The 69773-nt window shown below is 57.2% G+C and overlaps 3 long non-coding RNA genes across 4 annotated transcripts; 2 read left to right on the plus strand and 1 right to left on the minus strand.

Annotated features, from left to right (window-relative positions):
• Positions 1-22074: 22074 nt before the first annotated feature.
• Positions 22075-27719, plus strand: LOC137212118 (uncharacterized). The gene is made up of 3 exons (XR_010937374.1): positions 22075-22136; positions 24639-24773; positions 27581-27719. It is a non-coding gene; the product is annotated as an uncharacterized lncRNA (long non-coding RNA).
• Positions 27720-27937: 218 nt separating this feature from the next.
• LOC137212095 (uncharacterized) lies at positions 27938-32155 on the minus strand. The gene is made up of 4 exons (XR_010937361.1): positions 31877-32155; positions 30771-30869; positions 28164-29240; positions 27938-28078 (listed from the first exon to the last, which is right to left on the minus strand). It is a non-coding gene; the product is annotated as an uncharacterized lncRNA (long non-coding RNA).
• Positions 31044-38877, plus strand: LOC137212037 (uncharacterized). 2 transcript variants are annotated; one of them, XR_010937349.1, is made up of 4 exons: positions 31044-31318; positions 32092-33173; positions 35242-37069; positions 38159-38877. It is a non-coding gene; the product is annotated as an uncharacterized lncRNA (long non-coding RNA). The 2 variants fall into 2 exon arrangements; XR_010937334.1 differs by having other exon boundaries at positions 35242-38877.
• Positions 38878-69773: the final 30896 nt, after the last annotated feature.

Genomic DNA, 69773 nt, shown 5'->3' on the forward strand with positions numbered 1-69773 from the left:
TATTTACTTATTTTTGGCTGCGTTGCGTCTTTTTTTTTTAACATCTTTATTGGAGTATAATTTCTTTACAATGTTGTGTTAGTTTCTGCTGTATCGCAAAGTGAGTCAGCTATACATATACATATGTCCCCATATCTCTTCCCTCTTGCGTCTCCCTCCCTCCCACCCTCCCTATCCCACCCCTCTAGGTGGTCACAAAGCACCGAGCTGATCTCCCTGTGCTATGCGGCTGCTTCCCACTAGCTGTCTGTTGTACGCTTGGTAGTGTATATATGTCCATGCCACTCTCTCACTTTGTCCCAGCTTACCCTTCCCCCTCCCCGTGTCCTCAAGTGCTATGTTGGGTCTTCATTGCTGCACGCGGGCTTCCTCTAGTGGCGGCGAGCGGGGGCTACTCTTCGTTGCGGTGCGCAGGTTTCTCATTGTGGTGGCTTCTCTCGTTGCGGAGCGTGGGCTCTAGGCGCACGGGCTCAGTAGTTGTGGCTCACGGGCTTAGTTGCTCCGTGGCACGTGGGATCTTCCCGGACCAGGGTTCGAACACATGTCCCCGGCATTGGCAGGCAGATTCTTAACCACTGCACCACCAGGGAAGTCCCTTTGAATTATGTTTGATGATAATATCACTCCTCTGTTCTTCTTGTGCTAACACGGCCCTCAGGGCTTTGTTTTTAAACGTATATCACAGCGTATTAGGTGTCTCAGGATCGGACTCGACTTTTAAATGTGACCTGAATCCCCGTCCTGTCTCCGTCCAGCGGATGCTCTCGGTCACCCCCGCCCGCACCCCTGCACCCGCCCTGTGGACTCCTGCCCCACGAGCACCCTTTTTCTGACTGTGTCTTTAATGCCTCCTTCACCGGTTTTTACCCTCAAGTCACAGACCAGCTGAGCCGTTTGCATCTGAAGGAGGAGAAGACCTTTGTGACCCCACGTCCTCCTCCCACTATTAGCTAACCCTTCCCTCTTCCTCCCACGTGGGCCTGCCTCTCCCCTCCCACGCACACCAGCAGTGCTCATCCCTGACCTCCTGGTCCCCAGAACCAGCTGCCCGTGGTCCTCCCCGCATAGGGCTTCTGTGCCGGCTGGTGCAGCCTGTCCCTGTCCCAGTGTCACAGAAGTCACATGTCTGTGTTCCTTTCCTGACACTCCTTCTGTCAGCCACTTCTTTTGCACGATCTCCAGCATCCTCCGTGGCTCCCTCCTTCCTCTCACTGGTGACCAGTGGCCCCTGCTGGGTCAGGAATCTTCCTTTCTTGTTCCACACAGGGGCCCAGAGCTGCCTTGTGGCTGCCATTCCTGGGTCCCCATCACCCTGCACAGAATCTCAGACACACTGGGCGTGACTCACCCTCCAGGGGGCGTGCCCATCTCCATGCCTGATCCCACAGCTCAGCCCCCCGCTGACCCCTGCTGGACCTGCGGCCCGCGAAGACAGGCAGGTGGCCTCGGCCGCTGGCCGTGTGGCACAGGGCAGCATGGCAGACTTTGGCCACGGTCTTTGGTTTGAACCGTGGCTTCCCCCTGTCAGGACCCCAGGACCTTGGGCCGCTTAACCCCCAGCTCCTTTCTTTCATTGGCAGGGATAGAATTCACACCCTCCCCTTCTACACTCACTGTGCATGCCCGGGGGTGGGGCGCCCCATCAGGGCCCGTCATCGTTCTTTGTGTTATCATTATTGAGATGCCAGGGCTCAGCTAGCAGAGGCTGGACAGGCTATTTGGAGTGTCTATTTTCCCTCAATCCTCTGGAGAACCACCTGGGCGGCGCGTCTCCTGAGTCCTCACACAGCTTGCCTTTCGTCTGTGCCCGTGAGTGACACCCAGGCTGACACGGAATTCTTGGCGGCCACCTCTCCTGTCAGCGTGGCAGCCACCACGCGGGCTGTGTCGTTCGGGCTAATTATCTTGGTCGCGTTCTTTAGACAAGGAGCCTGTTCTCTGACAGCTGAGGGTGGAAAGCCATGGTGATGTGTGTGGAGGCACCACGGCCCCCCCATGAGCCCGGGGCCTCGAGGGCGCCTCTGTTGCCTGGGAGATGCATGAGGAGCTCCAGCGGCGGGGACCCCGGAGCCGAGGCCTGGACCACAGCGCGTGGAAGGGTGGCTGCCTGGAGCAGCGGGGGCGGGGTCCCTGCAGGGGACAGCTGGGTCTTCGCTTGTCTGTGTCGTCACATAGCCCTCCCCAGCCCTGCCTGCCAAGCCAGGGGTCTCGCCAGGCCCCAGGAGTGAGCTCCTTTCCAGCAAGTCTGTGTCTGGGAGTTGGTGGGAGTCGCCTCAGGCCGGCCCCGAGTGTCCAGGACCCAGGGGGGTTGACTGAGCACCCTGCACGGGCCACGTGTTCTGAGCAGGGGCTGTAGGGAGAAATCTGGGGCCAGGCCAGGTCCGCTGCCTGTGGACCTTAGACGTCATTTTAGACCAAGCTCAGAGTAGACCCCAAGCCAGGGAGGCGGGTGGGCAAAGGATTTCCAAAGAAGGTTTCCCCCGGGGAGATGGTGAGGCCGGAGCGGCCAGGGCACTTCAGGCCTGGACTGATCCCACAGGAGCTCTAGAGGGTGAGCTTCCCCTCGGGGTTCACAGCCAGGAGGGTGAGAATCGAGGTTCCCACGCCCCAAGGCCAGGCTCCAGCTGGTGACTTGGCCCATCGGTGAGGAAGCCCTACAGCCAGCATGGGTTCCAGGGAGGGAAAGAGACTTCGTGCAGGGGGTGGGAGGGGAGAGGGGTGCCCGTGCAGGGCGTGGGGAGAGGGGTGCCTGTGCAGGGGGTGGGGAGAGGGGTGCCTGTGCAGGGGGTGGGGAGAGGGGTGCCTGTGCAGGGGGTGGGGAGAGGGATGCCCGTGCAGGGGGTGGGAGGGGAGAGGGGTGCCCGTGCAGGGCATGGGGAGAGGGGTGCACGTGTAGGGGGTGGGGAGAGGGGTGCCCGTGCAGGGGTGGGAGGGGAGAGGGGTGCCCGTGCAGGGGGTGGGGAGAGGGGTGCCCGTGCAGGGGGTGGGAGGGGAAAGGGGTGCACGTGTAGGGTAGGGAGAGGGGTGCCCGTGCAGGGGTGGGGCTGGGGGGGCGGAGAGAGGTGCAGACGCAGGGGCAGGACACTGTTCCCGAGCCCCGTTTGCAGACACCGACCTGGGCTGCAGCCCCACCTGTTGCCCCGCCCCGTGGCACAAGGCCCACCGTCGTCCTCACCTTCGTCACCTTCATCGCTGCTCAGCCCTTCTGCTCATAGTGTCACCCCCGAGTTGACCCAAATCAGTTTCCATCGTTTTCTTTAAAGAGAACTTTCGTCTACAGTCCCTGACTCATGGCTGTTTTCTGAAATGCTTTTTCTCTGGTTAAATGTCAATGGCGCTTATGGCACCTTGCTCTGGCCCAGAGCTCTGGTTCATCCTTCTCCCCCCGGGGATTTTGCAGGCGGGCTTTCACTCTTTCCTAATATTAGGCGTCGCAGTAGAACATCTGAGCCTGCGTGTTCCTTCTCCCATCAGAGCCTCGATACTTTGCCTGGACCCGAACTAACTCATGGGTTGGACCCACCATCCTCGCATGGGCCTCAGTGTTAATTCTGTGCATCTGTTCTATGGGAACACAGTGCCCTTTCAATCCATGGAGCTAATCCTCTTTTTTTTTTTTTTTAACTTCACAAATGTTCCTGAGTTATTTGAGTTGTTTTCCTTTTCTATGCTTTTTCTCTCATCCCTTTAAACCCTGGCTCTTTTCAAGCCTGGCCCCCTCAGCCCCACCTCTTCTCGGGTTCTGCTGTGGCCTCACCTTGGGATGCTTTTGGTTCTTCCACGGGTTTTCCTGAGCCTGGTTTGCGTCTCCTGTTGTCTGACTGTCTCTTGTTGCAGCCTCCGTTCCGGCTTTTGTTTTACAGAAAAGATGTTTTCATTTAGATCTTTAAGTTCCCAATTTGAACAAAAAAACTTACCAGCTTCCCCAGTGGGAGGTCTTTCCCATGTGGGTCGTTTTTTGTGTGTGTGTGGTACACGGGCCTCTCCCTGTTGTGGCCTCTCCCGTTGCAGAGCACAGGCTCCACACGCGCAGGCTCAGCGGCCATGGCTCACGGGCCCAGCCGCTCCGCGGCATGTGGGATCTTCCCGGACCGGGGCACGAACCCGCGTCCCCTGCATCGGCAGGCGGACTCTCAACCCCTGCGCCACCAGGGAAGCCCTGCAGTATTTTTTAATGGGTCTTGCTTTGGCTCCTTTTTGTCCTTGTTTATTTTTTCATGAAGTGAGTTCTTCTTAAACCAACCATTTTCAGGAACGAGGGCAGTTGTCTGGGTGAGCAGACGCTTCCGTGGTTCAGGATGAAGCCCCAGCGCAGGGGCCTCCATCAGCGTCTCAACCAGCCTTGACTGCGCGTGGCAGAGCATCTTCACGTGACGGGGGATTTGGAGGCATGGGTGCTTCCTGTTCTCCATGAAGTTGGAGTCCCATGTCTGCTTCTCTTCCTCGGGGAGGAAAAGGAGAGACAACTTTACTAGAACTGTCATTGTAACAAATGATGGACTCTTGTTGTTTGTTTGGTGTTTGCTGTTTCTTGTTTGCTAGAACAAAACAACAACAAAAGAAATACAAACCCTTAGCTCCATAACTCTGCATGATTTTCAAGACATTCACAACTCAGACATGCGTGGCCTAGTACCATCGCCTCCACAGCAATGTATTCACTTACTGCTATGAACTGAATGTTTGTGTCCCCTCAAAATTCTCATTTTGAGGTCCTGACCCCCAATGTGATGGGACTTGGAGGTGGGACCTTTGGGAGGTAATCAGGGTTAGATGAGGTCATGAGGGTAGGGCCCCATGATGGGATTAGTGTCCTTATAAAGAGAGGAAAAGATGCCAGAGTTCTCTCTCCACCATGTGAGGAACCAGGAAGAAGGTGGCCGTCTACAAGCCAGGAGAAAAGGGTCCTCACCAGACACCAAATCTGCCAGCACCCTGATCTTGGATGTCCAGCCTCCAGAGCTGAGAGAAATAAATGTCTGATGCTTAAGCTACCCAGTCTGTGTTATTTTGTTATAGTGGCTCAGACTGACTCAGATGCTTATTCTATCATTAACTCAGTCAAAGGCCCCGTCTAGGTAAGGAGGCCACAGAGCTCTTACCAGGCCCTGGCAATGCAGCCTAAGTGAGATAGACCCGGTCCCGTTCGCTGGAGTCTGCATTATAGTCAGGGCAGGGAGGGAAGCCTGCCAATAAACAAGCAAATGATGGGCAAACAAGTTTTTGTTTAATGCAGAAAAATGACATGAAAGAAAACAGCAGAAGAAAGTGAATATGAGAGACGGGGCTGTGGGCTCCATCCTCCTTTGATTAACGCTGTTCAGATGAGGACGATCTCTGTGTGTGATGCACCGTGGAGAACATCCGTGCAATCCTGCATGAACACAGTTCCCAAAGAGACACACGTATAACCAGCACTGCAACTGACAAGCTCACAGGCAGATTCTGAGATGCGTTGGAGGGGAGGGTGAGTGTGGGGGAGGGGAGGCCAGCACACCAAGAGCAGCAGTGGGACAGGGCTCTCTGCCAGAGGCCCGAGTGGGCCGTGCATCCCATCCCCGGCCTCCTGACTTCTTCCCATACCCAGGATGTCCACACCCACGGTCACCACCAACAGCACCATGTCGGCGTCCCAGGGTAAGTACAGGCTTTGACTGTCCCCCCCTCCGCCCCAGGAGGCCAGCTCTTTTGGCTCTAGTTTTCAGGAATATCTCCAGAATCTAACGGCCCCACCACTGTCCCTGGATCCAGCCGCCTCCTCTGGATGAAAGCAGCAGTGTCCTCACTGGGCCCTGACTTCTGTTGAGTCCACTCAGCTGCCAGTGACCCCTCCCCCCCATGAGAGTCAAGGCCTCCTCACTCGGATCTAGAATAAAATCCACTTTCCTCAATGCTTCACAGTTGACATCTCCAAATGCACCAGCAAAGCGTCCACCACTCAGCCTGTGTAAGCCCCCTGGGTCCACCTGGGCCCTGAACATGAGAGCTCCTGCCTCAGGGCCTTTGCATTTGCTGTCCTCTCCATTGTTCTTCTCTAGACTTTCACACGTTGCCCGCCCTCTCTTCAGTCTTTGTTCAAACATCACCTCCTAAGAGAGACGTTCCCAGCCCAGCAGATCTCAGGCAGCCCCACCGCCCATTCTTGCACTGCCCCATTTTTCTTCATCAAGTTCGTTAGTGCCCGACAGTCTGGTCTGTTCTATTCTCTTCCCCTCTCCTCTCCTTCCACTGCATTCTCTCCTATCTGATGGGAGCTGTCATCTCCCCGCCACGCCCCGCCCAGAACATAACCCCAGGAAGGCATAGCCGTGTCTGCGTGTCTCCTGCATTCCCAGGCCCGGGAAAGTACCCAGCCCATAGGTGCTACTTTGGCACTGGTGGAACAAAAGATGCATGTTGAGAGAGAATGAACGCCGCATCTGGACTTGGCTGGAGAGACAGAAACTAGTGCTTGGTAGAGCTGTGTCAGATGCACAGTTAACAGAGAAAGGGAGACTTGTTTAAATAGTGTGATGTGCTGGGACTTCCATGTGATCCTCCAGACCACTTACCTCTCTCCACCCCTCTCTGGACCCACAAGAGGCTGAGCTGCATGGACCACGTGGATGACCCCCATGTCCTCAGCCAGTCAGGGGACAGGAGGGCAGGAGGGCGAGGTGGGTGTTCATCCCCTGGTCCCTCCGTGAGAGCTCACCCTCCACCTCCCTCAAAAGGCTGCTTCGAGAACTAAAGGGGTTCATGCCAAGCCTTAATGTAGCACCTGGCCTCGAGCAACTGCTCCACCGATGTGCCCTCCGCCCCCTGCGGAAGCTGGAGCTCCGCTGAGTGCGCTCGGGATGACTCGGCGAAGCCCTGGGCTGGCCCCCGCGCCCCAAGCATCCTGCAGGGTGGCCACCTCCTGCCATGGTGGACTCTAGACTCCCCAGTGGGTGAACTAATGCATTGTCACGTGCACTGTGGTTTTCTCTTGCTTTTTTGTCGTAAGGGCCGCCATAGAACCAAGTCCCCCAGCTGCTGTGACCCCTCGGTCCTCACACCTAGAACCCGGGGCATGACACCTCGCTCTGCGGGCACCTTCCCTCTTAACGCTCAGTTCCGGGGTGACTGGTGGGGTGGGGGCACAGGGGTGGAGGGTCCTGGGAGGAGGCGTCCCAGGCCAGACCAGTCTCCTCCGTGTTAGCCTACCAGCGGCTCTTCCAGGAGCCCCACCCTCTTCTGCCCGTGCCCCGGCCCCACCCTCTTCTGCCCGCGCCCCGACCGCAGCCAGAGATGCTGAGGCAATTCTGCCAGATTATCATAGAGTTTAAGTCCTTAGCTTAACTCCTAAGCCGCTGATTCTGAAAAGTTACTTGGCAGCCTGTTTCCAGTTAATTTTCAAATATTTTAGGCTCTAATCCCATTTCTTCCACTTGGAATAAGCGAGCTTTTCAATTAGCTCCGTCTCGTGGGGTGGTGACTTTTATTAATCACTTTAGCCCACGCACCATTTCCTGGAGTCAGCGGTAGGAATGTAGGATGCAGAATCTTCCAGATTTCAGATGCCAGTGCTGCCAGGGACTCACTTCGGGCATCTTCCCGGCCGTCTCCAGGGAGGGCCCCTCCTCACTCAGCCAGGCACGGAGGGACAGGACAGTGTTGGGGGAAAGCACTGGCCCTGGTCACGGGACCAGCCTCTGGCTCAGCCCCTGCCTGACGGAAGCCTGTCGTGCTTGGGGCTGAAGCCACCATAGAGGCTGAGGTGGGACTAACAGGGGTGACGTCGGGGAGAGCACTGCCTCTCCCCTTTGCTTTCCCCTGGGGCCCCTTCCCTGCAGAGCCAGCTGGGAGGCAGCAGACGTCTGAGCGCCTGGGGGCCTGAGGGCAGACCCCAGAGCAGGCAGGCTGGAGCCTGCAGAAAGGAGCTGCCAGTAGAGGCGAGCAGAGGATGGAGGAGGGGCCGCGCCCTGAACCTGCCGTCAGCCCAGTGGCCCAGAGGCCAGGACCACCACTGCCACACAGGCTCGGAGCAGCAAGGGCTGGAGTCCCAGAGGCCCGTCTCCCAGTCTCGGTGTGCTCCCCCAATCCTTATCAAGGGTCCCAGGGGGCTGCAGTGACATCAAAGCTACAAGCACTGGGGGCTGGAGCCACGCCCAGCTGGTGACTTGGGCAGAAAGTGCTCAGGGGATGCAGGCAGGTCAAGGTCACAGCTCGCGGGCCCGGGGGCAGGGCTCCAGCTTGCGGGGGGGGGGTCCCGATGATGCCCATCAGAAGCCTGGTGGTAAACCCCTTGCCAGGTGGCTGGGGACAATCACCTGTGCCTGGACGTGCCTCTCGGGACCGCAAGTTTTCAGGCTCAGTTACTGCCGTCGGGCTGTCCAGGAAGCCGAGGAGGGGGCGGGCACCCCAGCCGGCCAAGCTGGCCCCCCTGCGGAGAGCCCCGTCCGCAAGGGTGACCCAGCACGGAGGGCCGGGAGGAGGGGAGGGGTGCCAGGCAGGTGAGGCAGCCCCAGGCTCTTCCCACGGACAGAACAATGCCTCTGAGAGCTGGCCCAGGCCTAGCTGCCGCCCCTGGGGGCCTGGAAGCGGCCAAGAATTGCCCTGGAAGCCAAGTGCTGGCACCGAGGTCCTGCCGGGCGCCTGCAGACAGAACCAGGGTGAGGGTTCAATTAACTGTCGCAAGCTGCCGTCACAGTCGGGTCAGCGGCTCTCAGCAGGGGCTGGAAAGCTGGGCCCGGCTAACTGTGGGTCATCCAGAGACTCAAGGCCACCAAAGAGCTGCGAGGTGGAGGCTTCCTGGAGCCACACCTCTCAGAGCCCCACCTCCCGGGGCCACGCCCCCTGGGGGCCCCACCTGACCGCTCCCAACACCAGCTCCCGCCTGCTCCCCAGACTGACCTCCCAGTTGCAGGGTCGAAGCATCTCGTGTCCAAGATGCAGAGGCCAGGAGCAGGGAGGGTCTGAAGGCCACCTTAGTCAGCGGGTCAGGGCACAGCTGGACCTGGCGCAGGTCTTCTGACCTTGGCCCAGGCCATGGCCCCTGTCAAACCGCCTCTGGGTGCAGCAAGAGCAGTGCCTCCTAGTAGATCTGCTACCGCCAGGCCCCCGTGGCCCGGATCCTGAGCCCGGGCCCTGCTCAGGATCGTCTGTCACTCCTCTCCCAGGACTCCAGCCCTCCCTTCAGTGCACGTGTCTGTGAGGATTTGCTCAATTGCCCCCTATAGACTGTCAACCTCCCTAAGGGCAGGGGCTGCGGCAGCCTCCCCTCCAAGGTAGCCCCGATGCCTAACATACAGGTGAATGTGAAGCACGGGCCTCCCCTCCGCAGTAGTACCGGCTGCCAGGTGTGAGGGCTGGAGGGGAGTCAGGAGAGCCTAGGGCTCCAGGGCAGGGAACAGGAGACTGAGAAGCAGGGAGCGGGCCAGGCCAGCGAGAGGGGGGGAACCGCGGGAGTCAAGGCTCCCAGCACCCCACAGGCTCCATTGTCCCATCAGACCCACGTACAAAACCCAAATCCAGGGATGAAATTATTAAGAATTCCAAGCTGACATCCACTGTCTGAGAGCCTGCCCTGGTCCCACACCCAGAAGGGGGCTCTGACAGGGGCGAGAGGCTGTCCGCCCCCACCCCCCCAAGCGCTGGCAGCCCCCCAGCCCCTTCATTCAGAGCTGCCCAGTTGCTCTCCAGCTGGTGTCTTTTTTGGTCATCTCTGGTTGCTCTTTTTTTTTTTTTAAACTAATTAGTTAATTTATTTTTAAGTTTTGGCTGCATTGCGTCTTCGTTGCTGTGTGTGGCTTTCTGTAGTTGCAGCGAGCGGGGGCTACTCTTCGTTGCGGTGCGCGGGCTTCTCATTGCGGTGGCTACTCTTGTTGCAGAGCATGGGCTCTAGGCACGTGGGCTTCAGTAGTTGTGGCTCGTGGGCTCAGTAGTTGTGGCGCACAGGCTTAGTTGCTCCGCGGCATGTGGGATCTTCCCGGACCAGGGCTTGAACCCGTGTCCCCTGCATTGGCAGGCGGATTCTTAACCACTGCGCCACCAGGGAAGTCCTCTCTGGTTGCTCTTAAACGTTCTGGACCATTTCAGGAGGTTACTTTACTGGCCTGGACAGATGCCAACACGCCTAAGCCCCGCACCAAGAGGCACGGGACAGCCCTCGGGGGGCGTAAACCCCCTTTCCCGCATCATCGGGAGGCCGGACACTTCATTTCCACCTTCCCTAACGGCGGGTGCTTTTTAAGAACAGTCCTGCCAACTTAATTAACACCAAAACCCTTGAGGTGCTGCTCAGTGTGCGTGTAAAACAGCTGTCCTTCCCCCGCGCGGGAGGGGGACCTGGAGACGCTTCCATAAAGCCAGCCTACTGCGACTCCTTGCCCTGGAGCCGCCCAGAAGGGCTGCTTCCGAGGAGCGCAGGCCTCGCTGTGGGTGGGCGGCCAGCTGCTGGAGCAGAGGCGCCAGGCCGAGTCGGCGACACTGTCAGCCGGCAGGCAGCGCTGCCGCGGCCACTCCACACCGCCCGCTCCCTTAACCGGGCTCGGTTACTTCAAAGCCACACACCAGGGTCTGCCCCGACAGCCAGGGGTGGCCTTGTGCAGGCCAGGGGAGCTGTGGCCTCCAGGGCTGTGGCCTGGGACTCAGCCCTTCTCCCGAGGCGGGTGTGAGATGGCCATGGATGAGCGGGGGTGTGGGTGGCGCTCCCTGCCCACCAGGCACGAGGAGGCCTGGGTCCCCGCGTGGGATCCGTGAGCCCTCAGTCGGGCGCAGCGCCCCAGAACCCAGCATCAGGGAACTTCGTAGCTGCAGCCCTTGGGAGCCCAGACTCTCAGAACGTTAGAAACACAGACTCAAGTGACACGGAAGTCTCTAGAAACCTTGCTGACTGCAGCGTGCTGACACCAAGCTCATGCCTCGAGCTCGAGCCCTGTCCCGCTTTGGGGGAGGGAGTGGGTGAGGCAGCCGGGCGCACTCACCAGGGCACACGGGCGGTTAGCGGCAGCCAGGATGCAAGAAGCCACCACTGTGCTTTCGACCATCGCCTTCTGCCTGGCATGAGTCTGGGTCTACAGGGTCCCAGCAGCTTAGGAAGCCAGGGTCTGCATCCTGGGACCTGCGGCCCTCAGTGCCCTAAGTCCCAGGATTGCTCCCCCACCCCCACAGGACACCCCAGCAGGCATCCGACCCCCAGCCCAGTCGGTATCTGACCTCCAGCGGCCCACACTGCAGGCCCTGAACCCTCCTGCCTGAGTCTTCTCTTCCCACAAGCCCCCCAGGTAGCCCTCCGGAGAGTGACGCAGGCGCCCTGACGCATCCAGTCAGGGCTGAGGATGGTGGGCCCGATCTCATCTCCTAAACCACCGAACGTCCGGGGAGCCGTGGACGGGGGTGTCTGGAGGACCGCCACTGGCGCGCGTGCAGGCTGGGCTCCACTGCTCTCTGGCCACCTTCGAGTCACCTGTGGCATGAGAGGTGGGAGGGGGTAGTTGAGTTGGGACCAGGCTGAGTGTCCGGCTGGGCGTGAGATGCAGGCCCAAGGCTGCCGGGGGGCCCTCCACTAGTGGAGTGTGGCGGGACCCCTCGGGCGAGGGGCCTGAGCAGAGTCAGGCGCCGGGAACTCGCAGACCTGCGGCCGCGGGATGCAGCCCTGCACCTGGGGACCACGGTTGGCCTGGAGCTGCCTCAGTCCGTCCGGAGGTGTGCCCCACCTCGCATGCAGGCGACCCCAGGTGAGAGCCTGCAGTGCAGCTGGCCTCCGCGCCTGGACGCCACAGCCCTGGTTGTTGCTAATTTATTGCAAATTGTTTGGGAAAGCCAGTTTAATTAAAATCTAAATGAGCCTCCCAGGAGGGCCCACTCCCCGGGCCCCAGCTGGTAAGACAAGGAGAGACAGGCCTTTCAGGATTCGAGAGGCTTCTGTGTTTTTGTCATCCCGAAGCCCCCGAGATAATACGATTTATTCATGGAATTCACACTCCAGTGCTGTCAACAAAAGGTGGGTTGCCGTCCACGGAGAACCACGCAGGATCCCGAACCGGAACTGGGCGGCGGTTCAGGGACCGATTCCTTCCACCATAGATCCGAGGGGCAGGCAGGGCCCACCTCGGCCAGTGGGTCAGGGTGTGGCTGTCGTCTGGAGGGTTGAAGTAGCTGTCTGGGAAGGCATTCATCTCGGCTGGTCTTGGTGGACGCTGGTGGGGTCCTCCCGGCTCCCCAGGCCACGCCAGAGACGGCGCTTCCTGAGCCCGGGAACTTGCCTCCGTTTCCTACTCTGCAGTGGGAGGCGCCTGGACCAGCTGACCCTGCAGGCCCATCGCTCTCTGAGCTTCTCTGTAGAGCGGAGCAGAAGGACCCAGCTGGGCAGGGGGGATGCGCTGGCTTGCGGTCCCACCAGACCCACTATCTTTACTCCAGCCGGTGTCCACCCAGAGCTGATGGGCGGGACCCAGCGAAGGGCCAGCTGTGGCTGTGATGGTGCACCTCTCCACACCCCAGCAGGAAGGGCGGTGCTGTGGGCGGGGCTGGCGACACGGACCCCGGGGTGTGGAGCCCGACGACCAGGGCACAGGCCCCCGACCCCTCCACTGCCCGGTCATGCTGCCTGGGCTGGTCACCCTCTCCGGCCTCGGTGCCCTCAGCTGGCAACTGACCCTTCACCAGGTCTCAGGAGCCCTGACACACAGTGGGTCCTAGAACATCACCAAGGACACAGCACAGGCCGCAGGGCTGCCACTTTGTAATTAACTGTGCCCGTCCCTCCCCCAGGCGAGAACTCCCCGGGCGGTGCCAGGTCTGATGTGCCTCTGCGTCGCCAGTGCCCCCCCCCCCCCCACCATGGGACTGGCTGCAGCACAGGTGTCACAAGCGGAGGCAGACAGGTGGATGGACAGGTGGGTGGATGGAGAGAGGGACAGGTGCAGGTGGCGGCTGGAGGGCGGGTCACAGGCTGGGGAACCTCAGCAAACCTGGGAGGCCGGGCCACTCCTGTTCTCTCCTCTGGCTCCTGCTGGTTTAAAAGCTGCGGCCATTCTCTTAAAATCACATCACCGGCTCCAGGTTTCTCTCCAGCTCTTCATACGGCACTGAAACAAGATGCCATTTCTGAGTGCGGAGGAACACTTCCATCACCCATGTGCGGCCACTGGACCCCGACCTGCCCCGGCCCCACTCCCCCTTCCCTGGCGCAGGGCTGCTTCCCTCCCCCACCTCTGCCTCCGTCTGCCTGGCTCCCCCCGCCCCCCGCCGAGCCCCGAGTGCAGTGCCACCCGTCACCCTCGTGTGGCTCTGGGTAAACACACTTTGGTGCTTTTATCAGTGCGCTCTCTGGTGTTATGATAAATAATTGAAACTAAACCACACGTGTCGAAATAGATGAGCCTCTTGCAGAGGGGTATGAATCTCTGCAGCTCGAGCTGTCTTTCTCCTGAGATGCCATAAAACAGGGACACCAAGTGGGGACAGGCCTGGCTCCCACTGCAAGTGCGGGGGAGGGTCTGCAGCGACCCTGCCCGAGCAGCTGAGAGGACGTCCGGGGGGCGACAGAGGGGCTCCTGCCCCCCGCTGTCCTCACCTGGCAAACGGGACCCTGCAGACATGCTCAGGCTGCCTGGGAAGGAGCGAGCACCCCAGGCACACGGCTGGCTGTGCAAATACCGCCAGCCCGGGGCCACGGCCGCCCCACCCTGTCTCCCGCCGGAGCTGCTCCTGATCTCAGCGCCGTCCAGCCCCGACAGGGGCGGGGGGGCGGGGGGGGAGGTCGAGGTGGCCCGAATGCCATGGCAACGCAGCCCTGGGACGCGTCCGTGTTTGTCCGAGCATGTGGCCCAGCCAGCAGCCTTTCCAAACGTGCTTGCAGCTTCCAGGAAGCAGAGGGGGTGTGGAGGTCTCCTCCCAGCCCACGAGGGTCACCGTGCTCTCTTCTGCCCGGGACCACCGCGGGCCAAGGGCCCTGGACCTGGCTCCCCCGGCACAGCGCGGCGCGCCCTCAGGGGCTCCGCCAGGCTGGGCAGGCGTGCATCGTTACGCGCTGATTTACACCTCCTGCCTCGTGTCCAGGTGCTCCTCCATGCTAAGTACACTCGCCGATTCTTTATGCAAGATTGAACAACTTAGGCCCGAACAAGTCGGGTGGCAAGACTTTAATTGCTAGTTCGCTCCCTCCGTCCCTCAGGGGAGCACCATGCAGGCATCTAGCGAAGTACTTCATAAAACAGGAGAGAAAGCAACTCACCACGCTCTGCGCACCTTTGCTTTCCAAGCTCCTCACCCAGCCCCGCCCCGCGGGGGGAACCATGCGTCTCTGGGGACCCCAAGGCCGGCCAGGCTGGCACTGGAGGGGGGTGGAAAGAGAAAGCCCGAGGGGGCCCCACCCAGCCGACAACACAGGATTCTAACCCAGAGAATCTGACAGGCCGGGGGAAGTACCCACCCCTCGGCTCCTGGCTCCTGTTCCATGACACATTACACGTACATATGCATTCATTCAGCCGTTCGCTCACGACTCATTCATTCTCTCATCTGGTGTCTAAGTGACCACCGTGTGCCAGGCCAGGCAGTGCACTGACCCTGGGAACACGGGTGGCTGACGGAGGACTGGGTGCCTGCTGGGGGGAGCCCGCGGGGCCCCTGGTGCCCCGAGTGTATCACCCCATGGGTAGTGGCGATCCATCCACACGTGTTCTCGGGAAAGCATGATCAGTGCCATCAGTACCTGAGGCCACGGAGACGGTGTGGGCGCCTGTCTGCCAGAGCGCGTTTTGTCTGGAAAAGGCCTGTATTGTGGTGTGGGGGGGACGGGCGTGGGGGGGGGAATAACAATGATCATAATTTGTTAGCCCAGGGCCCCGCCTCGCCTCCAGGACAGGCTGACAAACAGCTCCTGGGGAGCAGGGGGCGGATTCATCCATCTTCTCTTTTCTCTAATCTCTAGCCCCTCCTCATTCCGAGGGGCCGCCTCGCCGCGTTCCTTGTTCATTCACGACATGTTCAAAGGACTCTTTAAGGTTAGAATTTTCCTTTTAAGAAATTGCTCAGGGCAGCGGGTTCCCTGGAAGAGCCGCCCAGCTGACACCTCTCATTAGCTGCCCCCAGGGCTGGAGGGCCTCCCCTGCTAGGGGAGAGGGGGGAGCTGCTGCCGGCACAAAGTGGGGCCTTGGGCCACGGCGGGGGGGTGGGGGGGGGCCCTGCAGAGGGGGAGGATGGGCTGACTCCCCAGGCTCGGCAAAGCCTGCTGACCTCCGCTCTGCCGGCTGCACACCAGGCGCTGGGACCGCTATGTTTGTACAGACGTGGAAACTGACCTGGACACAGCCAGGGACAGAGTAACCAGAGCCTGGGCCGCCCTGCCCCCAGCTGTACCTGGCCTGGTGCTGGCCCGGGAGGGCTCAGTGAGGACGTGAGTGCGGTTGTGTAAGAGAAGTGGGTGAAACCAGGCTCAGGCCTTGGGGAGCTCCCAGTCCAGCTGGGCTGGCACACACCACGTGCGTGTCCGCACACACACACACAAGTGTGCACACGTGCATGTGCATGCACATAAGCACAGACACACGCGCACACTCCAACACACACGGGCACGTGCACAAGCTCACTCACACGCACAGAGTAACGCATACACCGTCACACACACGCACACGCGTGCAACACATGTGCACACCTACAGGCACACACGTGCTCTTGTGTGCACACATGCAACCTCACACAGGGCACACTCACACACATGTGCGTGCACAGGCACGCACACACTCCTGCACACACTCCTGCACACACAGGCATGTACACAGCAAATTCACATGCACACACCCTCACGTGTGTGCACTCACATACATGTACACGTGTGTGCGTGTGCGTGCACACACACATGGACACTGGGAGCAGAATAAGGCAGGCCAGAGTAGAGTCCGTAATAAGAGGCCCATCGAGCAAAGGCTATGTCCAGGGAAGAGAGGCCGAGCCCTGCTCGAGGCCAGGTCAGGGGAGACTCCTCACAAGTAGTTGCCAGGAGGAGGAACGGGGGACCCAGGGCGTCTGGGCAGGAGACTGGGCTGGCTGCGCTGATGCAGCCGGGCCAGCAGCCAGAGGGCCGGGCACGTGCAAGGACGCCGCCACCCCCAGCCTGAGTGGTCCCTTGAACACAGACTCGGAATGAGAGGGGAGGGCAGAGCTCCCGAGGGGGGATGGGCTGAGCTGCAGATGAAAGGCCTTAGAGGAGGGGGGAGGGAGGATCTCTTGCTCAGCAAAGGAAATATTGAAATTAAATCATTTCCCAGGGTTGGGGGAACTTTCCGTCCTAATTAAATAGCCAGGACTCTTGCGGCTGCTGTCAGAGAGCCTTGCTGGGGGGCTGGGGGAGGGGAAGGAGCAGATGCTGCTCCTGGAAGGGGAGGATTAGCCGGCTGCTCTTCTTTGATGCCGACCCTGGCTCCCAGGGGCGGAGGGAGGCCGCCATTGCGCACTAATTAGGGCCGAGCGCCCCTCCTGTCCTTAGGCGCAAATCCATATTCACGTGCTGGGGCGAGAGGCCCTTCCTGGGAAGGGGGTGAGGAGAGAGGACCCCCATGCGTGCCCCTCCCACTCCCAGGCCACCAGCTCTGGCTGTCACTGTCCCCCCAACACCTCTCCGCAGAGGAAGGACCCACTCCCAGCGGCGCAGGCAGGTCCCGGGGATCTGGATGGCGGGGCGTTTGAGCCCAAGAGGGAGGCTGCAGAGCTCTGTCCGGCTCCGGCTTGGCCCTGAGGGGCAGCCGCTGAACGCCTGCTGCCCTGCCCTGGGCCCTGCTGGGGGGTTGCCCCTCCCTGGCGCTTCCTGTGGGTGGATGCCCTCAAGTGGGTGAGGCCCTGCGCAGGAGGCCTGACTTCACCAGGAGTCAAGGAAGCAGAAGGAAGGAACTCCAGACCCAGCTGAGCGTGGGGTTGGGGGAGGCGTTTATAAGCATGTTCTAGAAGAAGAGCCTCTGGTCAGAATGTGTGGGCGCTATGAAATGAAGCAGACGCACAGGGAGCAGAGAAGCCTCTCCCACTGGCCACCGATGCCAGGCCCCTGACTCCAGAGACAGGGCAGAGCCCACGTGCCCAGGGCCCCACAGACCCACCCTGAGAACAGGGACCACAGCTGGGGGCAGGGGAGAAGGCAGAGCCCATTCTTCCAGCCCCGCTGAGACCAGGGCTCAGACCAGCTGCAGGGAGATGAGTAACAGGAGGATCGATGCAGATTCCCTCCCCGTGTTCTCAACTCCAGGTGGTAGTTTTTTGTTTAAGATTTTTTTTTGATGTGGACCATTGTTAAAGTCTTTATTGAATTTGTTACAATATCGCTTCTGTTTTATGTTTTGGTTTTCCGGCTGCAAGGCATGTGGGATCTCAGCTCCCCAACCAGGGATCAAACCCGCGCCCTCTGCATTGGAAGGCAAAGTCCTAAACACTGGACCTCCAGGGAAGTCCCCCAGGTGGTATTTTTTATTTATCACGTATCTATCATGAAACTCTATCCCTTGGAACTAAAGTTCCAGGTTTCCGTGCACTGTCATTTCCTATCCATTTGAAGAACTTCCTTTTATTTGTTGGCCAGAAATTCTTTTTGTTTTCTTTTATCTGAAAATTTCTTTCTTTCACCTTCATTCTTTAAGAAGACTTTTGCTGTTTATAGGGTTCTTTTTCACATTAAAAATATTTTCCACCGTCTCCAGTTCCCTTCCTTTCTCGTAAGAAGTAAACCGTTACTCAGTTCTCTGCTCCCCTATGCGTAGCGTGTCATTTTCAGGGGCTGTTTTCAAGATTTTCTCTTTGCCTTTGGTTAACATCAACTTGACTATAAGGTGCTTGGCATATTTTCCCTGCACTTATATGGATGTGGGTCTTCTGAGCTCTTGAAATCTATAAATTGTGTATTTTGTCAAACTCAGGTCATTTTTTAGCCATGACGTCTAAACATACAATAAAAAATTTTTTATGTCTTCTTTGTTTTCTGTCTCTCCTTTCCTTCTAGCACTCCAATATCACATATGTCAGACCCTTGATATTATTCTATGGGTGCCTGAAGCACTCTTCCTTGTATTGTTTTTTTTCTCTTCCTTTCCTCCATCTTCAAAAGGGATCATCTTTATTGAGTTCTCTTCAAGTTCACTGACTTTTCATTGTGGTTTCGGTCCTGCTGTTAAGCCCATCCAGCAAACTTTTAAATTTCAGAGTCACACTTGTCAGTCCTAGAATTTCCATTAGGTCCTTTCTCACAGTTTCTATTTTTCTACTGTGGTATCCAGTCTCTTTATTCATTGTGAGCATATTTTCTTTTATCTCTTTGGGGGCAGTAACCATGCAACTTGAAAATCCTCGCCTGCTTCACCATCTTGGTCGTCTTGGGGTTAGACTCCATGGATTGTCCTCTTTTCTTGAGAATGGGCCATATTTTCTTCTTTCTTTAGATGCTGAGTAATTTGGAATTATATCCTGGACTTTGTAAATGTAACCTGTGGAAGCTCTGGATTGAAGGGCTTTAATTTTCATTGTTTTAATAGGCAATTTGTCGGATAGGATTCGAACTGAAACATCTTTAGGATGCAGCTCAAACCTCAGATGAGTTTTTTGGCCTGGGCTGGGCTGCTTGGAGTCTGCCCTGCTCGTGTGTGGTTCAGGGGTCACGCAGAAATTGGCACAGAATTTATACACAGACTTTGGAATCTACCCCTTTCTGGGATCCTCCCTTACCTTTCTGTGGCTGAGGTTGCCCTAAACCTCGCGCTCTGGTCTTCAAGCCGTAAAGACTGTGCGTTTGTATTGGACTCTGGGGTTATTCCGTGACCTGCATGGTGTAGACTCGGGGCTGCCCTCAGGCTGGGTGCTGTTGAAGTGGAGAACTTCCTCAGTCTAGTCTAAGAGTGACTCCCTCCCAGAGCCTGCCTGCTCTGGGTTGTCCTCCAGGGTCTTCAGCTGGTTGTTTTATTATCTTTTTCTAAGTCCAGTGTTTATACTTGTTACCTTCAGAAGAGTCAGTCTGATAGGAACTTACTTGGCTGCTGCCACGCTCAGAGCTTTGAGGCTCGTTTTAGATCTTTGTTAATGATGGATCAGAGTAGCCTTTCCTCCGGGGCTGATTTAGCTCCCCTACTGAGGTTATGGCCCTTCTGTGCTCTCTACTCAGTGCCTGGGGTGTTGTTATGGCCTGAATTGGTCTTCCTCCAAGATTTATAGGGTGAAGCCCCAGTTTGACATAGCTGGGGATAGTTTCTTTAGCAGGTGATTAAAATTAAATGAGGTCATAGGGTGGGGACCTGATCCAATAGGACTATGACCTTATGAAAGAGGAAGAGAGAGCTTGTCTTCTCTGTTCACCATGTGAGGACACAGCAAGAAGCCAACATCCTGAGAGCCAGGGAGAGCGTCCTCACCAGAGCCCCACTGTGTTGGCACCTTGATCTCGGACTTCCTGCCTCTAGAACTGTGAGAAACAAATATCTATGGTCTAAGCCTCTCAGTCCGTGGTATTTTGTTGTGGCAGCCCAAGCTGATGAATACAAGTGTTTAAAAGGTTTCCTCTCTCTGGGGCTTCCCTGGTGGCACAGTGGTTAAGAATCCACCTGCCAATGCAGGGGGACATGGGTTCGATCCCTGGTCCGGGAAGATCCCACATGCCGCGGAGCAACTAAGCCCGTGCGCCACAACTACCGAGCCTGTGCTCTACAGCCCGTGAGCCACAACTACTGAGCCCATGTGCCGCAACTACTGAGCCTGTGCTCTAGAGCCCATGAGCCACAACTACTGAAGCTCATGTGCCACAACTACTGAAGCCCGCGCACCTAGAGCCCATGCTCCGCAACAAGAGAAGCCACCGCAATGAGAAGCCTGCGCACCGCAGTGAAGAGTAGCCCCCGCTCACCGCAACTAGACAAAGCCCATGCACAGCAACGAAGACCCAACACAGCCAAAAATAAATAAGTGAATAAATAAATTAAAAAAAAAAAAAGGTTCCTCTCTCTGGCTGGTCAAAACGCATATGTCCCCTAGACAGATTTCTAGAGCTGCCCCACAGTGCAGCCCCACATCTCTGGCACTATTCCCCATGGATTCCAGCCTCTCCACCTCCCTGGACCCCAGTCATGCCTCCTCAATTCAGCAAGAGAGCCAAAAACAGAGCGCTCACCAGCCTGCCCTCCCTCAGGGTCAGAGCCGACACTGCCTGCTGCCCAGTGTCTAAAAACAGTCTTTCCATGCACTGTGTTCAGTTCTGGAGCTGTCCATGGCGTGGGGCAGAGTCCGTGCTTGTTCATCTGTGGTGGTGGAGTACCCGCCACGTGCGCCTTCACCGAACTTCTCAGAGCGGAAGCACACAGCGCACAGATGAGACGCGAGGGCGGATTTGCACAGCAGAGAGCCCGCTCGTGGCCAGAACGCCGGCTGGGAAAGAAAACACCTTCACCTCCAGACACCCCCTCACGCCGCAGCCTCAAAGGCAGCCGGTTGTGACCTCCCACCCCACAAACCGGCTTCTCGTGGTTTTGATGTTCCTGTAATGGGGTTGTGCAGTGTGCACTTTCTCATGTCTGGTTTCTTTCACTCAATACATCGGTGACCTTCAATCACACTGGGGAGCACAGCAAGAGTCCCCCTGTGATCACTGCTTCCAGCTCTGCACCCTACACACACCCCAGCCTGGTGCCCGGTCACCTAGCTGGGGACTTTCGGGTAATTTCCCGTTTCTGGCCATGGAAAACTGCAATAAATGTTCTTATACATGTTTTTTGGTAAAACAAAAAACATGTGTGCATTTCTGTTGGATCGGTTCCCAAGGGTGGAAACTACTCAGGGTCCTAGGATGTGTGTGTGTCTGGCTTTCGCAGATGCCGCCAAGCAGTTCTGCGAGGGGACCGGCCCCGTTTTGCCCTCCTGCAGCCTCACTCCATCTATCTTTTCTCTTGTTCATTTTGGCCAAACTTCATTTGGAGGGGGCGTCCCATCACGGCTGGGACCTGCGTCTTCCTGCTGGCGGAAGCGAGCTCTGCACTTTGCATACACTTCATGGGCATTTTGTGAAATATCAGCCCAAATATTTTGCCTATGTTTCATCCACTTGCCTCGCCCTCTTCTTAAAAAATGGATGTGCTGGAGTTTTTTTAATCTGGATGAAAAACCTTTGTCTTTTGTCAGAGACGTGTACTGCAAACACCCCCTTTTGGTTGATCTTTTCTCACCCTTAATTGTGCCTCTGATGAACAGAAGTTCTCAATTTTAATGTGGTCCAATCGATCAATTATTTATATAATAAAAATCAATTATTTATTTATTTATTTTTGGCTGCGTTGGGTCTTCGTTGCTGCGCACGGGCTTTTCTCTAGTTGTGGCGAGTGGGGCTCCTCTTTGTTGTGGTGCACGGGCTTCTCATTGCGGTGGCTTCTCTTGTTGTGGAGCACGGGCTCTAGGCGCGTGGGCTTCAGTAGTTGTGGCGCAAGGGCTTAGTGGCTCCTTGGCATGTGAGATCTTCCCGGACCAGGGCTCGAACCCGTGGTCCCCTGAATTGGCAGGCGGATTCTTAACCACTGCGCCACCAGGGAAGTCCAACTGATCAATTTTATTCTTTATGGATCGCGCTGTTTGGGACCTGTTTAAAATTTCTCTTTAAATCTTAAGTCATCTCCCCATTGGGATGATTCTGAATTGTGACTCTTCCCTACAATGTACTTCCCATCCTTTGTTTCAGCACCAGTCTGACAGGCAGGTCTTTTATTTTTTCATATAACTCATTGATAAGAATATTCAGCAACACGGGACTGATGTCAAGGGTCGGTGGGACTCCACTGGCATCCTCCCTCCAGGGTCACACCAGCTCCCTTTGTCTATAATTCTCTGTAACAGACAAAATCACCACAATAACGGGCACCTCGTCCACGAGGCTAAGGACCGTGACAAGAAAAGAAAATGAGGTTAGTCTCACATGGTCGCCTCTTGGAAATCCCATGCAGTCAGAGGGCAGAGAAGGGGAGTTTGCCAGCGACGTGAGCCTGGCTGGATTTTCTTCTCTTCTCTGGGACTAAATGTGCTCTGACTCTGATATTTTAAGAAATTGGCAGGGCCCTTCAAATCACAGGGCAGACTCCCCTGACTGCAGAGGCTGGTTGCCTGGTAACCACCTCCCATGACGTCATCACCAGCAGCAGAGTCCGGGTACCAAGACCCAGGCGGTGAGTGTCCATGAGTGGTCCACGCAGACAGAGGAAGGAAGGGTCCCTGTGGATGGCCAGCGCAAGCCAGGAAGGCTCCTGGGGGAGCAGGGATGTGATCTGGTGTCGGTGCTGAATCGACACCAGCAGAGGTGGAGGAGGGCCTGGAAGTGGGGAGAAGGGGTCCCAAGTGCCCAGAGGTGCAGCTGGGGGTGGGGGTGTGTGGGGGCCGTGGACAGCACACAAAGAATGGGGGGCCTGTGGGGGGGGAGGAGTGCAGCTGGGGATGGGGGTGTGTGGGGGCCGTGGACAGCACACAAAGAATGAGGGGCCTGTGGTGGGGGAGGAGGGACCCACAGCCATACAGACGAGGCTGGAGGAGTGGAAGGAGGCGCTGGGAGAATACCCCTAGGCAGAAGAAAGACACCCCAAGTTGCCAAGTGATCACCAAGCACCCCGGTTGGCTGGGACAGTCCCAGAGGGTTCCTGTGGCTGGCAGAGCTATTGTCAGCACCTCCGTCACTCCCCAGGGTCCCGTTGGGATGGTGAATGAGGCAGTTTTTACACCGAGAGCAGCCCAGGGGGTCCTGAGTCCCCCAAACCCAGCCCGGGCTCTGGGCTCCGTATCCACCACCCCTGGGGCCCGACAGCAGCCCCGTGGGGCAGGCCGTTCCTGGTCCTAACGGGAGGTCGGGGAAGCTGAGGGTCAGAGGAGAAACTGGCATGCTGTGTCCCCTGCCTCAGCGAGCACTTGGGCTGCCCCAGGGATGGTCCTCGCCCAGGTCACCTGGCTCCGGACCTTCTGGGGAGAGTGAGGGTGAGGGGCCGGGCTGGGGGCCCCGCCTGCAGTGTCACAGGGGTAGAGACAGGGCCACATGGGACAGAGTTTCATACAGGACAGAGGTTCACACAGGACCGGGCCAGGCACAAAGGGAAGTGACTTCTGGGTGAGAGGGAAAAGTCCGCCAGCAAAGGGGAGGCTGAGTTCCCGAGACTGTGGCAGGGGGAGCTTCCTGTAGCCCCACTCCACCCCGGGGGACTTAGCCCTGGTGGGTGGCCTGGCTCAGAAGCAGACAGTCAGTCTCAGATGGGATGTGGGTGATGGTGAGAAGAGAACCACGTGAGTGAGAGGGTTGGGGACCCCAAGTCCAGGCAGCTGGGGAGGTGGAACCCACCAGAAGGAACCAGCTTCGGGGATCTCCCTGGGAAGGCCTGCATCTCACTAGGGGCCCGTCCTGCAGGGTCAGGTGGGAGGGCAGATCAGAGACGGCCAGGGTACTAAGTCGCCGGGACATCTCAGGCAAATCAAAGGAGGCTGATTAACACAAGTAAAGCCACATCCTGGTGTCCAGAAAGGTTATGCCTCCCGCTTCCCCTGCCCCGCTCCTGGGGGCGGGGGGACCCCTGCTCTGCTCTCACAGCTGATCCCAAGCCAGCCCCGTTTCCCTGTCCACTCGGGCTGAGGTCACCTCCTTTCTTCCTCACTGCCCTGAGCCAGCCCAGCTTTTTTACCAGGAAGGCATCCCCATAGCCTCAAGTCCACCCTCACGTCATATTGGCCCTCTTGGCTCTGGACCCAGTGGATGGCCCCATCTTCCTGCACGCTGCTGGGATGCCTCCGACATGGCTCTGGGTCACCCATGGCCCTGGTGCCCTCTGGCCTCCTTGACCCCTGCTGCTCCAGCAACTGCTCACCCCCATCCCCCTGTCCTGTAAGGGGGCCCCAGGCTCCTCCTGCACCCCGTCCCCCTGTCCTGTAAGGGGGCCCCAGGCTCCTCCTGCACCCCGTCCCCCTGTCCTGTAAGGGGGGCCCCAGGCTCCTCCTGCACCCCGTCCCCCTGTCCTGTAAGGGGGGCCCCAGGCTCCTCCTGCACCCCTGTCCCCCTGTCCTGTAAGGGGGGCCCCAGGCTCCTCCTGCACCCCGTCCCCCTGTCCTGTAAGGGGGGCCCCAGGCTCCTCCTGCACCCCTGTCCCCCTGTCCTGTAAGGGGGGCCCCAGGCTCCTCCTGCACCCCGTCCCCCATCCTGTAAGGGGGGCCCCAGGCTCCTCCTGCACCCCGTCCCCCTGTCCTGTAAGGAGAGGGACCCCAGGCTCCTCTGCCCCATAACTGCTAGTGGTCCTAGGGTGCTGGGCCCCTGACCTGGCATGAACTGGGACAGGCTGGGAGGCTCGGAGGGGCTCCAGCCCCTGGCCATCCCGGGCAGCATGCACAGACTGGGAATTGGGGCTCTGCCCCCCGGTGTTGCTTCCAGCCAACACCAGGACCCACTGGGCCCCGGGGCCTCCCTGAGCTTGACTGTGACCATCAGGGCTCTAGCACCGCCGGCCCCACCCCTGCCCCATCCAGCCACACTGCCCCTTCAGGAACAGTTAACTCCAAGCCTGGTGCCACCTGTGTCCCCGTCACCTTAAGGCCTGGGTCTGTACCCTCTCCCGGGCACCCGCCCTCCGCAGCCCTTCCCGGGCGGGCGCCCTGACCCCCTCACAGCCAGGCTGCCCTGAGACCCTGCTCTCCTCCCTCAGAAACGCTCTGGGCTGGACCCTCCTCTCCGTCAACCACAGCCTTTCACCTCGGGGGATGCAGCGGATTCCTGGCCCCCGGAGACGTCAACGTCCTCATACCTGCCACCTGTCGCTATGGGACCTGCAGACTCGCAGGTGTGATTAAGGACCCGATGGTGGGAGACTGTGCTGGTCTGTGGGAGTGGGTGCTCACGAGGGTCCTTATAGGAGGAGGGTCGGAGCAGGAAAGAGTGGCAAGGGCAGGATGGAGGGGAGAGGGAGGGGCCTGGTGCCTCGCTGATGGCAGAGGAAGGCTGGCCCTCCAGCCAGGGATGCCTGTGGCTTCTAGAATCTGGAAAAGGCCTGAAACTGTTCTCCCCTGGAGCCTCTGGAAGGAGCCCGCTCGGCCCACACCCTGACCTTAAGCCAGCGAGACCTGTGTCAGACCTCTGACCTCCAGACCAGGAGGTGTGAATGTCGTGCTGCTTTAAGGCAGGCAGCTAGTTGTAATTTGTAGCAGCGGCTGCAGGAATCTGCAGGGGGCTCAACTCTTCTCCTGCAGACCCCTGGGGAGGCCCCACCACCACCCCGCTGGCCACGCCCCTCCCCTTCAGCCGTCCTCCTCCACGGGGTCCTCTCCATGCCTGTCCCATGTCCTGTCTGGGGAATCTATCTGTGCCCTTGCTTGAGGTCAGCAGAAGCCCCAACCCCTGGGGAGTGGGACTCGGATTTCCAGTTCAGATGCTGAGAGTGGATGGGGGATGAACCAGTGTCAGGACCCTGCAGCCCCCTCCCCACCAGGGCCCTCCCTCTGCCCTCCAGACGCTGCAGGCAAGGGCCCGCCCCACGCAGGCTGAGAAATGCCCCCTCCCAGCTCCTCCTGCCCTCTCAGCAGCCCCCCATCGGTGCACCCCAGGGAGTGCAGGGGGGTCCGGGTCGCTCGCCCTCCTTGCCAGGGGTTGATCCCTCCCCCCCGCCCCCGGGCGCACAGATCCCCCCCCCCCCCCCCCCCCCCGCGCACAGCCCTAACTGACTGCGGCAAAACAAACATTTGCCTTAGTGACGCACGCTGAGTTAGACGCTCGGCGTTTTAATTAAGCCTCGTGATGGATGAATCTCAGTAAAGCAGCTGTTTGGAGGACTCAGGTACATAAATAAAAATAACGCTAGGAAGGGCACCGGGCGCAAGGAGCTGCCACGCACTAGAGCCCCAGCAAGGGCCCCGCTGTGGACATGGCCCCTGCCCAGGGGGTCTGAGGGGAGCAGGGAATGCCCCCCAGGACAGCTCACCCCGAGGGGCCTGGGGAGGCCCCGTGCAGAGCCAGCTGTGGCTCACCCCTGCCGGGTCCAAGTCCAAGGGGCCCCTTCAGCCCTGCCAGGCTTTTGAACCGCAGCCAGACTGGACTGGTGGACGGCCGAACACCAAGGGCATCGTAAGAACCCGGGAGGGGGACACAGGACACATTTGTAGAAGTGGCGGCGAGAGGCCCGTGACAGCAGAGGATGGTTTCAGCAGCTCCCGAGTTTGAGGCTTGGCGGAGACTGGCCGGCGCCCAAAAAGACTTCCACGGTGGGCACGGGCAGGGGAGCAGAAGCCCTCACCCTGGGCTCCCAGGCGGCCCCTTCCCACCGACCTGGGAATCCTCCCGGACGGGCAGAGGTGCGCCGAGGGGCTGGGGCCCTGGGTGTGCAGAGGCCAGAGGAGGCCCTGACAGCGGTGGGGGAGGAGCTCATCACTTGCCCATTTGTTCACCGAAGGGCCCCGGTCAAGGTGGGGGCCGGCCTGGGCCCTGGAGGGGCTCTCGGGACAGGGGTACCGTGAGGAGGAAGGGGGCCACCCAGCGAGTGAGTCCTATGTGGGCAGGCACCTCGGGCCCCGGGGGAGGCCCAGAGGGACTGTCCAGGACGGGGCAAGCCAGCTGGGTCTCCAGGGACAAGGCCGCATGGGCGGGTTGGACTCTGGGGGCTCAGGGGCTGGGAGGACAGGCAACAGCAGGAAAGGCAGCCACCCCGGCTGCCCAGGACCCGGGGCACCGAGTGTCCCAGTTCAGGGCAGTGGGACCAGGCGCTGCTACCCCCCAGCCCCAGGGCTCTCCCCACCACAGCCCCCACGTAACCTCCTCCTCTGAAACCTGCCGAGAGCCCTCCTCTGCCCCACGGCCCATGAGCACAGGGTCCCCGGGGGCCTGTCTGTCTTTTCCGGGCAGCGGGGGTTGTGGTCATGAGGACATGGGTCTTCAGGCCAAGGAGGGCTGGGTCACACTGACCTTGGCAGGAGCCACCCGGCAGCCTGGAGGAAGGAGTCCTTCGGGTCAGGGCTGGTAAGGCGGCCGACATGGACAAGAGGCAGAGCCAGGAGGTCCAGAGCCTGGAGATGCCTGGGAAGCCCCCAGGAGGGGAGGAAGGGGGTGAGAGGGGCACAGAGTCCTGCTGGGTTAATGTTAACATGACAGGCCTCGGTTTCTTTCCAGGCCGAAACAGACTTGTCAGTTGAGGGGAGGACGCAGGAGCCACGGAAGGGAGACCCTCAGGGAGGCGTGGGCAGCCAGGTCCCTGTGGGCAGAGGGCCTGCCTGCTGGGTGTGTGACATTAGGCGGGTGTCGCTGTCCTGCCAAGGCAGGGTGGTGACCCCTCCAGAGACAGGCAGTAGGGGGTGCCCTAGGGAGGCAGCTGGGTGGGGGGACCCAGGAGGCCACGGCCTGAGCCCACCCCACTGCTAACTCTCTGACATAGGCTGAACACCCAGACGCGTCCCCTCGTCAACTTGCCAACAGAGCCCGCTTGTGCAGGGGGAGACTGTGCCCGGCCTGGACGTGACTTGGGATTGGTCTAAGCCAATCAGAGCTGTCTATTGGCTTCTGATTGAGTGGCTTCTGGAAGAGATTTTCCTTTTTGATGAAAGACAGGACCACATAAGGAGAAGCCACCCCTCCCACCCCAACTTTCATCTCTTCCTGCTTTAGATGCTGTCAAGTGAAGATGTGATGCCTGGAGCTATGGCAACCAGTTTATGTCCATGAGGCGACAAGCCAAAGGACAAATAGCCAACATTCAAGGATGGTTGAGGGAAAGGAGAGGAGCCTATGTCCTTGAGGACATCATTGCCTCTTTCTCAGCGCCAGTGATGCCCGTCTCCATACTTCTTGTTTCAGGAGTGTCTTAGTTTCCTGTTGATGCTGTATAAAAATTACCACTAATTGGCTGGCTTAAAACAGTCGGAATGTATTCCCTCAGAAGTCTGGACATCAGAAGTTGAAATGGGTTTCATTAGGCTGAAACCAAGGTGTTGGCAGGGCTGTGCCTCCTCTGGAGGCCCTTGGGGAGAATCCCTTCCTTGCCTTCTCCAGCGTCCCGTGGCTGCCTTCATTCCCTGGCTCGTTCGTGGCTGCATCACTCCAACTTCTCCTCTATGGTCACATCTCCTTCTCTCTTCCCTCCTCTTGTCATATCTCCTCCGCCTCCTTCTCATAAGGAGACATGTGATTACATTTACGGCTCCCCTGAGTCATCCAGGAGAACCTCCCCATCTCAAGACCCTTGACTTACTCCCATCTGCGAAGTCCCTTTTTCCAGGTAAGACGGCATTCACAGGTTCCGAGGATAAAGACCTGGACGTCTTCGGGAAGCGTCTGCAGCAGCGTGCCACCGTGAGACAGTGAACTGCCCTGCTGAGTCCTCTGTTTGAAACAGAGCAGGACCCTATGGTCCTTCCCCCACCCCCTGCCCCCCAGGTCCTCCACCTGCCTTTTGTCTGTAGAAAAACTTTAGACAAAGAATAAGTTTAATCAGCGAAGTGGGAAAATGCAGAAGCAAAGGAAAACAGTCAGACAGGACAGAATAATAATAGTTCAGAGCAGAGTCAAGGACTTTTAGATCCTCCTCAAGGGCTGGAGATACTGCTCTGAGCCACGTCCTGTGAGCTGTTTTGTAGATGCCGAAACCGCCACCAGGAAGAAGTTAACTGCACGATGGTCAGCCTCTAGCCATGACATAAGCTGCCACAATTTCGAGAGCTGGTCTCAAAGAAATGGGAACAAACCGACCCTGGACCTGAAGACTAACTGCACTTAAACAATCAAGATGACGCTGGTCAGACCACCGATGACCGATTTCAAGGTGACTGTCAGAGCTGACTGTGCTGTTCTGCATGCAGCCCCCTCCCTCCCCTTATACACCCCTGAAACTCCCCTTTAAAAGCTCTGCCCGGGGCTTCCCTGGTGGCGCAGTGGTTGAGAGGCCGCCTGCCGATGCAGGGGACGCGGGTTCGTGCCCCGGTCTGGGAAGATCCCACATGCTGCGGAGCGGCTGGGCCCATGAGCCATGGCCGCTGGGCCTGCGCGTCCGGAGCCTGTGCTCCGCAACGGGAGAGGCCACAACAGTGGGAGGCCCGCGTACCGCAAAAAAAAAAAACCACCTCTTGCCCACTGATCTTCAGGGGGGACTTGGCCTTTGGATACAAGTCCTCCCTCCCCTCTCGTTGCCGGCCTCCGGAATAAAGCAAATTTTCCTTTCAACCAGCTTTGCCTCTCGAGGATTGGCTTTAGATCGGCGAGCAGCCGGATCCCACTTTGGGTAGCATGTTGGTCTGGCTTTCTGTTCCTGGTAGTTGCCACCACAGTCCTTCTGCAGAAAGGAGAGAATAGGACGTCTGTCACTGGACGTGTGGGGAGCAAGTAAAAGAAAAGATAGGAGAGGGTTTTGGCAAACAGAACATCCTGGGAAGCGAGGGTGCGTGGATTCTCGGGTAACTGACAGCTGCGAGGTGAGACTCCTGGCAGGCACTGGGAGGGCAGATGGCCCGGCCTGGGGGCCGTGTCCCTGGACTCGGCCTCTGTGGTCCTTGCCCCCCAACCCGCCAAAGCCTCCACCTGCGCCCGGGGTGGAGAAGCCCTTCCTCGTGCAGCCCCCGGAGGTGGCCCTTCTCCCGCAGCCTCGCCCACCCGGGGCGAGCCCAGGGGCCCCAAGCTCCACGCACTCCATCTGTGGCTCCACCACCAGCGTCCCCCGTTCCGCTGAGAGCAACCTCACTCCACCCATCAACTCCTGCCCGTTAACTGTGCAAATAACGCTTTGCAAAATTGCGCAGAAGTTACAGGAAGTAGTCTGGTGTTAAATCTGACTCTGGGTATTTCCTCTCAAAGAGAACTAAGTGTCTCTTTCCTTGATGAGCTCACATCTTGCATTCAGAACATGTTGGCTATTTTTATCGTAAGCCACTTAACTGGGGTCTTGCTTAAATTCCTTGTGATGTGCAAACTTGGAGAGCCTCCAGCCTGACGCGCGGCCACGCGGCCGTGAGGATTGATGCTGTGTCCATTAGAGGACGTTTCCCAGGGCCTGGCAGCCCGTTCCTCATAATATCCGAGAGCAGATCATTGCTGAAATGGGAGGTCGTCCTCCCCAAGCCTTAAGCATAACTGCAGTGAGCTGACGGATGGCTGGTCCCGCGGGGCCTCGGGACGAGGGGAGAGGCAGAGGAGCCCCCGACTCCTCATGCCCCCGGCCCCCAGCCCGCCTTCCCTTCCCAGGATAGCTGTCCCTGTGGTCTTTGTCTCCTGTCAGTGAGCAGTGCACACAGAAGCTGCGTGTCTCCTGGGGCCGCCGTAACCCACGACCACAACCTAGGGAACGTGAAACAGCAGAAAGTTATTCCTTCACAGTTCAGGAGGCAGGAGACCAAACTCCAGGTGTCAGCAGGGCCATGCTCCCTCCAGAGGTTACAGGAGAGGAGCCTTCCTGCCTCTGCCAGCCTCTTCTGTGGCTTCTGGCTGCACCCCTGCCATCTCTGCCTCAATCTTTCCACGGCCCCCTCCTCCGTGTATGTCTCTTACAAGCACACTTGTTGGATTTAGTGTCTCGATGATCCTGGCCTTAATTACCTCTACAAAGATCCTTTCCCCAAATAAGTTCACATTCATGGGTTCTGAGGATTGGGTGACATGGACAGAGGTGTCTGGGGGCCACCGTTCTCCTCACTACAGGAGAGGTACAGTGAATGTTTGATGAGTGAATAAATGAATGAATGGTGACCAGCTGATCACCCCCTGGCCCTGGATCTCTATGGCTCCAAGATTAAAGGAGAGAAGACAAAATCTCGTCCCATCGCCCACGGGAGATGGGAACACTGAGGGTCCTTGAAGGGAAGTGACTTACCCAAGGTCACTCTGCAAATTGAGGTGGGGGCAGGATTGGGGCAGGGTTCTGTCCACTTCGTGCAGTAGTGGAGTCCAGCCCAGGCCTCATCCTTCGATGCTGAGGAAGGACCACAGGGAGGAAGGGGACACGTGGGGAGGGCGTGGGGGGAGGGAGGGAGGGAGGAAGGAAGGTCCACTGTGAGTGACAGTGACGCATCCCACTGGGTTCCCGGAGAGAAGTCCCCGCCTCTCCCACCTCAGCCCGCCCTCCTGTTTCCACAGGGTGAGGCCAAGCAGAGGCTGGACAAAGCACTGTCCCTCTGTGAGGACAAGTCCACCTGTGCCTGGAGGAGATGGTGCCAGGCAGGGACACGGGAAGAGCCCCGTCTCCACCAGCCCCCTCGTCACCTGAGCCCTGCACCCACCTCCCTGCACCATCTCAGGGGCCCCTGGTGCACCCTTCTCCCCCAGCCCAGCTGACACCTTGACTGCAGCCGCGAGAGACCCTGACCCAGAGGCACCTGGTTAAGCTGCGCCTGGATTCCGGACCCCAGAGCCTGTGAGACGGTAAATCTGCATTGTTTCTAGCTGCTCAATTTGGGGCTGCTGGGTACTCAGCAGCTGACGGTAGTGCGGGCTGCAGGCTGTATCTATCTCAGGCAGGCGGCCCAGGGACCCCAGAGCCCACCGAGGGCTCTGGGGAACCTGAGGGCGAGGGGGGCCTCAGCCTCTGGGTGGCAGCCCTGCGTGGGACCACGCGCCGGGTGTGGGCGGCAGGTGGGACCGAGGCCCCGCTCTTGCAGCATCTGTGTCCCTGCAGGGCAGGGAGACTGGCGGGGCTGGTGCTGTGTCACTGAGTGTGGGCACAGGCCTCTGCAGACACTGGTGGCAGGTCTCCCTGGGGGCCGCCCAGAGCAGGGGCCGCCCACCACGGCCATCGCCCGGGCCCTCACTGGGAGCGCATCGCGGGCCGTCCCCACTCTGGCCAATGGTCACGCTGTCCATGGTCACGGGGCTCCCCCGACTCTGCCCGAGCCATGAGCCCAGCGCCTCCTCTCCGCACACAGAACCCGCCCCCCCCCCCGTTACACGTCTTTCTCTTGCTGCGAAATTGCCGCCCCTCACCTTCCCAGGTCAGAGCCGGGCGCTGGCGCATTTCAGACCGTGAGCTCCTGCTGCCAATCAGACGCGCGGCGGGGCCCTGGGGGAGGGGAAGCAGAGCTTCCCCCCTCATCCCTCTCAGCTACCAGACCCCACCCCCTCCAGGCAGGTGCCCGGAGCCCGGGAGGGCGTTTGCAGGCCATCACCACGGAAACCAAGAGCGCTGCCTTTCTCCACAGGCAGCCTGGAACAGGCCTGGGACCGCCTCCCAGCCGGCAGGGCGATGGGCAGAGGCCCCCGGCCACTCGACCCACACCTCAGTCACCAGAGCAGCTGGGTCACGGGCCTCCCTCGGGGCTGCCTCCAGGAGAGCAGAGCCCCGCTCATTAGGGGTGAAATCCTGGGCACAGGCCACGCAGACCCCTCAGCGAGGCGGGGGCTGCGGGTGGTGGAGGATGCGCTGAGCTGATTAGCCGTGTAATCGCATCATGGCCGCGCTGACGGCTGTGCTTGTCGCGTTAGCCAGCCCAGAGCACGCAGATCCCCGCTCAGCCGCCCTGAGCTGCCCCGGAACAGCGCCAGCGTCCGATTCTCTTGGTGCGTGGGCAGCCGTGGGCGGGGGGGGGGGGGGTGCCCGGCACCCAGGACGGAGGGGCAGAGGGGGAGCAAAGGGGTGTGGGGTCCCCAATGGCCTGATGGGGCTGGAAGGGCCTGGACGGACAAGGCAGCCCAACCCCTAGTTCCAGACGAGGACACCAGGCCCGGTGCAGGGAGGGGGGTGGGCGTGCCCACGTCCCTGAACAGTCAGGGCGGGGCCCCACCCCCCGTTGCCTGGCCCAGCGACCCCGAGGAGGAGGCCTTCCCGAAGCGGATGCAGCCTGCAGCCTTGTGAAGCCGAGTAACTGGCACCAGCACCGCCCAGCACCGCCCAGCACCCCACAGTGCCCTGCAGGTTCCCTGAAACCCGATCTCAGCCGCAGACCCTCAGTGGGGAACAGGTGACAAGGCCAGTCAGCCGCTGCTGCTGCCGTGTCGGGGGGTGACAGGGACAGACTCGCCAGGCTCTGACCGCCTGCCCACCGGCCCGAGGCGAGCCCAGCGCAACGTGAGGTGGGCAGGGATGCAGTGGAGACACCCCGTCCTGCGTGTCTGCTCTGCCCCACCTGCCACTCGGCGTCTGCAAGGCCAACAGGGGCTGCAAGGGTCCAGCTCTCAAACACCCAGCCAGGCACAAAGCCCTCCGGATCCTGGACTTGGCCCACCAGGGGCTCAGAACCTGCCCGCAGGGCACGGTGCCCGTCTGACCTCGGCCCGTGCAGAGGTGAGTGCTGACTGGCGGTGGGAGGGGGCCCTGCGTGGCGCCTGCCCTGGGGGTGACCAGGGAGGTGGGGGACTGCCCAGCTGGACCAAGCTGTGCTGTTTCTCTGAGGCATCAGGCAGAGAGGCTGCCCTGTGACCTTTGTCCTGCCCCTCTGGTCTCTCAGTTCTGAGTCCCGAGGTTCCAGGGCTTGGCACTCGGGTCCGAGGTAGGTCACCTCCTCAAACAGGTTCGGTGTTCCCGGGCCTGGCCCTTTAGGGCCGGGTGTACGTGAGCCCTTCCCGAGGGGCCAGAGCTGCATGGTGGGCCTGGGGCTCTCCTGGCACCCGCGCCCCTGGGCCTGTCCTGACCCCTGCGTGATGCTGACTTACCCAGGCCTGGCCTATGGGCCCAGAGACTCTGGGCTGTGTGGACCCACAAGTCGTCCCCAAACCCTCAGGGTCACATCACCATGGGATTGGCTTTCCAGAGGACCGTGTGGGCTCGTCTTGCGCACACACACACTCGAACATACACACTCTCGCATGGACACACACGCGCACACACTCTGCAAGTGGAAAGCAGAGGAGGTGGAAGCCGGCCCCTGTGCTCTGCGTCTGTCCCTTGGCCACTGGCTAGGCTGCCCAGGCAGCCAGGGGCCATGTGGGATGTCACTCGGCCACAGCCATCCTTCCTGCTTGGAGGGGAGCTCCAGGGGGAGAGGTGGCGTCCGGGGAGGCCCACAGTGTCCACGCGTTCAGAAAAGGGCACGACTTTCAAGGGCGGGCCACAAGCAACCTCCCGGACCCGCAAAGGACGAGGGGCTGCGGCAGTGGGCAGTGCTGGGCCAGCAGGCTCCAGTCCCTATCGGGGTTATAGGAGAGCTTGAAACTTTTGGAATAAAAGAAACCGGCCTTTCGTTTACCATTGCCCCCAAGTCCTCCTCCAATTGGTTCCAACACCGGCTTCCAAAAGAGAGGGGCCATCTGACACCCCCTCATGCTCCAGGCCCCCTGCCCTCCTGCACCCCAGGCCAAGAGCCTGGACAAGCCTGAGCTTGGCATTCTGGGCACTCCCTGCCCTGATGTCCGGAGAACCGCAGTCCTCTAGACTCTCGTGCCAAGATAGGAAGCAGGGGCCCCAGGGTAAGTCACAGCAGGTGCAAGGGTGGCAGGCAGAGGACAAGGGGCAGTGGAGCTGCTGGGGGGACACTGCCCAGCAGGGGCTGGGTCTTGAGGTCCCACCGGTGTCACAGTGTGAGAGCCTCACACGAGCTGCCTTCTTCCGGAAGGAAGCAGCCAGCCACGGAAAGGGGCTCAGGAGGTGCTCCCGGCCTGGCCCCATCGGCCCTCGGGTGGGAGACTGCGGCCGAGCGTGGACACGCCGGGAAGTGGGTGCCGGGCCCCTCCCCTGCCCTCCACACCCACCCTCTCTCCGGGTCACGCCTGCCTGTGTTTCCATCACGTCTCGGGTTACAAATGAGGGGTACCGAGTGGCCCATCCATTCTGCCGTGATCCGCTGCTTCCAGGTCCCGCCCTTTTCACTGCCTTTGGACGAACAGGAGCGGCCGGGCTTTGTGCTGGGCTAAGAGGGGACATTTGCCAGGGAGCTTTGTGAACGCTTTCGGGCCAGGAGCCAGTGCCCCTCCCACGCGTGTTCATCTCCTGAAGGTCCCCGCTCACCTTGAGTCCTTCTCTGAGAAGGCGCTTCCTGGGCATGGGCCCAGGAACCCCCCAGAATCTGTGCAGAGGGTCCCAGGCGCGGGGAGATGGTGCGCTGCATCTCCCACCTGCCCCACCCCCTCGAGCCCCGCCGCCCAGGGCAGAGGCAGAGCCAGAGCCTGGCAGACTTTTGCTGAATAAATGTTGGACGAATGCATGCAGTGGGGCCTGAGCCCAAGGGGGAGAAAAGCAAGGTCCCCATGGGAATCTGTCGTGGCCAGAGGGGCTGGTGGGTCACGGCCTCCAGCAGCAGAAGGGGGGGGGAAGTGGGAACCTGGAAGTCCTGACGATCATGCATGGAGAATCCTCTCCTTCTTGGGGGACTGGGCACCCCATCCCCCCTTGACAAGTCCTTGTCTTTCTCTCCCAGGGTTCACTCTGGATTCCATGACCAGGGGCCACCAGCAGGGCTCAAGGACACAAGGGCATGGGCATCATCAGTGTGCAGGTGGGAGAAGCTGGACATCTAGGTAAAGGCATTCCACGCCTGGCACAATGCCCCCACCCCCCACTGCCACCACGGCCACCCCACCATGACTCCATGGGCACCCCCCCCCCCGCCCCCGGTGTATGCAGGGCGCTGACCAGGGTGCTGACCTGGTGGGACCAGCTTTGCTGACCCACTGGCACTTGGACCTGCACCTTATCTTGACCAACTTGGTTTGGGGCAGGGCAGCCATCGCTCCCCATGGGGTGGTGGGTGGGAGATGCCACCCTGTTTCCCACCAGTTTCCAGCCAGCCTCTTCTCCTGGCCCTGGAGGACGGAGGTCCGACACAGGACCCCTGAAGAGGGAGGGAGGGGCTCCAGGAGTCCCCAGTCCTGAGGATGGTCTGGAAGTCCTGCTCCAGGATGTCTGCTCTGTTCCCGGTCCCCAAGCACGGCTGTGCCCAGAGATGGGACCACGAGTGGGGGGTAGGGGGGAGGGGCGAGAATGAATAAAGAAAACAGAGCCGTTTTCCAGTGTTCCGTTGATTTCCTTGTAAAGTTAGAGACATTGTAAAGGTCATTGCTCCTCCAGGCACCTTCCCTGTCCTTGTTCACGGGTATTTGAGTTCCTCAGGTAGGGTACCAGTGATGTATACTCTCTAGCTCTTTATTTTCCAGAGCTCCCCCGGCACGTGGAGGCTGTCTCAGTTGGGTCCTCAGCTCGTGTTCTGGTTTCCCAGCTGCCTTCCGGCCGCAAATCCCTCTGCCCCCATGAAGGTGCTCATATGCCCACCAAGAATGTGGCCTTGCGACCTTCAGGGCGCAGCGCAAGGTCACTGCTGCCATCTGTTTTATTACCACCTGCTATTCATCTCTCCAGTTTCACTGGCGTGCATGTTTTCATTTCTGGTTTCTTTCCCATGAAATGATGTGAAGATTCGTCGCGGTGGGTGTTGCTGCAGCTGGACCACTCTTCTGGCTGCCCTTTCCTGCACCATGACGCCACAAAGTTTGTATCCATTTTACCATCAATTGATGCTTGGTTTTCCCGAGTTGACATATTACACCTAATGCCCCATCCTTACACACGTCTTGTGGTGCACAGGTGTGTGCATTTCCCTGAGCTGTACTCCTGGGGTGTGGAATTTTTGAGTCTGAGCAAATGCACATCTCCAACTTATCCAGATATTGGCAAACGGTTCTCTCCATTGAGTGTGGCAACTCACACACCCAACTGCAGTGATGAGATGCTTGTGTTCTTACCTCCACTTTTACTGTCAGTCTTTTTCTCTTTTTATCCATTCTGGTGCCTATGTAGTGATAGGTCTTTGGGGTTTTAATTAGCATTTTCATAATAAATGATTCTGATGAATACTTTACCATACGTTTATTGGACATTTGGATGTCCTTTTTGGCGAAGTGTTTGTCTGAGTCTCTTGCCCTTTTTCTTGCCTTTTTTCTTATTGTTTGTAGGAGGCTGTTTTAAATTCTGGATACAAGCCCTTTATTTACTACGTTTTTCAAATATCCTTTCCCCTTCTGTGCTTGTCTTTATCCTCTGTGAGTGATGTCTTCTGATGAACAGAGGTTCTTAATTTTAATGTAGTCAAATACATCAATATTTTCCCTTAGGGTTAGTGATGATAAAATGTTTTCTATCCCAACAGCAGGAAGCTTTTCTTCTACATGAACTTCTAAAGACTTTATCATTCTGCCTTTTGCACGTAGATTTCCATCCGACCTGGAACAGACTCGAGTGTGTGGTGGGAGGTGGGGTTCAAGTTCGTCTGTATCCCCTTGGATATCTGATCATCCCAGCACACCACTAGTTCTCCACTGCTCTTCAGTGCTACATTTTTCACAAGCCAAATATCTGTCTATGCACGGGTCTGTTTCATGGTTCTCTGTTTAAATCCGCTCATGTCTATTGTTTCGCCAATACCGTACTGGCTCAGTTTTAACGTCACGGCAAATGTCAAAATCGGTACTACGGTCCCTCTTCCTCCCCCTCCTTTTGTGTCCTGGTTATTCTTGGTCCTTTATATTGTAAAATAGATTGTAGAATTTCCTGGTCATGACACACACAGAGATGGGGGCTGGGGGTGGGGGGGTGGGGGGAGCAGATCCATTGGGATTTTGGATGGTATTGCATAGAAATATTAGATCGATTTGGAGAAATTTTAAATCGTAAAAATATTGAATCTTAAAATCCACGACCATCATTTTCCTGGTCTTTTTCAAAATTAAATTTTAATCTAAATTTTTAAAGATTTCTCTCAATAATGTTTTATAGACTTTTGAATAGAAGTTTTACCCCCATTTTGTTAGGTTCATTCCTGGGTATTTAACACAATCGTCCATCCGTTTTTATCCTCGGGGGATTGGTTCCAGGACCGCCCCCACACCCCCACACACCCCCGCCCACTCCTTCCTCCCGTGGATACCAGAATCCCCAGATGCTCAGGTGCCTTATACAAAATGACAAAGTACAGTCAGCTCTCCGTATCCAGGATTCCGCGTTTGCTGTTTCAATCAACAATTTTATCAGCGGTTAGCTGGATCCACGGACGCAGAACCCGCGGATAAGGAGGGCTGACTGTATTTCCTGATGTTTTACCAATAGTATCTTTGTTTTAAACTTTATTTTCTAATTGTCGACTGAAGCATTATAGAAACATAATTGAACTGTGTATCCTATTTTTTTTTAATTCAACAACCTTGCTGAACTCCCTATTGATTCTAATAACTTAACTATAAGGTATGACATTTACTATGTTCTCAACAATTTTATCTACAAATAATGAAAGCTTTGCTTTGTCTCTTCCTATCCTTACACCCTTTCTGCTTCTTCTCTGACAGGTTTGTCCAGGAACTGGGCTCAGGAGGGCACCGTTCTCTGGTTTCTAATCGCAAAGAGAAAGACTCTCTGTCTCACCATTAAGTATTATGCTTTCGTATGTTTTACAAAAATATTCTTCATTGGGCTTCCCTGGTGGCGCAGTGGTTGAGAGTCCACCTGCCGATGCAGGGGACACAGGTTCGTCCCCCGGTCCGGGAGGATCCCACATGCCATGGAGCGGCTGGGCCCGTGAGCCATGGCCGCTGAGCCTGCGCGTCCAGAGCCTGTGCTCCGCAACGGGAGAGGCCACAACAGTGAGAGGCCCGCGTACCGGAAAAAAAAAAAAAAAAAAAAATTCTTCCTTGTATTAACGCGTTCTCTTTTACTTCAAGTTCACTAATGGATATTTTTATTATAAATTAGTGTTGAATTTTATCAAACATTTTCGGTACATCTTTTGAGATGATCATATAATTTTTCTCCTTTAATACCTTTTTTACGGGTAATTATACTGATAGATTTTTTTCTGTTTAACTTTGTGACCCTGAAATAAAGGCAACCTGCACATGACGGGTGACCTTCTGTAAAAGTTCAGTTGGCTGATGTTTTATTTAAAATCATCTGTATTAATACGTGGGATTTTCCTTCCTTATACTTTCCTGTTTGGATCTGTGTATTAAGGGTACACTCGCCTGATAAAATAAGTTGGGAAGAGCTCCCTCTTTTACTGTCACCTGGAAGAGCTTGTATAAAATTGGTATTAGCTCTTCCTCAAAAATTTAAGCAAAACTTGTGAGTGAGGGCTATCTAGTCCTGGAGTTTTCTTTGAGGGAAGGTTTTCATTAATTTTTATTTATTTTATTTATTTATTTTGGGCCGCGTTGGGTCTTCGTTGCTGCACACAGCCTTTCTCTAGTTGCAGCGAGTGGGGTCTGTTCTTCGTTGCAGTGCGCGGGCTTCTCATTGCGGTGGCTTCTCTTGTTGTGGAGCACGGGCTCTAGGCGCGTGGGTTTCAGTAGTTGTGGCACGTGGGCTCAGTAGTTGTGGCTCGCGGGCTCTAGAGCACAAGCTCTGTAGTTGTGGCGCACGGGCTTAGTTGCTCCGCGGCATGTGAGATCTTCCCAGACCAGGGCTCGAACCCGTGTCCCCTTCATCGGCAGGCGGATTCTTAACCACTGCGCCTCCAGAGCAGTCCCTAAATTCAATTTCTTTAGTAGTCATAGGTAAGGACTTTTCAGGTTTTCTCTTTCTAGCGTGTGAGTTTTAAGTATATTTTTCTAGAAATTGTCCATTTTATCAAATGTCTCCAACACGTTGACATAAATTGGTTTATAACATTCCATTTTAATTTTTCCTCTTCCTAAACTTCTGTTATCTGCAAACGCTGTGGAGCTGCTCCCTTTCTCACCCCAGATCTCAGCCTTTTCTGTCTTCTCTCTTTTTCTTGATCGGACCTACCAGATTTGTACGTTTCATAAATCCTTGCAAAGATCCACTTTTTGGCATTATTGGGCCTTTTTGTATATTCATTTTCTTATGTCACTAATCACTGCTCTTCTTTTTATTTCCCTCCTGTTTTTTCTAATTTCTTGAGCCGAATCTTAGCTTCTGCTTTCTCCTTTGACTGATGGGTTCTTTTCTTAATTCCCAGGAACCTGGGTGATTTCCATGTTCGTTGCGCCGCAGTAGAGAACGTTCTTCGCGCGACTTCAGTGCCCTGGCCTTGCTTCTTGGCTCAGGTGACACCCCAACCCTCCCCGACATCGGCCTCTGAGGGTTCCTGTCACCTGCGGGCAGAAAGTCAGGGCAACAGTGTTTTGGGCGTGGATGCCCGTCAAGCCTAGGGTCCCTCTGGTTCCTACTGACTGGGGTCTCAGCCCCCAGATGACTCAGAAGAGGGCGCAGGTGCGAGCTGGAGGTGGAGGAAGGAAGGGGTGTCACCATTCTGCTCTCTGGGCCTTGCCTGCATGAAAAGAGAGAGACCCTTTGTGAGGAATCAGTCACCACCAGGAACACGGACTCAGCCCCATTGCCAAGGGCACAAGGAGTCCTGGCGGGGTGGCTCTGACCCAGGACATCCAGCCACATCAATGTGGCTGCACGGCTGAGGCCACCACCCAGTCCCGGATATCCCACTGCGTCCAGCGACCTAGATGACCCTCGCTCTACTCCAGTGCGTGTCCTGGAAGTGCCCTCCCGAAGTCACCTGGTGGTCTGCTCGGTGGTCCCTCGGGCTGCGCAGACCCCATGGTAGTGCTGCCCCTGCAGAATCCCACTGAAGTCGTTGCCCCAGAACTTGTTCTCTGACAACACATGGGAACGAGGCCTCGACACCGGATCTCCCGGCTAGTCGCCTCCTCTGACAGCTGGGTGCCCCGAGGGGAAGGGATAGGTGGGTGCCAGAGGGAATTAGAGCCACAGTCAGGAGATCCCTCCTCCCCGGGCGTCACCCCCTCCTGGTCAGCTCCAACCTCATGTAAATAGCCAGCTGACCCACCCATCCGTCTCCCCTGAGGCCGAGCCAATCGCAGGCGACCGAGTGCCCAGCTAGGACCCTTCAATCTCCCTCAACCGGGAGCAGCCCTGACATGTGCCTCCCTGCCCCCAGGGCCCCAAGCATTGACCCCAATAAGAAATTTCACTGCCCTCCCTTTTATGGCCCTGGGCTCTGCACCATGAAGTCTGGCTCTTATAAAACACCCGGCAGCGTCTCTGGAGGATGGGAACCCCCCTGTGAGAAGAGTGCGGGCAGCCAGGGAACCGCAACCGCCCCGGAGAAGGGAGTGGGCCTTCTCCTGTGTGCAGGTGGGCTCCCCTGGGGGGTCCTCTGTGAATGGGGTCCCCTAGGGGTTCCCGTGTGCTCAGGTTCCCCTGGGGGCGGTGGGACTGGCACTGCCTCCAGGGCAAGGCAGGGGTGCAGGCTCTGGCCAGGATCTACCATGGTCCGAGGCTCCAGGGCATGACCTCTGACTCCTGGCCAGTATCCAGACCGATCAAAGAGAGCACAGGACACGCAGGCTCCCTCCTGCCTTGCCGTGTGTCTCTGGGGGCTCGGGCAAGTCACTAAGTGTCTCCAAGCCTGTCCCCTTACACAAAACAGGGACTGGGCCTGAGCACTGATGTCCACCCAGCCTTCCGTCCATGAGCACAGCATGTGGTCTGGAGGGCCGCACCCGTCTCTTTTGGGACGGTTCACTCTCAGAAGGATGTCTGCACAGCCCAGCTGTTGTGAGAGAGCCCAAGCCCTCCCAACACTCAGCCCTCGTCCCGGTTGGTGTTGATTTGTCCTTGGCCACTTCCTCCCAGGCTCCAGAAGACAAAGTGGGCATACCAGAGCTTTCTTTAGAGCTCACGATTTGGGGCAAACTGGGGAGAGAAGGCAGGAATATACTGACAGAGTTTCCTTTCTTCGGCACACAACCATGTGAATCACGGAGGACTTCCTGGAGGAGGCTAAGCCTTGGCAGATGGCTTTGCTCCACGGGAGGACGTGCTGCTTCCAAAACTACAGCATCCTCTGCACACAGAGATGTCTGTCCCAGGTCTGCTGGCCCCCACATCCTTCCACAGCAGCTCAGCCACTGCCCACCGGGCCCTGGTGAGCCCACCACAAGCTCAGGTCCTCGTTCAACCTCTGGTGAGGGCACAGGCTTTGCTCCTCCAAGAGCCTCTTCCCAGGGGGCTTCTGTCCCCAGGCCTGGTGGGGTCCCGGTGCTGACCCCGCCTGCTGACCCCGTGTGCCCTTCGTGGATGCCCAGGCTGTCTGCTTCCCATGGTTCTGGGTAACGTGGAGGAGCCCCGCCCTGTGGGGTGGTGAGAACTGGTGCATGAGCTGGTCCCGGGAGCTTGCTCCAGGCCAAGGGCCCCCAGGAGAGCAGGGGAGGTACTCCGGGGATCTCAGGGGCAGAGGCACAGAGGAGAACCCCTCCCCAGGCCCTGTGACCACTACCCCCACGTCCTGGTTGAAGTCAGCACCCCCTCAGGTCGAAGTCCAATGCCGGGAAAGGCCAAGGCATCCTTCAACCCAGACAGACCACAGCCGGTCAGGGGCCAGAGCGGGGTGGAGCCAGGAGGCCTAGCTGAGGGCGAGGACGGGGCCCCTGGGGGTGGGTCAGATCCCCTCCCAACCCTGGGCCTCGGCTTCCCCATCTGTGCATTGAAGGACCTGGTTTCTGTGATTTCAGATGTTATGGGAAAGCAGACCGAATCCCACCCGGCCACTGGGGCCCCCAGGGGTAGAAGACAGGGAGTCGGCTGGGACCTGAGGCTCCTCCCCCGGGGAGCCAGAGCCCCCCATGAGGGCGGAGCCGGCCGGGACCTGAGGCTCCTCCCCCGGGGAGCCAGCGCCTCCCATGAGGGCGGAGCCGGCTGGGACCTGAGGCTCCTCCCCCGGGGAGCCAGAGCCCCCCATGTGGGCGGGGCAGGAAACTTCTCAGACCTGAAAGGAGGCCAAGGGTCGCGAGGGCAGCTGGGCTCACGTGGGCTCACCAGCTTCCTGGGTGGGCCGTGCAGGCCCCTAGCAGGAGTCACGCTCAGGATGCCGGGTGCCCAGGGGGCCAGGGGCCAGGGCCCGGGGCTGGAGGGACGGAACGGGCTCCTGGGCCTTTGGCACGGTGGCCACTGGGCTGGATGGGGACGGAGCCTCGGGGCAGGACAGGGCAGGCGAGGAAAGGCTCCGGGGACTCAGGCCAGGGTATGGGCCCAACGGCCCCGGGGTCTGAAATGCCACGTTGCACAGTGGGCCTCCAGAGGTGACAAGCACCCTTGTGTCTGGGGCTCCAGGAGGCGGGGGAACCCGAGGGCGCAGCAGCGGCCCCAGCCCCAGTGGCCCAGCACTGCCAGCTGCCGGGCATCCCGGCCCAGCTTGACATGCGCTCTCCGACGGCGTGTGACAAGGGGGCCTGGCGAGCAGGCAGCCGCAGTGGACTGGCCGGACCTCACTCCGTGCGTGTCCAGGCCTCGGCCTGCTCCAGCCGGTCTCCTCTGTGACTGGATAAATGGGCCCGACACGCCCTCCCCTGCAGAGCCTGGCAAGTCTCTAATGGAAGCTATGTGTGCCCCGAGGACACAAGGCAAAGTGAGTTTCCGGCCTGAGTGGAAACACGCGAATTTAAAACACAGCCCTGGACAAGATGCCAGTGACAGAGCAGGGAGGAGACCCTGTGTGGGGGAGGGCACACGGGCACCTCTGCAGGCAGGAATGGAGGCCCGTGCTCTGCGCCCGGGACTGCGCACCAGGCCTGCGGTCACCCTGAGCCGTGGGGCACACGCCGGCTCCGGCACTAGCTTCACAAAGGGCAGGGCGGCCTGGGCTGAGCAAGTGCCGCGGCGTGTGGCCTTCCGTGACGTGCACACGGGGTCCTGCACTGCCCGGGCCTCCAAGGCCCGCCCCCGTGTCAACCCTTTGACTGCAGCAGCTCGTCCGAGTCCGGCTTCTGGGCTGCAGACCTGAGCCCAGCCTCTTGGGAGGCAGACAGACGTGGGGCTGGGACACAGGGTCAGATCCAGGCTCATGGCTTCCTAGCCTGTGTGGCCTTGGGCTTAACCTCCTTGCAGGTGAAGAGGGGGCTGAGGCCCAGTTCAAGGCCGGCCCAAGCGCGGACGTGGGGCGCATAACCTCCTGGCGCTGGTCAGCTCCTTGCAGGGCCTCAAAATCCATGTCCCCAGAAAGGGCTGGAAGGGCGAGGACGGCGAGTCCAGCAGCTCCAGCCCCGACACCTGGTGCAGGACCAGCGGCCTCGGGGCCCCCAGTGGCCGCCCCCTTCCGCCCACCCCTGCGCCGTGCTCCCCGCCGCAGCACTGGCCTTCTGCTCCTGCGTTTCCTCACTCGATGTTGGCATCCTGCTACCGCAGGAGAAAGACAGCTACGCTGGGAGGCGTCCAGAGCCCACGGGCTGGCGTCTCTACCAGCTCTCGGGGCTGCGACACGCGGCGGGGCTTCCAGTAACAGAGATGTCTTCTCTCACGGCTCCAGAGGCCAGTGTTCCAAAGTCAAGGTGTCCCAGGGCCACGCTCCCTCTGGAGGCTGCAGGGGAGGGTCCTTCCTGCCTCCCACAGCGTCCAGCAGCTCCGGGTGTCCCTGGGCTTGTGGCCGTGTCCCTCCTGTCTCTTCCTCGGTCCACCAGTCCTTGGATTTGGGGCCCATTCGGATAATCCAGGATGATCTCAAGATCCTTAACTTAACTACACCTGCAAATACCCTTTTTCCAAATAGGGTTGTATCCACAGGTCCCAGGGGTCAGTGCGTGGATGTACCTTACTGGGGGCACCATTCAACTCACTGCGGCATCTAAGGACAGCTGTGCCAGCTGGGGCCCCCGAGCATGTGGCTACCTGAAGCCTTCCTAGCAGCCACACCGTGGGTGGGCCGGGCCTTCCAGCTGCGTCTTTGGGGAGGATGGTGGCAGAAGGTGCCCCCCAGGTGGGACTCGGCCAGGCCGGTGGCGCCCACCCTGGGACACAGGGACCACCAGCACTGGGGGACAGCTGGCCATTTCCCGTCTGCCCTGGAGCGGCGGGGCCACCCTGCCACATGTGCACAGGTGCAGGAAACTGAACAGAGCGGCGGGGGGCTGCGTCGGGACAGCCTCCCCCGCGGGCTCCATCAGGAGGCATGGACGTCCCACGGCCGGGCCTGGGCAAGGCAGCCGCTGCCGGAATTTCAGCACAAGGGTTGGCAGTTCCCTCCTGAGGGGGACAGACAGGAGGAGGGCGTAAAACCCACCTGTGAGGTCTGACGGGCAGGAGGGGACTGTCCCAAACTGAGCCCCGGCCCCGCAGGGTACCGCATCGTGGCCTCTCCTCCCCCACAGACCGCCCCGCCCGCCCCGCCCCGTGGCTGACGCAGACTCCCGGAGGCCCCGCCCATCTTTTCAAAGCCCCACCCCAGCCAGCATGGAGGGTCCAGGGGAAGGGCATCCTGGGGAGCTAAGAGGACGCGGAGCTTCTCTCCTTGGCGGTGCCCAGGGCGGTCTCGGGGCTGGGGAGAGAGCTGCAGCCGGGCAGGGCCAGAGAATGAGCTGAAAATCTGTCCTCCCGGGGCGGGCGGGGTGCCTCCTCTGTGTGATGATAAAAGGCACTTTTAGCAAAAGGCTCTAAATTGTCTCTGAGCAATTTCTTTCCTTTTTTTTTTTTTTTTCTTTTTTGAGTGGCAATGGAAGAAAACAAAGAAAAGGGAAGAAAGCCCTTTCCCCGGCTGGCACTCCCCGCGGAGGTGGCCGCCTCGGCAGCTGCGGCCACGCTGGGGGTGGGGACAGGCACAGGCCCCAGGAGGGGAGGCTGTCCCCGTCCACCCACGTCTGTCGGCCACACAGCCGACCGCGGGACCGAGACTAGGAAAGCGGCTGCCCCGCCCCCCTCGTCCTGGCCTCCCCTCCCCAAGGGCACTGCAGGAGGCTGAGGACCCCACATTCCTCCCAGGGCCTCCGTCTGGAGCCGCTGGGGGGCCGGGGTAGGTGGGTGCAGACTTGGTCGGCATGAGGGGTCCAGGAGCCGTGGCTTGGCCAGGAGGAGCCCATCCCGGCCAGGGGGCGAGGTCAAGTCTGCAGCGGATGAAAATGGGTGGGGGGGCTGGCGGAGTAGCTGTCGAGGTTGGCGGCTGGAGCTGGGTGACGTGAGGGCGCTGGACTGGTCAGGCGGGCGTGGGAGCCCTGGCCCTCAGCTCCTGTGCAAGGCGTCCCCCGGCCGGCTTGGTCCTGCTGAGGGTGAGAGCTCAGGGGCGCACCTTGCCTGCTCTGCGGCCGTGTCAGTCCGGCCTCCCGGTGACCTGCGCTCCCTGGGGCAGGCCCGGGACAGGATTCATGAGCCAGGACGTATGCGAGGGCCGCTCCCCCAGCGGAGCTGGGCGCCCCGGCCCACGGCAGGGACCTGTAGCCACACATCTGCTCGCGGGGCAGCCACTCCGCCTCCACGCACCCCTCCTGCCGGTGGAACAGTTTCAATAATCCAAAGTCATTTGAAACGTGGGTAATATTTTAGCTCTGCTCCGCCACCATTACGGATTCTTCTGCCTTCAGTGGGCGGCAATAACGATGAACTTCCTGGATACTGAACGTCACAGCCACCCCCAGTGCCAGTGCAGCATCGTTACCGGGACTGGGCGGGCTCCTGGGTGGTGAGGGAGCCCACTGCCCTGAACCCCTGCACCGTCCTGCCCCCCATGCCAGTGCTTCCTGGCCGAGAGCACCAGCGGGCGGGCAGGCACACAGGCCACGACACAGCCAACACCACCCCTCACCCCTGCCTAGGCCTCCGGCACTCACGAGCCCCCGGGGGCCAAGCCGGGCCGCCACCCTGTCCCCTGCAAAGCAACCCTCAGCAGGCCTGTCTCTCCACCTCCTTTCCTGCACCAGCACAGCGGGGCCCAAGTCCGCAGCCCACAGCCTTCCCTCCTCCGTGATCTTTGAGAAACCAGGTTGGGGTCTCCACGCTGCACGAGCGTCTCTGTGGTTTTCACCGCACAATGATGAGATTCGAGGCTCCCGAGCACGGCCGGACGCACCCCCAGCCTCACTGCTCGCTCCGCCCCTCCCCTAGGTGGTGCTCCGGTCACCCGGCCTCACCTCTGTCCCCTTATGCTCCCCTCTGCCTGGAAGACTTGTCACCAAAACGAATGCTATTTAATTCCTTCCAAAGACCTCTTATGACCGAGCCCTTCAGACTCCCGACCCTCCCGACAGCCTCCTGGCGGTGGGCACGACCCTTCCGTCCAGTTTACAGATGGATAAACCGAGACTCAGAATAAAGTGGGTTGGCCAAGACTGCCGCTGGCTCAGCCCCGCCCCTCCCCGTCCTGCCCTGGAGTCTCCTTTCTACCCCAGGCAGCTGGAGCCCGGGAACCAAGTGGGGAAGCAGGCATGCTGCCCTGGGGGCGGGCTTGGGAGTTTGAGGGAGGAGGACTCCTACAGACTCCCCCGCTCTGTTTGCGCTCCGTCCCCCAGCCCTGCCCTCTCAGCCCCGCCCCTCCCCTACTCGCTGAGACCCGTGACCTGCCCCTGAAGCCACCTGTAGGCCCCTCAGCCTCCTCGGCCCTTGCCCCCTGGTCCTCCAAGTCCCCCTGCCCATGGGCTGCTGTGTAGACACCTGGGGGCCCAGAGCCACCAGGTTGGGAGTAGCTGGCTGGGTTTCCCCCCGCCCAGGCATGGAGACTTGGGGGTGCCACACTCGTTGTTCTCCTGCTGGGGATTTAGGCCTCAGAAGCAAAGAGAAGTTTGGGCAGCTGGCATCCTGGAAGGGGCTGGGAAGCAGAGAGCCGTGCCGGAGACGCCAGACTGCAGGGACCACGGCCGAGTCAAGACGCAGGCGAATCCTTGCTTCTCCTCCCTCGAGAAATGGGGTCTAACGTCCTGGCGCCCTGGAGTCCGCACCGGCCTCAGCCACTGGCTTGACCAAGCGAATGTGGCAGAATGCCATCCAAGTCTCCCGAAGACCAGAGCTCTGCCGGTTCACTTGGGAAGCCCCCCCAGGGGACCCACTGCATGGAAGAGCCCACCTCCCTCGCCTCCGTGTGGAGAAAGATGGGCCGAGGGGTGCCAGCGCCTGGGCACGTGGGTGAGCCCAGCATCTGGGGAGTGGCGGCCCCGCTGACGCCATGCGGAGCCGAGGAAACCTCCCCGCTGAGCTCTTTCCAACCTCTGACCGGCGAATCGGGAGAGAAATCAAAGGGGATTGTGAGCCACTGAATCTGGGGTGGTCTATTACTTCGCAACAGGCCCCGAGACACAGAGTGGGGCCTGGGAGTAGGTGCTGCTACAGCAGGAGCTTCAAACAGGAACCTTCCTGGCGGTCCAGTGGTTAAGGCTCCACACTCCCAATGCAGGGGCACGGGTTCAATCCCTGGTCGGGGTTCTAAGATCCCACATGCCGTGCGGTGTAGCCAAAATAAAAAGCAGAAGCTTCAGACAAGGGTCACTGCACTGGCTTGGGCACCAGGTAGGGACGGGCTGGAAGGGCACTGAGGCCAAGGGGCTTGTGAGCGCTCGAGGGGCCATGGGCTGTCCCTGGAGGCTGAAGGAAAGGCTCCCGGGTACCTGGAGATGGCATGTTCGCCAGCGCTTAGCTGTGGCGCCGTGGAAGAGAGATGGGCAGGCGTGAGTCTGGCTGTGGAAACTTCCAGGCAGGATTCAGAAGAGCCAGCTGGCTTCCTCTAGCTGCCCGTGATTAAACACAAAAAGAGAGATGAGCTAACGTAGGCACGGCTACTTTTCTGGGCAGAATTTAGAGGAAGCATGAAGGATCCAGGGTTTGCTGCGCTCAAAAATAACCCACTTCAAACCCTCCACAGAGATTCTTAACACGAGAAATGACTTCAGGGCAGAGACATGTGGCTGAAAGCCAGGGTGCTGGCGGACCTCTTGTTCAGATTTCAGAAAGGTTTAAGGTGGCATCTCAGCTACTCCCCCAGCTCCACAAAGGTGCGTCTCAAAGTCTCGAGGGTGTGCCCTGACCCTCCCAGCCAATCAGCAGACTGCCAAGAATGGTGAGGGCCTCACGCCCCCAGCAGCCCGAGCAGGTCACCCAAGGGGAGGAAAGGCTTCCTCGGAAGGCAGGGTGGGTGGCTTTTGTCCAGTCAAGATGACCACCGATTAATGCGCAAGAATCCGCACAGCTTTTAGAGAAGTTGCACCACCACTCTCCACCCACTGTGGGCAGGAGGAGGGCCAAGCAATGGATATTTCCTATGGAAAAGGAAGAGTGACTCAGGCAAACCGGGACGCAGAGGGTGAAGCTGGGGCCCGGGGTGGTCTTTCTTAGGGAGCAGGAACCGGCCACGGGGACCCGGCAGGATTTCGGGATTGCTGTGGACAGACCATCATTTTGTGCTTTGTTGAACGGGAGTGCCCGTCCTGGCGAGCCCATCTAGGTCTCCGCGTGGACGCTGATGGGTGGGGTCGGACGACCAGGTCAGGGTCACAGGTCTTCAAGGGTCTCAGAGCCCTGCGCTGAGGAACCACACCGGGGACCCCCGTGGGCAGGCAGCGTTGACTTGACGAGGGGATCCTGGACTTCAAGCAAGCCAAACCCAGGCAGGGCCAGTGGAGGCTGGAATGGGGTCCAGTTTGTTTGGTGGGAGTCCCGAGTGAGGTTGGGTATGTTGTGCCTATGAAAGGCATATACACGCTTTGTGCCCACAGGGCAGACTTTGGGAGGTTGAAGATGGTCCTTTGCTTCCCCTCCCGTTGAGAACTGAACTCTAATCCACCCCAGCCTGGGATCTGCCCTGGCCCGTGTGGCGTGACCAGAAAGCCTGTGGCTGTGATGTGCTGGGACCTCAGAGACCGAGTCATATGAGGTCTCGCGACTCTGCCCTGCTCAGCAGAATGCTCGCTCTGGGGAAACCAGCTGATGTGTAGGAAGTTCTCCTGCCCTGAGATGAGCCAGACGAAAGAAACCAAGCCACGTGGGGAGGCCCTGGAGGAGAGACTCCGCGTGGGGATCCAGGGGGGTGGGGCCTCCAGCCTCAGTCGCCCCAGCTGACAGCCACTGAGTGACGGGTGAGCCGCCCAGACCACCCAGCCCCCAGCTGGCACGCTGCTGACTGTGGACGCACGAGGGGCCCCGCTGAGACCAGCCAGCACCCCCCGCCCCCGCAGAGTCGTGAGCACCACGAACGGTTGCTGTCAGCCACGAGGATGGGGGGTGGTCTCTTGCACAGCAGAGGCAAACTGATGGTGAATCTCACGGTGTGTGAATTCTGTCTCAGGATTTTTAAAAGAGTGTCCTGAGGCAGCATCTGTCTGCCAAGGGCTTGCAGTCCTGCCTCCTTGTGGTGCCCACACCTGCCCCGAGGGCAGGGGCCCCAAGGCTCCGCCGGCGGTATCTGTGCTAAAGAGGAGAGGGTGACAGAGACAGACCTTCATTCCGGCAGCACGGCTGAGTCAGTGTGCAGAGACTTGAAAAGATAAGTGATATTTTTAAAGCTTGCTTGAGTTTGTGAGGAAGTAAGAGAAAACCCCAGAGTCAGAAAAACACAACTCCAGGATGCAACGTGGGCACAATCGCTGGCATTTGCCCCAAGGCGCCCACTGGCCCTGGATGGCCTTCAGCCTGGGTTTCAGAGACCAGGTGTGTGTGGGGTCAAGAGGGAGGAGTTGGCAAGGGAGACAAGCCTGCAGGATGGTGGGTTGATTCCGCGATACTCTACACAAATCCAGGGTCCCAAGGTCAAGCTGCCCAGCAGACAGACTAGAAAAGACCCAGGAGACACACCTAACTTGGCCTGAGGTCTCAGTGGAGGCGACAGGGGTGTGTGTGTGAGGGGGACTGCCCACTAAGGATGCTCACTCATAATCTCTCGTGTGTGAAGGTTTGGGGGCTGGGATCCACATCTGTGTGCCCTAAAAATAGTTGACTTAAAATGTTCCTGGGCTGGTCGTGTCCCCAGACAAATCCTTTCTGGGAAAAGCACACTTTGAACACAAATCTCAAGGAATTTCTGTAAATGGACTTCAGGGAGTATGAGCTCACAAACAAAATTCAAAAATGTGCCTGAAATATGGCATCCTGAGTAAGCATCACAGAGGAGCAAACAGCAGAAACAGACCTAGTAGGACACAAGCCATTGGAATTATCAGATGTGAAATTTTTAAAAGGACCTTCAATAATTCTGAAATAAGCTGTTGGGGAAAATAAAGACACAAATCTGTAAAAGAGAGAATAGTAAAAATGGTCAGGCAGATTTGAAAAAGAGTGAACTTCTAGAAATAAAAATTACTGAAATTAAAAATTCAACAGAAGTTTACAAGAGCAGATTAGATACAGCCAAAGAGAGAATTCCTAAATCAGAAGATGGAATCCCACAGAATGCAGCTCAGGGAGAAAAGAGGTAGAAAACATAAGAGGGATATTAAGAGACATGGAGAACAGTTTGACAAGTTTCTGTCAGACTATCTCAAGCTCACTGATACTTTCCTTGGGCGTGTCTAGTCTACGGATGAGGGCTTTGTCACTTCCGTTACAATGGTTTTTATTTCTAGCATAGTCTTGACTCTTTCTTAACATCTTCTTCTCTCTGCTGACTCATCCATTTTTGCATGTTGTCTTTTTCCATTAGAGCCTTTAACGTATGAATCATAGTTATTTTAAATTCCCTGTCTTATAATTCAAGCATCTACGTTATAGTTGAGTCTGTTTCTGATGGTCTCATGGTGTCTTCAGACGATGTTTTTGTTTTTGTCTCTTAGCTTTTAACATGCTTTGTAATTTTCTGCTGAAAAGCTGACCTATTTGGAGTGGATGACAGGGACTGAGGTAACCAGGCCTTAGTGTGAGGCTTGACGTTAACCTAACTTAGCAGTTGGGCTGTGCCTAACGCCTGCCCCCGCTGTTGACTTGGAGCCTCTCTGAGCCCTGCTCCTTAGGGAGAGCCTGTGTCTTTCCCAGAGTCCACTGTTATTCTAGGGGGCCCTGTGCGGGGCGGGGGTGGGGGTGTCGGGGGGCCTTCTATAATCTTCCAAACAATGTCAGATTTTTACTGACCCTGTGACCTTGGGCTGTGAGCCTCCCATGTGTTTCTCTGAGGGTACAGCTTACTTCCCGCTGCCCCTACTCCTTTGCTGCTGCAACGACCTCAATCTACTTCCTTGAAGCCCTGGCCCTCACCTACTGTTTGCTTGTTTCTTTTTTATCCTAAGGTGGAACAGGAAGGCTGGAGGGGGCTGGAGTGGGAGGAGCCCCCTTCCCCCAGGTGGATGAGGTTGGGGACTTGCCCTCTGGCAAAGCCTTTCCCTCAAGTGTGGGCCTTTGTTATGGAGAAGGCTCTGGGCCTATTTCACACCCTTACCTTCTCCACCCACTGCTGGAGATGCTGGGATCTTTCTCAGACCTTCTCGTGAGAATCTGGTCAGGTTTCTGGAGGAAACACCCATGGAGGTGTTGGGGACCCCCTACGACTGTGGCTCCCAGGAATTCCTCACTGTCATGCTGGTTCGCACTCGGCCTCTAGCAATTCATCAAAGTTTCCATCAGTGTTTCTACCAGTTCAGTGCTCCAGCGGCATCTGCTCCAGGTAAGTAGTTCTCAGGTGTGTTTCTCTGTGGTTGACTGATCTCCAGACCTCAGGGCGCTGGTTTGCTTTGCAACCTCCTTTCTCTGCTGGGTCTGAGAAAAGTCACTGATTTCCAGTTGGGCTGCTTTTTTTTTTTTTTCCAGTTGTAAAGAGAGGAGTGACGAGTTCCAAACTCTTTACATGTTGCAACTGAACCTGAAATCCTGCTGTTTACTTATTTTTATGATTTTGCCCAGAGAGTGTCATTGTATCTATTGCAGGATCAGTCCAGTTGGAGCTGTGTTGGGTAAAAGAAGTGGGGCTTGGCTGACAACTTTTTTAAATGTCAGCTTTTCTCACCTCAAGAAAAGTTCAAGGCAGGCCTCCTTTGGCTCCCCACCAGCGAGTGCGGCAGGTGTGGCCTGGATGGCTTGTGTTGGAACTTGTCACCCAACAACACTGTCCTGTACGTGGAGAAACTGCAGCTGGCGTGGCGCGTGGGAGCGTGTGCTTTCCCCGCCATCCGCGCTGGAAACACTCTGCGGTGCCCTCGGGATAAAGCCTGGCCTAACTCCTTGCCGTGGCTCCAAGGCACTGGGTGTCCCCTTCTTCTGCAAACTTCTCTCTCTCCTTTTCTCAGCGCCTGTGAGCCCCGGGCTGTGCCTAGCGCTCAGCATACATTGGAGCTGACTAACTGGCCTGGAGTCTGATCCTCCCACCAGGGGTTGGGGTGGGGGAGTGGAAGCCAGCCCTGTGACGGGGACCCTGCAGGGGGCTGCTGTTACACTCCAGGAGAGGAGAGGGTGCCAGGCCCACGAATGCATAGACGGCAGCCCAGTGCAGTGATGCAGGCCTGCTGGCCCCTCTGATCTTTCCCTCCTGCCCTCTCTCCTCTGTCTTCGTGTCCTACTCCTTTTTCATCTGTTAAGCTCCTTGCCACCGACCTCCTCCATCAGGGACGTAGCCACGGTTCTCTGCATGGTGTTTGACTCCGTGGGCCCCATGGACTCTCCTCCCCTACCACAGCCCCTGCACCCCCTGTGCCCTTGATCCCGCCCAAGGGTGCCCGGCACCGCCAAGGCAAGACCCCTGATGGCGTGTTTCCCGAGTGGGCAGGTCGCAGGTGTCTCTCCATCACCCTGCCCTTGGGGCTGGGCTCAGCCAGGTCTCCCCGTGGCCAGATGCAGCCTAACCTCCCCCTGTACACCTGCCCCGCTGGTGGCCCTGTGAGCTGGCGCACGGCTTCCAGAAGGCAACTTGCGCCGTGTGGTGAGAGCAATGAGGGCTCCCGTGCCGAGGAAGCTCACCACGTGGGAAGTTACCCCGAAAAAACTGCTCCCCTGAGTGAGGAAAGCTTGCCACTAAGGTGCACCTTGACCCAAGTCCAGAGGAGCAAGGTGCTGGGGAGACCCCCAGGGTCCAGAGCTCGCCCTGGGAGAATGAAAGAAGGAATGCACACCCATGCTGCTGAATTGCATACGGGCAACGCAAGTGAAAACTCTGCAGACTTCATGGAAATGTGTGAAAGCAGTGCACACACGAGGGGAAAGCAGGAGGACACAAGACGTTACCTGTGCTGTGTGCAGACCTTCCTGCTGGGGGATAGGCAGCTAATTCATTCATTCCTTTACTCAGCAGATATGAGTGCCTGCCCTGTGCCAGATGCCGCTTTGCACGCCAAGGGCTCAGCAGGAAAAGAAACACGGGTGCGGTTTTCTGCTCACATGGGGCTTGCATCCTAGTGGGGACACGAATAAATGAAGAGCTCTTTCTGGGCAATGATCAGGGCTGCACAGGGAAATAAAGCAGGGGCGGGAGGTGAAGAGGAATGGGCAGCAGAGAGAGCTTCCTGAGAGGGTGGCATCCAAGCAGACCGCCTCCCCGAGACACAGGTGCAGTCTGGTACTGTCACCCAAACTGTTTGAGGTCGTCGGGCTGACGCCTCCCCGGGAGTGTGCTCAGCTCGCGGCCCCGGGCTGTGGTCTCTGTCCTGGCACCTGCCCATCCACCTCGTGTATGCACTTCTGGTACCGTCTGCTTCTGAGGGTGGGACCCGGGCCTTGTACAGGTGGGACACCTGCACACAGGTTCATGGAAGTGACTCCAAAATCATTCCAACCTGGGCGGGATCCTGCCGGAGCCTGGTGTTGAAGGAGGTGGGCGAGCTCAGCACGGATGGGGGTGGGTGGAGGGGGCCTGGGGGGTGGGGGCAGATCTGTGGGCAGTGGCCAGAAAACAACGTGTGTGCAGAAGGAGAGAGGAAGCAGGCCCGACCCAGCCCAGAGGTCCTCAAGGGACTGACGGAAGCTGCAGCAGGGGCCTGGGGCTTTGACCTTGCCCTTCAGGCACCACACAGAGTCAGGTCTGGCTGGCCACAGCCCTATCCTACAGTGATGTGTGACAGTTTGACACCTGCCTCTACATGACCTAAGCCTCGTGAACTCCCGTGGGTCTCCAGCCCGCATCGTGGCATCTGGCACTGAGTATGTGATCCAGAGAGATGCGTGGAATGAGGGTGTCTCTCCCCATGAGCTTGTCACAGGACTCCCTTGTGTGACTCAGCGTGGCTGGAGGGGACTCCCTGGGTGTGGCAAGGGGGGAGAAGGCAGACTTGGCACGCGGATGAGAGGCTCCACCCCTTTGCCAGGCTCCTCCCACCCCCAAATCCCACAGCCACCCGGCATGCCAAGTCTCTGAAGGGCAGAAAGTCCAAGCTGAAGACCCAGCTCGCTCCACGGAGAGGAAACTCTGGCCCCGAGAGGGCAGGTTCTTGCCTGCGGCCGCAGCGACCCCATCAACGGGACCCGTCTCAACAGTATCTCTCCCGTGTGTCTGAGGCCAAGCCGGCTCCTCTGGACAAGCACTGGCTGATTCTTCTGGAATGTGGGTGCCGGGATGCTGGTGGGGCTGGAAGGAGAGGATGTAGGCAAGGGCTGCCGGTGCTTCGCCCCTGCTCTGTTCCACACCTCTATTATCTCTCCTCTCAAAGGAACTGAGGCGGAGCGAAGACTGGGAGGTGTGGGTGCCCTGACCTCTAAGGCGTTTCCTGGCAACAGTGGGCAGTGGGCGCCCCCTCCCCAGGTGGCAGAGCACCTTCAACGGGGCGGGCAGTGCCTTGCTGGTCTGGGGGCAAACGACCACCATGGGCTGCCTGCCTTGGGCTCCCCCAGCCCCCACTTTCTTTTCCCAGGCCCTGCGGACAGGAGAACAAAGGGGCTGCCACCGCCCGCTGGGGAGCCACGCACCCTAGATCCCCGCCTCGTCAGGCAGCGGCTGAGCCGCCGTTCCTCCTGCCTCGGCATATTGTCACAACAGCCGTACTACCTGGCCGATTAGAGCCCGGGGCTCGGCCAAAGGCCGCCACCTAATCAGTCCTGGTGTGTAGTTGCTTGTGTAAGCGCTTTGAAGGGAGAATCCATGGTATGTGCCTTAGCACTTGCCCAGACGCATTTCTTTTTTTTTAAATTTTTTAGTTTTTTTGCAGCTTGTGGGATCTTATTTCCCCGACCAGGGATGGAACCTGGGCCCACGGCATTGAAAGCGCAGAGTCCTAACCACTGGACCGCCAGGGAATTCCCTGCCCAGACATATTTCAAACCAGCTTCTCTCCTTCAAGAGAGGCCTTGGGGCTTCCCTGGTGGCGCGGTGGTTGAGAGTCCGCCTGCCGATGCAGGGGACACGGGTTCGTGCCCCGGTCCTGGAAGATCCCACATGCCGCAGAGCGGCTGGGCCCGTGAGCCGTGGCCGCTGAGCCTGCGCGTCCGGAGCCTGTGCTCCGCAGCAGGAGAGGCCACAACAGTGAGAGGCCCGCGTACCGCAAAAAAAAAAAAAGAGGCCTTGTGTCTGCCCTGCCCGTCTCCTCCCAGAGCCGGGACCACTGCCTGGTGGTTCTCTTTGAAATCACAGATTCAGCACCTCCTGGGTGGACAGCGCCAGGCCAGGCAATCCCTTTCTCTGAGCCTGGGTTCGAATCTGTCCAATGGGGGTGATCGCGCCTTCCTCACAGGGCTGGGCATGGTGGAAGCGTGCACTTCAAGCACCTGTCACCTGGTACACTGTTCGAGGACAGGTGCAGGAGACAACCCACTTAGAGTTCCAGAGGTTAGTCCAGGGGGTCAGAGTAAGGAGAACAGGAGAGGTGGCATCCCAGACACCTACATGGGGCCTCCGATTTCTCATCAGGGAAATGAGCACAGTACTTTCTCCCCTTCCTGCGTCTGCAGCAAAGCAACCCAGGAGCATCGCCCTGAGCTGGCTGGGCCCCTGAGGACTCAGACAAGCCTTTGTAAAACTTGACTTTTCCTGACCTGAATTTCGGATCCCCTCAGCTCTGACAGTGTCCAATAAATAACTCCATGCTGCATGAGTGATGGCAAACCCTGGAACGGCTTTAATTTTGCAGAGCGATAAATTGAATGCGATGTCTGCCATGTGTGCACGATTAAACTCTTTTATAGCGTTTTATGTTGCTTTACGACGGGATCGCTGCACCTCTTGGAATTCTTGAGAGTCCTCTGCAGGCAAGCAGCATGGACCCTGGGTCATGTGGGTGGTGAGGTCTCTGCGGGATCTAGTCCTTAGGAACCACAAGGTGGGCCAGCTAGATCCAGGGAGCCGAGCTGGGGATGCCACGAGTTCCTCCTGCCTACAGGTGGTGTTGCAGGCAATTTCCCCTGATTTCTGCATCATAACGTTCCTATTAGTACTTTTCCTCTGTTTTTTGTTTTTTGTTTTGGTTTTTGTTCATTTTCCCCCCTCCTTTCTGGCCTTCATAAGAATTAAGCTTTTTTAAATATCTTATTTTTCCTCCTCTTCTGGTTTGGAAGCTATACATACTACTTACATTCTTTTAGTGGTTATTCATGTTTAATACGCTTATGTACAAAGACAGACGTTACCCAAAAGACAAATTCTGTATTATTCCACTCGTGCATATGAGGTCCCTAGAGGAGTCAAATTCAGAGAGACAGGAAGTAGGATAGTGGTTGTCAGGGTCTGGGGGAGGGGTAAATGGGGAGTTAGCATTTGATGGTCACAGAGTTTCATTCTGGAGAGATGAAAAAGTTCTGGAGATGGAAGGTGGTGATGGTTACACAACAATGTAAATATATTTAATGCCACTGAACTGTCACTTAAAATAGTTGAAATGGTAAAGTTTATGATGTGTATATTTTACCACAATAAAAATAGAAGCTGACCAACGTTTTCAAACAATTCTGTGAAGAAAGAAGGGAAATAAATGCATAAAAAATGAAAAAAGATTTTCATCATTTGTAGGTGATATGATTGTCCATGAACAAGCGAAACAAACAACAAACAAATATTCATTTATTTATTTACTTACTTACTTAATAAGAAAGTTTAATAAGTAGGCTGGATACAAAATCAATATCCCAAACTCAGCTGCATTCCCATACATTGATATCAACTACAATCAGAAAGAAAATATAAAACTTAAATGCCATTTACAATATCAGCAAAAAGTATATATAAAACACCTAGGAATAAAGCCAAAAAGAAGTGTGTGAACACATTATGGGAAAATTATTAGGACGTTCTTTAAAGACATTAAAGAAAACCTAAGTAAAAGGAAAGATATGCTGTGTATTTCATAGAGATGTCAAATTTCCCAAACCTGATCTAAAGATTTAATACAATTACATCAAAAATCCCAAGAAGTCGGGCTTCCCTGGTGGCGCGGTGGTTGAGAGTCCGCCTGCCGATGCAGGGGACACGGGTTCGTGCCCCTGTCCGGGAAGATCCCACATGCCGCGGAGTGGCTGGGCCCGTGAGCCATGGCCGCTGAGCCTGCGCGTCCGGAGCCTGTGCTCCGCAACGGGAGAGGCCACAACAGTGAGAGGCCCACGTACCGCAAAAAAAAAAAAAATCCCAAGAAGTCTTTTCATGAAACTTGGCAAACTGATTTTAAATTTTATGGATGAGAAAATGACCAATATCAGCTAAGACAGTCCTGGAGAAGAGAAGTAAGCCGGGGAGCTTGCCCCACCAAAGCATCAATAATTATGATAAAGCCAAAGTCATTAAGCCGTCTGGCACAGATGCTGGGATGGACAAAGAGAACAATGGAAGAGAATAAGAACACAATTAAAATATACATTTATGGAAACTTGAAGCATAGTTTGTGATTGAGTAAACAGTGCAGACTGGTATAAAAAAGACGGAGTTTTTATGAGATACTGGGAAACTGGCTAACCATATTGAAAATAACGAATCCCTACCTCATGCCATACTTAGAAATAAAGCTCTAGTGATTAAAGACAAAAGATGAAAAGCGTAACGAAAAAGGCTATGGAATAGAAAATTATTTCTCAAACAAGAGCAAGCAATAAAGGAAAAACTGACAAATTCAACCACATTAAAATTAAGAAATTCAATTAATTAAAAGAAACCATAAAGAAAGTGAAAAGAGAAGTCACAAACTGACACAAAATATTTGCAACACATCTAACTGACAAGAGACAACATACAAAATGCATAAGGAGCTCCCAGGGATCACGAGGACAAGGCAAACGGTCTCACAGAAAAATGGGCAAGACTTAGGAACAAGCATGTCACAGAAAAAGAAACATACAGGCTCATAAGTGTTTGGAAAAAGCCAACGCCACTAGCAGTCAAGGATATGTCAAGTCTCATAGGGCAGCAGCTACCAGCCTTTTTGGCACCAGGGACTGGTTTCGTGGAAGACAATTTTTCCGCGGATGGGGTGGGGGGGATTGTTCAGGCGGCAACGCAAGCGACGGGGAGCGCGATGGGGAGCGGCAGATGAGGCTTCGCTCGCTCGCCCACCGCTCACCTCCTGGTGTGCGGCCCGGTTCCTAACAGGCCACGGCCCAGGGGTTGGGCACCCCTGATATAGGGAATTCAGGTTCAGATCACAGGCTGAGCATGTACATCTCATTATTTTCCCTCCAAAATCCCACTAAAACTGTAGTAATGAGAATTTGTTATGACATAAACCATTAAGGATAGAAGAACAGAACAGGAGACAAAAACAAGAAGATTCTGGAAGCTGAAAAACATACGAACAAGTGGTGACTGCCTTAGCAGACCAGAGGAAGATAAATTCTAGGCTAACAGGGGGAAAACTGTGAATTAACCTGGTTTGTTCCCAAGACTTTTCAAATATTCAGGAAGTGGTAGTAGCAGGTGTTTCTGGGACTGGGAATGCAGAGGTGGTGGCAGAACCAGGACCAAAGTGAGGTAAAAGTAGTGCCAGAGCACAAAATTTAAGGAGAGATGCAAATTAGAGAGATGCAAATTAGAGGGATGCAAATTAAGGCTACAATGAGATATCACCACACACCCAGGATAACATCTAAAATAGAAAATAATGACGGCACCAAATGCTGGCAAGGGTGCAGAAAACTGGGTCTCTCATACATTGCTCGTGGGAATATAAAACGGTAAAAACACTCGGGAAAATAGCTTGCAGTGTCTTAAATGAACAGACGTACGCTTCCCATGTGACCTAGCAATCGTGCTCCTGGGCATTTGTCCCAGATGAATGAAAATGTATGTATGTGCAAAACAATCTATTCATGATTGTTCGTAGCAGCTGTATGTGTAACAGCCAAAAACGAGAACAGACCAAATGACCCCCAACAGGTGAATGGTTGAACAAAATGGCACACCCATACCATGGAACAGCAATAGGAAGGAGCAAAGTATTGACATGTAAAGCAACTTGGATAGCTCTCAGTTATGCTAAGTGAAGAAAGGCCAGCCTCAAAGTTCACATGCCTTCTTATTCCATTTATTCAGTATTCTAGAAACAATAAAAATTATATAGAAGAAAAACAGAATGTAGGTTGCCAAGAGTTAAGGATGATAGTGGGGGGGGGCAGGGGTGGAGGGGTTTGACTTTAAAGAGGTGACATGAGGGGGATTTTCATGGTGATGGACTAGTTCTGTATCTTGTGGCACAATGATGGGCATGTTTGAAGATCAGGAAAACAATGGCCCCAGCCTTGAGAAAAGCAACGTGGAAACAAGAAAACAATGGAGCAATGCCTTCATAATTTTAAAGGAAACTGATTTCCAACCCACATTTCCATATCCAAACCCACTGTCAATCAACTGTGAAGGTGGAATAAAATTGTTTTCAGAAAAACGCATCTCAAACAATTTACCTCCTGTGTGTCTTTCCTCAGTGAATTACAGGTGGGTGTGCTCCACACACAAGGGAGTAAACAAAGAAGCCACAGCGTCCAGAAAACAGGAGAGAAGTAAACGTTCAGGGATGACGATGGAGGGCAAGCCCAAGCACCCAGGGCAACCAGTCCAGATCGGAGGAGCATTTCCGGGAGACTAAACTGTCGTCATTATGATTTCTACCGATGAACCATCTTTTTATCTTCACTTAACCATAGGAGAATGGTTCCCACCGAAACAAGAGAGTAAACCAGGAAGGCATGGGTGGGATTCAGGAAACAGGGCTCCCACCCAGGAGAAAGGCAAGGCATCAGCAGAAGCAAATGTTAGGATGACAGTGTGCAGCCAGCCCAGAGAGGGGGTAGGGCAGATCAGAGGAGAAAGAGACCTCCAGGCAGAGGGCCTCCAGGAACAATGAATGTGGAAATGTACAGGAAAAAGGGTATTGGCAAATGTGGGAAGAATGAGTAATAGGTTAGAAAATATTTAGCAAACGAAAAAGGGAGGCAACTAATAACTTTAGGAAATACAAAGAGTGCGAAAGGAAACAATTGGAGTGCACTGTAATGCTACGTTACGCTGTGACTGTATAGATATAATGCGATCTGTACCAACAGATTCAGTTTGACTTAACCAAAAATTGTAATATAACTATATTGGAAGAGTAGAGAGGGGAAGCAGAGGGGGTGTCAGAATACGAGGGCTAAACTCTCATCTACTCTAATAGGAAATCTTAAAAATTATGTCTTAAATTGATTAATCCAAAGGTAACAGGATAGTAAGATAGATAGATAGATGATAGATAGATAGATATAATTTAGAAATATGTGGTGTGTGAAAGCCAGAAAAAGTATTTAAAAATCTAATAATGGTTGATTTTTGAGGGATCAAGGAAGGGAGGATCAATGAGCTACTGTATTTTGTCATAGATTTTTAGTACAGACAGTCCCTGCTTTTGAATTTTTACCTTTTCCTGGGTGAGTAATATGCAGTACGGTACTCTCTCACAATGCTGGGCAGTAGGCTGGAGCTCCCAGTCTGCTACACAGTCACAACTGATACACTCACTGACATTCTGTTTATCACTTTCATACAGCATTCAATAAATTACATGAGAAATTCAATACTTTATTATAAAAATAGCCTTTGTGTTAGATGATTTTGTCCAACTGTAGGCTAATGATGTGAGCATGTTTAAGGTAGGCTAGACTAAGCTACAATGTTCAGTAGGTAAGGCTCATTTTCAACTTACAATATTTTCAACTTAGGATGGGTTTATTGGGACATAACCCCATAGTAGAGAAAGATCTGTACATGAATTTGGCATTTTGTTTTGTTTACTAGATGCACGTTCAACAATATACAATTGATTTATTGTATTTAACTTGCATTATTTGTTAATTTAAAACAAAACAACAAAATATTATTTTACTACAACCAAATTTGCACAAATTAAAAAGCAGGCCCATTCCAGGTACTGGAAAGGATGTGGGGCAATGGGAACTGTCAGCCGTAGCAGTCAGAGTTACAGTTACTTCGGAAAACACTTCACCATACCTAGTAAAGGTGATCTGCACATAACCCATGAGCAGCAATTCCCCACCTGGTGATGTCCCTAGAGCAGTGCTCCCCAACATTTTTCGCTGTGCAAAACATGACAGTACTTGCATGGCACAGTGAAGTAGGTGGGCAAGGCTTCTCCAGGACATTGGGGCCAGCCAGGAGGTCCAGGGTCCAGGATGCCCCAGCCCCTGCCCAGCTACTCAAGTACAGGCGGGTCCATCACTCAGACATATCTGCACCCCAGTCACAGCACCCAGTGGGCTCATCCAGAGAAAGGATTACGCATGTGCTCCTGGAGATCTGTACTAGGATGTTTACAGCAGTGCTGTGATAGTAGAAAGCCTGGACACAACATAAATGTCCATGAACAATAGCACTGGTAGACAAATTGTGATATAGTCACACAATGGAATAGCAAACAAGAGTAAAGACTAATGAGTGACACCATAAGCGTTGAAAGGGATGAATCTCATGCGTGAAATATTAGACGGAAGAAGCAAAACACAACTATTACATATAAAGGAAGACTATACATAAAGTTTAAAAAGCAGCTAAAACTAAACTATGTGTTTTGGGGGACTACAAACATAAATGGTAAAAATGATACAGAGAAGCAAGGGAAAGATGAATAGAAATTCAAATTAGTATTACCTGGGGGCGGGGTCAGGGATGGGGAAGACAGAGTGGTTAGTCATGAGAAACCTGCACTTAAAGAGAGATTTTGCTTTGCAGTCTGAGTGGTGGCTACACAAGAGTTCACATTATAATTATTTTTATTATTGTTGTCATTATTATTACTCTTTAAAATATTTTTTCTCAGGTGTACAGTTTTAGGGCATGCATAGATTCTAGCTGCCCCAAATATCTGTACTCCCCTTCTTCTCGAGTAATAGACCCCCAGTTTTTAGCTGAGTACTTGGCCACCAGGAATAAAGACTGAATTTCCCTGCCCTATTTGCAATATAGTTCAACCACGTTCCTCTTGCAATGGAAATTAAGAGGAATGTGTGTGTGTGTAACTCCTAGGAAGTGTTCTTACTGGGGAAGGGGGAAGGTGTGCCCTTCATGGTCTCCTCTTCTCTGTTGGTTAAAATGTGATGTAATGGCTGGAGCATCGGCAGCCATCTTGGACCATGGTGTAACCTCAGGAATAAAACTCATACACAGTGGAACATAGTAGAGGCCGAAGGATCCAGGGGGCCTGACACAGGGTGCACCATGATGGTCCTGGGCTGACCCTTTCAGACTTTACACACATGAAGAGAAATATATATTTATATCACTTTGAATTCATGATTATTTGTGGGCTTTCTGTTATATCCAGCCAAGCCTAATCCTAATTTGGTATAGGAGTGAGATGCAGCAGAAAATTCTCCAAAATCAAAGTAGAACAACTAAAGACCATTACTTGCCCACACGCTCAGGGGACCACTGGGGGAGGTGGAGTGGGCTGGGGAGCCTGGGGAGCCTGGGGGAGGCTGGGGAGCCTGGGGGAGGCTGGGGGAGGCTGGGGGAGCACAGGGGAGGCTGGGGGAGCACGGGGGAGGCTGGGGGAGCCCGGGGGAGGCTGCAGGAGCCCGGGGGAGACTGGGGAGCCTGGGGGAGGCTGGGGGAGCACGGGAGAGGCTGGGGAGGCTGGGGGAGGCTGGGGGAGGCTGCGGGAGGCTGGGGGAGGCTGGGGAGCCTGGGGGAGGCTGGGGGAGCACGGGGGAGCACGGGGGAGCCTGGGGAGCCTGAGGCACCAGGCAGACCAGGGCCCCATCCTGTCACCAACACACCAACTGGCTGTCTGATGTTGGCCAAGTCCCTTTAAGGCTCTGAGCTGTTTGCTGGTGTGGGAAAGGGTCTGCTGGCCCTCAAAGTGTCCCATAAAGCATGGCTGTGTGGGGAAGCCTGGGTAAGTACCCAGCACTGCGTGCACAGCGTGGGGACCTGGCAGAGGGAAAGTCCCTGGCAGTGCCCGCAGTGGAGCACAGGACGCACAGGGCGAGGTCTCAGAGGGCAGGGGAGGGTGCCCAACCTGGGGTGACCTAAGGACAGGGAGGAGGTGGGACAGACGAGTCACAGGGAAGACGCAGGCTGGAGCCACAGACGTGCCAAGGACCACGGGAAGCACCGGGTGAGCTCGCCCTCGCGAGGGGCGGGGCGGGGCATGGAGTCTTGGACACTGAGTCACCGGCCTGGACGAGGCCCCCATGCCAGCTGGGCGCCCAGAGCCCTGCCTGCTTCCCACCTCCGCACTGGACTCTGCTGCGAGGCTCGCCCGGCACTGCCGAGTCTCCGTGACACCGTGCGGCTTTTGTCCCAGGATTTATTTTTTCATCAGATGGATATCAGAGTCACTTCATGTGGTGCTCTCCCGCGTCAGCAAAATAAAGATGCAAATAAGTCCCCTGACCCGCCCCCAGGGCCACCGAAGAACGCAGAGCCTCCCGCCTCCCCCACCATACATGAAGGCTTTGAATTTAAAATTTCATTTTCCCATCGCTTTTCAATAAATGCTCTTCCCCGTGATGTCTCGAGTCCTGACCTTATAATGCCCGAGTTAAAAGGCAGTGTCTTGTTTCCAGCTGCAGATAATTTACTTTTGAATGGTCCAATTACACGGCAGCCGGGGCTCTGCCTGGCTGCGCAGAGACGGGGCCGTTTACCCGGGAGGTAATGGTGTTGCCGCAACATATGTGTTGTCTGACCCGGGCCTGTCCTCCGGTGGCCGCCAGCCCGTAGGACCAGGCACTGTCTAAGGAGCCCTGACAGGCGCAGCCCTGGAGGGGGTCCCGGTGTCCACCTCACCCTCTGGTTGAGACCAGCCCAGAGGTGATCCCTGCTGGCATGACCATCCCGGACCCTGGTGAGGCCGTGGATGGCATGCTGTCTGGTTTTTCCAGCTGCCGCTGGCTCACTCTGCAGCCTGCGGAGCATTGGCTGCCCTGGAAGATGTTAAAGTGGGCATGAAATACAGCGTCATGCTTGTGAAAGAGGTGTGACATCTGAGCGATCGCTAGCCCCGAGTCGTTATAACAAGGTGGCCTCATGAATTTCATGTCCACGTAACAAAATCTGAACGGATGGAAACTGTCTGTGCCTTCGAATTTCTTAAAATGAAACACTGAAGCATTTTGCTCTTCTGTAATATTTCTCCCTAAGCAAAAAATGTGGGTTCCTTAGTGATTTGGCTTCAAAGAATGTCTAGATCTGGGTGATCCCACTTTAAAGCCTAAAGAAAAATTCCTAACCCTTCTTCCAGGAGTCGAAGGAAAGAACTGAGCAATTCCTCTGCCTGTCCACAATTTAAGATTTATCCATCTCCAGAAACCAACAGGACCCCCTGAACTTTAAACCCAGATACTTTTCCCTTTGAATTTTCTCTTACAAACAAATCTGAATTAGTGACAATTAAAAGATGAGACAAGCACATGGAAAGTGTGTGATGGGGCGTCACCACCTACATCATCCCTGGACTGCTGCTTCTGTCCTGTGTCACAGGGACACTTGGGTGGTCAGCAACAGCAGAGAACAGGGTGAAATCCTTTATCAAGTGCAGACTGGCCCGAATTCAGCTCGGCTCCCTGGACCCTGGCTGGGGACCTGCAGAGGAGCAGTGAATGGGGAAGGGCTCCGGGCAGGGGTTGCGGAGGCTCTGGAGGCAGTGCCAGCCCAGCCCACCCCTCCCTGCTTCCTTCTCAGTGCCTCTTCAGCCCATAGATGCGACCACCCCACTGCAAACCTGTCCACACCCGCCCTTGTGCTGAAGTCCCTTGTGCACAGCCACCCTGGGGCAGCTCAGGGTCTCCAGGCTGGCGGCCGTCAAGGGGAGGGGAGGGGCGTCTTCGTAAGGTCTGGTCTCGCTTCTGGCTAGTTCCAAGGCCACCGTGGAGAGGCGGCTCTGCTCAACCCAGGGCTGTTGCTTGAGCGCGTCTGCATACCGGGCACTGGGTCCCGCGTCTGAGATGCTGGACTCATCTGTGGTGCATTAGAGGTGGCTGCAATTCCCTGCCACTGCCCCTGTGCAGAAGCAGAGTTTATTTCTCCATCCCCTTGAACCTGATACCACATTGAGAGGCCGTGCGGAGAAGCCACAAGAAGAGAGGGGAAGAGGCCCTGGAACCAGCGGGAAGAGAAGTGATGAACAGAAAGTACCAAGACCCCCGGCAGACAAGTCAGTGGAGCTGCCGCCCTGTGGCCCAGCTGTCCTACCCTGGCCCAAGCGTGGAGGGAGGAAGCCCTGCAGACAGCTGCCCACTGTGGCCTGGCTAAGTCCTCCCCCAGAAAAGAAAGCAGCTGGGAATTCCCTGGCGGTCCAGTGGTTAGAATTCCACGTTCTCGCTGCCGAGGGCCCAGGTTTGATCCCCGGTCAGGGAACTAAGATCCCGCAGGCCAGGCGGCCTGGCCAAATGTGGCTGGCTGAGCGGTGGTCTCTGCTGCCATTGGAAAGGAAAGGCGGGCAGCGCCGAGGTGATGACAGGGACAAATGGGGTCACAGAGAGGCCATGTGACCCAAACAGTGTCACAGGTAAGTATGTTCCTGGGTGTCCGGGCAGGGCGGTCGTGGAGGCCCTCCCTCTGCGTGAGAATCAACTGGGTTCGGCTCTGCCCTCTCCCTTCGGGGTCCGCCCTCTGATCCCGGGTTCAGAACTGTAAAGCCCGCGCCAGCAGCCCTCGTCCTCCCCGGGCCCCGCCTCAGCTGCACCCGCTTCGTGGGATGCTGTGTCCAGCCAGAGCCCGGGGCCTGGGAATGAGAGGCCCACCGCGGGCCGCCCAAACCGCCAGGGGCGGAAGAGGACAGCCCGCTGTCTCCACAAGGCTGGCCCCGCAGCTCCCCTTCCAGAATCAAGCAGCCCGGTTCCCGCACATCCCAGGGTCCACACAGAGAGCGCGTCGGGGGCGCACCAAGCGCTCACAGTGGCGCCCGAGAGGGACGGGCTTTTCCTGCAGGGGCCAGAGGGGCTACAGAGACTCAGCTCGGCTGCCCGCTGAGGCCTGGGGGGCTGGTGTGCCGCCCACCCCTCTGACCACACAGGTGTGGGCGGTAAGAGGGGTGTGACCCGTGCAGAGCCGGCGTATCAAAGTTCCACCCCAAGAGCTGTCCCTGGAATGTGCTGGCTGCCTTCCTCACGGCGGGGTGTAGGGGGGGACGTGGAGGGGCGGGGGTGTCACGGGACGACCTCCTGCTCCCTCTGGGGTCTGGCTTTCAGGGCGCATCCGACAGCGCAGACTGCTGCTAGGAGGCCCCGCCCATGCCAGGCCCCGCCCACCCGAGGCGCCATTCCCCGCCCACGGGCCTGGGGCAGCCCTGGACTCCGCGAGCTTCTCTTCTCTACAGGCCGGGCACCTGGGACGCCTCGGGGTGCTGGAGCCAGCAGCACCTGAGCTCACCTGTCGGGGCCTCGAGGCACAGGGGAGATGACAGGGTCCAGAGGAGGAGGGGCCGTCCGTGCCCCGGGCCAGGCCTTTCCCAATACCAGTGGGGTTCAGGGGTCAGGGGCCAGGGCAGGGCACTGTCTGGAAGCAGGGAGGTTTAGGGCCCACACAGACCTGGGCGGGGTGCAAGGGGTGTTGGTAAGGACAGTGGCACAGACGTGGGGGGCAGAGACCCCACGTGCCTCAGAGGTGAAGGTGTGGCAAGCTGGCCTCCAGAACAAGGAGAATCTCGACAATCGGGGGAGAAGAAAGGGGGTGCAGCCCAGGCCGGGTCCCCAGTGGGCTCACCTAGCTCCTGGCTCCACCATCCCTGGTAACACGTGACCTGCATTCCCATTTGTCAGCTGACCGTGCCCCCTTGAACCCACCCTACCCCACCCCAGACCCACAGCTTAAATCCCACCCGAGGGCTGATGGCTTCCACTGAGCCCCAGACTGGTACCCTCACCGCCTTCTCCACATCTCTCCCTGCACGTTTCCCAGATGGTCAAAAGGGGACCATGGATTTCTCCTCCCAAACCTCCACAGCTCCCCACACTTTCCCAGTGGCAGCTGACGGCAGCATGAACTCGCTGACTCTGCCAGGCCCAGGAGGAGCCACCCTGACTTTCCTCTCTCTCTCTCCCACCACTTCTCATTCATGAGCAGATCCTGCCAACCCAGCTCTAAGTCGCAGGATCGCGATCACCTTCCCCCACCCCCACAGCTGAGACACCAGCCCACCCCACCCCCACAGCTGAGACTGCGGCCCACCAAGCCTCCTGGCTGCAGGCTCCACCCTGGCGTCCACTCTCACTGACAAAGCTTCCCAAAGCCCAGACCTCCCCCCACCCCCACAGCTGAGACACCGGCCCACCAAGCCTCCCGGCTGCAGGCTCCACCCTGGCGTCCATCCTCACTGACAGAGCTTCCCAAAGCCCAGACCACGCTGCCCTTTGCCTGAGTCAAAGCCAGGTTCTCGGCCAGCACCCCGTCCTCCTTTTCCTCTCTGGCTCCTTCCCAGCTGCAAAGCCCACCTGCACCTCCTAGAAGATGCCCAGCCTCTCCGCTCGGTGCGTCTGCCTTGTACTTTCCCAAACTCCTCCTGTGGCCCAGTCAGCCCCGCATCTCCCCCGCAAGACCCCTCCACCAGCGCCGGGCCTGAGACGTCCCCACTGCCTGTCCAGCACCCCGAGCGTTGTCACTCATCGCAGCACCTCTGACCCTCGCACCGCGGCCTCACCTCCCCCGGTGTGTGGGTCTCTCAGAGTCCTTGCTGTCTGTCCCCTGGCCCCCACCAGCTGATGCTCCGGAAATAAATGTCCCCCGTCCTGCTGCTGCCTCCACAGAAGCCCGAGCCCCTCAGGGCAGGTCCCTCTCCTCGGCACCAGCAGCGGTGCCCGGAAAGTTCTCTGAACAGACCCCTTCCGGCTTTGGCCTGAAACCAGCAAGCAGGCTGCTGGGCTCTGTGTGCTCCTGGAGGGGCCTTCCACACGCCAGCGCCCACTGTGAGGGAGGGGGCGGGGGCGGGGGACTGCGCCCTCGATGGCCTTAGTTATTTTCTCTCTCATTCAACAAGACAAAACGTCCCCCAGGGAAGGAAGCCGGGCTGCCCCCCACATCTCCGGCTCTGCCCCTCCAGGTCCTCCCTTGGCCATCAGAGCAGCCCCTCAGGACCCCCCCCAATTCAGGACTTCCTGTGTTCCTTTAAGATGCAGAAGGTCCTGACCTGAAAGCAGTGTGTCGGGGCTGTGAGTTGGATGGGGGTTTCTTGCCTTCATATCGTCTTTGGGTTTACACATCTCCCGTGTCAGAGATATGGACACGGCTCACAGACAGAAATGCAAGTGGCCCTGCGACTTCCCCATAATGAGAGACACACAAATGCAGGCCAGACCAGATGCCGTTTCCCACCTATCAGATTGGCAAAAATACAGACGCTGAACGGCGTTCTGCCGGCGAGGCTGTGAGGAAGAGGCGGCCTCAGACAAAGCTGTGGGAACGCGGAAGGGTCCAGCTCCCACCCTGGGAGCCAGACAGCATCTGACAAAGCTGCAAACTGCAGCTAGCCTTTCTGACAGCCGCCCGCTCGGAGGGGCCTCGCCTCAGACGCACGCGGGGGGCCCGCAGAGCTGTGCGCCTGCATCTTGCTAAGGGGCTGTTAGTGACAGCCGGGGACTGGGGTCACCGAGTGCCCCGGCACTAGGGGGCTGGCTGGCGGGTAGGTAGAAGGCGTCCCCATGATGGGACTCTGTCCCCCCAAACATGAAATGAGGGAGCTCACCATGTCACGCTGCGGTCTGTTCCAAAGCAAGGTGAGGGGCTTCCCTGGCGGCGCAGCGGTTGGGAGTCCGCCTGCCGATGCGGGGGACGCGGGTTCGTGCCCCGGTCCGGGAGGATCCCACATGCCGCGGAGCGGCTGGGCCCGTGGGCCATGGCCGCTGGGCCTGCGCGTCCGGAGCCTGTGCTCCGCAACGGGAGAGGGCACAACAGGGAGAGGCCTGCGTACCGCAAAA

This window comes from Pseudorca crassidens, chromosome 1 (genome assembly GCF_039906515.1).
Source record: "Pseudorca crassidens isolate mPseCra1 chromosome 1, mPseCra1.hap1, whole genome shotgun sequence".
Taxonomy (NCBI): Eukaryota; Metazoa; Chordata; class Mammalia; order Artiodactyla; family Delphinidae; genus Pseudorca; species Pseudorca crassidens.